Source organism: Myxine glutinosa, chromosome 12 (genome assembly GCF_964187855.1).
Source record: "Myxine glutinosa chromosome 12, kmMyxGlut1.1, whole genome shotgun sequence".
Lineage (NCBI taxonomy): Eukaryota > Metazoa > Chordata > Myxini > Myxiniformes > Myxinidae > Myxine > Myxine glutinosa.
In genome coordinates this window covers 62,749,326-62,821,414 of record NC_136272.1, presented here as the reverse complement: position 1 = coordinate 62,821,414, position 72,089 = coordinate 62,749,326, and the positions used below count along the sequence as shown (strand labels likewise).

General features: G+C 45.1%; 1 protein-coding gene and 1 long non-coding RNA gene across 2 annotated transcripts; one reads left to right on the top strand and one right to left on the bottom strand.

Moving 5' to 3' along the window:
• Window positions 1-27,367: 27,367 nt before the first annotated feature.
• Window positions 27,368-57,852, top strand: LOC137437301 (uncharacterized). The gene is made up of 3 exons (XR_010986447.2): window positions 27,368-27,762; window positions 41,060-41,155; window positions 57,070-57,852. It is a non-coding gene; the product is annotated as an uncharacterized LOC137437301 (long non-coding RNA).
• Window positions 51,273-54,888, bottom strand: LOC137437300 (uncharacterized). Its single transcript, XM_078766345.1, has 3 exons — window positions 54,824-54,888; window positions 54,613-54,744; window positions 51,273-52,553 (listed from the first exon to the last, which is right to left on the bottom strand). Exons 1-3 carry the CDS (start codon window positions 54,866-54,868, stop codon window positions 52,386-52,388), a joined length of 345 nt encoding a protein of 114 aa, XP_078622471.1. The 5' UTR covers window positions 54,869-54,888; the 3' UTR covers window positions 51,273-52,385.
• Window positions 57,853-72,089: the final 14,237 nt, after the last annotated feature.

Here is a 72,089-nt window from a genome sequence, read left to right as displayed (position 1 = left end):
TGATGACGCAGGAATCGTGGATTGTCGGGCGTTTTGTGTAACATTTCGAAATACTATTCAAATGGAAACCCGACTACGCATGCCTGGGAACCGCACCACGTGCACCTGTGGGAATCGGGCAGAAGGTCCAGCCGATGATGACCCAGGTGCGCTTTTCTTTCCATCCCACAGCTGTTGATTCCGGACAAAATTGTGTCGATAAGAATGTCGTCCTTGGGTGGAAAAGAGTGAACAGATAGAAGAAATAAATAAACGAAAGCACAGATAAGAATGAGCGAGACAATCTCTCCATGAGGAGGGAGGTTACACCTGCAGGTGAATGCATACCGACCGAGCGATCATATTAATGCTCGTAATATGAACATACCTTGCCCAAAACGATGAGAGTTTGTTTTGTATAACGGAGAAATTCCGCTATTGATTTTGCTGTTGGAATCGATATTTTTTCTGATTCACTGCTTTGGTAACGGCAAGTACTTGTCTCAACTTTACACAGGTATCTAACCTACGGGAAGTGGGTTAATGTGAGATATTAGACTTCCTACCAGGATGGACCCAGGTATGTAACGCATGGGAAGTGGGTTATGGTGAGATGTTAGACTTCCTACCAGGATGGACCCAGGTATGTAATGCATGGGAAGTGGGTTATTGTGAGATGTTAGACTTCCTACCAGGATGGACCCAGGTATTTAACGCATGGGAAGTGGGTTATGGTGAGATGTTAGACTTCCGACCAGGATGGACCCAGGTATTTAACACATGGGAAGTGGGTTATGGTGAGATGTTAGACTTCCTACCAGGATGGACCCAGGTATTTAACGCATGGGAAGTGGGTTATGGTGAGATGTTAGACTTCCTACCAGGATGGACCCAGGTATTTAACGCATGGGAAGTGGGTTATGGTGAGACGTTAGACTTCCGACCAGGATGGACCCAGGTATTTAACGCATGGGAAGTGGGTTATTGTGAGATGTTAGACTTCCTACCAGGATGGACCCAGGTATTTAACGCATGGGAAGTGGGTTATGGTGAGATGTTAGACTTCCGACCAGGATGGACCCAGGTATTTAACGCATGTGAAGTGGGTTATTGTGAGATGTTAGACTTCCGACCAGGATGGCCTCAGGTATTTAACGCATGTGAAGTGGGTTATTGTGAGATGTTAGACTTCCGAACCAGGAAGGACCCAGGTATTTAACACATGGGAGGTGGGTTATTGTGAGATGTTAGACTTCTGACTAGGATGGACCCAGGTATTTCACTTATGGAATGTGGGTTTACCGGGTTGGACCCAGGTATTTAACGCATGTGAAGTGGGTTATTGTGAGATGTTAGACTTCAGAACCAGGAAGGACCCAGGTATTTAACACATGGGAGGTGGGTTATTGTGAGATGTTAGACTTCTGACCAGGATGGACCCAGGTATTTAACACATGGGAGGTGGGTTATTGTGAGATGTTAGACTTCCTACCAGGATGGACCCAGGTATTTAACGCATGGGAAGTGGGTTATTGTGAGATGTTAGACTTCCGACTAGGATGGACCCAGGTATTTCGCTTATGGAATGTGGGTTTACGGGGTTGGACCCAGGTATTTAACGCATGGAAAGTGGGTTAATGTGAGATGTTAGACTTCAGAATCAGGAAGGACCCAGGTATTTCACCTATGGAATGTGGGTTTACCAGGATGGATCGTAGAGGTATTTAACGCATGAGATATCGTCGAGGTCTCAACTTAAATGAGCAATTTATTTTTAATTTTTGGAGTGTGTATTACTGGAGACGGGAATTCAGTGTAAATATTCAGTTTGAAGATATCGCAATGGGCATAGCTGATAACGTCGACAACCTCATTCCAATCCACCAGCGAAGATTTCCAATTGATGCTTGTTGTACTTATGAAGTATTCCTTGGGAGTGAGGGTGATATTGTGAAATCTCAGCTGTGAAACGGATTTGGGCATGTTTTGAACCTACATATTGTTACAGACGTGGCTTGGATGTTATTTACCGAGCGGTTTTATGGTATGACCACGTCTGCACAAGTTACCCGATTGTGCCCGAACGTTGACTAGTCGCGCTATGCTGGCTCAATAAGAAAAAGAAGACACCCGGCTGGATTACAATAACACAATACGACACCAGGGGTTCAGTTCTCAAGACCTCCGGAGGAGGTTATATTAAGGCGGAAGGTTAGATTACAACTACAAGAGGGACAGCATAGAAAGACAAGCACTTAGACACAATCTTATATTATTCCCAACAGACGACAGATACACGGGACAAAAGGCTGACTCACACGGGGATTGATGGCCAGGAAAGGCAGAATCGATGGCTCAAGGTGCACTCTTGGCTCAAGGACAGGGTACTGTACGGTCCAGTAGATGCAGGAGGTTTCACAGCGCTCGGAGGGGACGTTCTTTCACAGGCGGGCCTTTCTCTCTCAGCGCTCGCAGGTCCTTCTTTCTCCAGCTCGGGGCGCATCTGACGTCACATCCGGCGCGTGGCCGCGTATATCCGGCGGGGAGTGACACGCCCTCGGCTCGTTAGCTCCGCCTCGTGGAATCGGCACGTTGCTTCTCATTGGGTGCGTGCGGGGGGTTTACCAGGCTCCGCCCTTGACGAGGAGCTGACAAGGAGCCCCTTCGTGGTAACCCCGTGGAGCGCATGGTCTGGAGCTAATCGAGCCGGTGTGAGGACGCATCCTCCCCCGCTCCGCCGCCATCTCCTCTGTTGTTGTTGTAATTGTTGGGGAAGAAGATGGAAGGAGGTATGGGAAAGGTCCTAAACTCACTACTGATGCCATATAATCACATTCTGGTGCAACGAAGAGTCATAATTAATGGAGACGAGGCCTTAACTGACATAGAATAAGAATAACTAGGAAGATGTCCGAAAGTTGTCTACGTGTGGTGCGGTGGACCTGGGCACGACATTTAATGGGGGAATAAGGGGAAGGTCGGCTCTACTGATTGTTATTTACATGCAATGGGACTAGGGATTGGGGGATTGGGGAAAGTTGGGGAGTATTGGAGAAAATAGGGGAATATTTACAAGCGGATATGGAGGCCAAATTCCATATTCGCAACATTGCACCCTTCTCTACCCTCGGGGCGTCCCGACCCGATAAATTTTTACCTACTTTAGTGTGGCACGCAATGTAGTTCCCTCTACTATTAACTCTACCCTGAGTGCGACAGTTTTACAGATATTCACAAATGAGTAAATATGTCCCCCTGCGACGTTGCACCCTTCTCCTCACAGAAACACACCCACAGGATAACCGAATCCGGAAAGAATTCTCAAACTAAACATACAGCCGGTAGGGAGCATTATTTACAAGACTACGCTGCTATTTACACTACGATCCAGGACCTGTTTTTGGAGGAACACATGCAGATGTTATGCATAGAGAGAGCGCGCTTGCCAGCATCGATACACCAACCCACGAGTGCTCTGTGGCCGACGGCCTTTAATAACGTGCAGAGCACCCTTTCCGAGCATCAAAAGCACCACCCCACCACCAATCGGTGCAGTCACCATTGTTCAATGATTAAAAATAAATGCGACAACCCCTAACCCTGCAGGTGTCTCTTGCTCTTCTTGTGGTGCACTTGGTGTCAACTAAAAGTGGTTCACCTGTATGGCATAGGTGCCACGTTGACCCATAGGTCCATCCCCGGGTGGTGCTTGGCCGCAAACGAACTGCGGTCCATTGTGGGTGGCCACAAACATTGCGGTCCATATGGTGTATCGATCCCGGCAGCAAACAGCGAAAGTGCAGGCCCACAACTGCGCAGCCAGCACCTCTCTCTCCTCTCTCTCTACCCCAAAGCCAGATCCTCGGAGGTGGGAGACAAAAGAAGCAGACAAGTGAGTAAGGTGGTAAGGGCGCAAAAGTGCACGCAATGTAAGGTGATGCACACTGGGGGCACATGGGAACCAGGTGAGACAGGTACGTTCCTATCGTACGCCCCCCCCCCCACCAGGTAACCTACATGGCCCCTCCCTTACCCCTTACTGTATCCACAAAACACAACACTACCCATAAACATCTACTTTACAAATCAACAAACATCCCTACTGTCTTCCCCGTTCCTCCCATATACCAAATTCGTCTTCTCTCCCTCCTAACCAATCAAATTTGCCATTTTCAACTCTCATCAAAATTTGCCATCTCCAACTCAACATCATAATTTGCCATTACCAATTCATCATCAGTCCCTCCTAGGGAGGGAGAGATGGGATCACCCCAATGTCTCATCCACGTCGTGATGCGTCTCACAAATCCAACAGCAATTCTCATTTCTGCAACACAACAAAGAAAACACAGGTGTGGAGTCATCATCATCACCTCAGGTAAGTGGCTGCGTATGGTGCGACAGGTTCATCAATCCTAACTATTTCCTAAGTGACTTTAACAACTTTACACTACCCGGGGTCTTTCTCCGGCCAAACCATTGGCCCTCTTACACTATGGGTTCTAAAAACCAATTCCCATTGGCCAAACTGTGGTGCTCTTCAATTTGGGGTCTCACTCCCCCGATTCATCTCCCGGTGCCCTCGTACAATTTCTGGGCTGCGACGTGTACCTCTCCCAGTGGGTCTACCCACCTGCACACCTCCACCACTGCAGTTGCCTCCGAGCTTACCTGCTCCTTACCCTAACCTAACTACCAGGGGAAGGCCCTCTGGCTCTCTCCCCACTCCGTGCCCTCTCTGGCACTGGGCTGCCCGATCCACACCCGGGATCCTCAGGCACCCACTCACAACTACCGGCTCCCAGAGCCCACCTGCGGCCTCACCTGGCCGACATCCTCACAGTGGTGGAGTGCCCAACCAACTACACACACTAACAGGCTACACGCCCAGCCATTTCCACAACACTAATGCACCCATTCACAACACCATTCTGCAACCGCACCACAAATGCCAATATCCAACCACAATTTACCTGCACCCTCTACCTAACACTTACACTACCCGCCCCGGGTGCTCGTGAAAGGGGTCCACTCTTCCCCCATCCACACCTTCGCACCATGCACACCACTCCGTACCACTCACTCCAACTCTCTCCACACACCTGTACCTGCACACCTGTGCTCTCACACCTGGTGCCACCTGCACCCTTCTCTCCCCAAGCGCATTCGCGCTGATCCACACACTCACTACTCATACACTGCTCCACACACCTGTCCAGTTGCACACCTGTGCAATCACACCTGTTCAATTCTCACAAACACGGCATCATCTCAGCTAACTACTCCCTTCTGAAACTTGCGCTTCCCAGTCGTCCCTTTAAACTATTGCGCTCCCACGTCATTATCATCCATACTAATCTACCTGCGTCCCCACTACAGGTATCAGTCACTAACTAAACTTAACGTTACCTAATGTCATCTTCGCTAGATCCCTACACACAATATAACCTAACCCACCCGGGCTAGTGTCCACTGCCATACACCCCATAAGCTATTGCTCCTTTGCCCCCCCTATATGGGAAAGGTGGCAGGGATGCCACCCTTACCCACCGGGCCTATCGCTCCTCAATCCCCCAGTCCTCTGGCACTAATAAGCCCCCCTTATTCAGAGGTACTGGGTCCCGCCTCGGCATCTAAAGCCGAGGCAATCCACGGGGGCGCCTGCTCGCCGGTGTAAGGTCTTATCCGGTCGGCGTGGACGATCCGAGGGAGGGCTCGTGGCCCCATTTTGATCTTAAAGACCACGTCACAGATTTGCGACAGGACGACTCCTGGGCCTTGCCAGGGGGAGGTGAGTTTTGGGCACCTTCCCTTCCGCCTCCGGGGATTAAAGAACCAAATCTTCATCCCCGGAGCGTATTGACTCCCCTGGCTCCGGTCGTCGTACCTGCGCTTCATCTTTTCCCCCGCCAGATGGAGTTGGCGGCGGGCGAAGGCATGGACTAGCTCCATGCCTTCCTCTAGGTGACGTGCGTACCCCTCCCTCGGCGGGTTAACCACTGTGTCTGGCACGGGACCGCATAGCAAGTCGGCGGGAGCCCGTAACTCCCGCCCATACATAAGCAACGCTGGACTGCATGCGGTGGCCCCGTGCTGGCTGGTTCGGTAGGCCATAAGCAAATAAGGGAGATGTTCGTCCCAGTCATCCTGACGGGTGGTGGTGAACAGTGCCAGTTGTTGGATTAAAGTTCGGTTGAATCTTTCCACCATCCCGTCAGATTGAGGTCTTAAAGGCGTTGTCCTGGTTTTCCGAATTGACAGGAGACTGCACACATCTTTTAGCAATTTGCTCTCAAAATTTCGTCCCTGGTCGGTGTGCAACTCCTGTGGAATCCCATGCCGGCACACAAATCCTTCCACGAAGGCCTGCGCTACCACCCCTGCTTCTTGGTTGGGGAGGGCGTAGGCCTCCGGCCACTTGGTGAAATAGTCCATTACCACGAGGATATACTTATTACCTTGGCGGGTGCGGGGCAGCGGTCCTAGAATATCCATAGCCACCCGCTCAAGGGGGGCCCCCACCTGATGTAATTGAAGGGGGGCCCTCATCCTCCGTGCTGGTCCCTTTTTGGCAGAACAGGCGTCGCATCTCCGACACCAGTCCTGTATGTCGCGCCCCATATTCACCCAATAGAACCTCCGGCGGACCCGAGATATTGTCTTTGTCCTGCCCAAATGGCCGCCGGAGCGGGTACCATGCACCTGTTGCAATATGACGTTCTTGAATTTGTCAGGGACTATCACCAGCCAGGAAGTTCTATCAGAGGGAACCTCCACCCACTTGCGATACAAGATGTTGCCTTTCAATTCCAGGGTCTGCCACTGAGCCCAATATGCCTTTGTCTGCGCCCCGAGGGGGGTGACCTCTTCCCCCTTTGGTCTTTGCCCCAATTTGACCCAATTGAACACTGGCCCCAGGACCGGATCCTCCTGCTGGGCCGTGCTCCAGGCCAAAGTTCCGAATTCCTCGTCCGCGGTTAGTGGCAAAATTGGCCCTCTCACCCGGGTTGCCCGGACGACGAGAATCGGGGCGGAATCGCCCAATTGCTCCCTCTCCTCGTGTCTCGCACAAAATTTACAGTTTTCCCCCAGACAAGGACGCCGAGAGAGTGCGTCCGCATTACCATGGGCCTTCCCGGCCCTATGGGCCACATCAAAATCGTACTGCTGCAACTTTTCCAACCACCTTGCAATTTGGCCCTCCGGTTCCTTGAACCGAAGGAGCCATTGCAAGGAGGAATGGTCAGTTCTAACCAAAATTTTCCGCCCGTACAAGTACGGGTGGAAATGGTTCATGGCAGCCAGCATAGCCAATAACTCTTTGCGAGTGACGCAATAATTTCTCTCGGGCCTACTTAAGGCCCGACTATAATAACCAATCACTCTCTCCACGCCCTCCTGTGTCTGAGACAAAACTGCGCCCAATCCTTCCTGGCTCGCATCCGTGTCCAGGGTAAATGTCCCGTCACCAGTGGGGTAAGCTAGAAGGGGTGCGGATGTTAGACACCCCTTCAATTTTTGGAAGGCCTCGTGGCACTCCCGTGTCCAATTAAATCGCGTCCCCTTCTCCGTAAGCCGGTGGAGGGGACGGGCCAACTCCGCAAATTTCGCCACAAAGCGCCGGTAGTAGGAGCAGAGTCCCAAAAATCCCCGCACCTCTTTGATGGTACGTGGTGCGGGCCACTCCTCTACCGCTTTAATTTTGTCTGGGTCTGTTTTTACCCCCTCGCGGCCAATCACGTGACCTAGATAGGCCACCTCTCTTGCAAACAAAGTGCACTTACTCGGGTTCAGCTTCAACCCTGCCTGTCTGAGGCACCCGAACACCTGGTCCAAATTAGCTAGTGCCTGGGGGAACGTTTGGGCATGTACCAGGACGTCATCCAGGTACACCAGGCATGATTGCCATGGCATGCCGCCTAGTACATGCTCCATCAATCTCTCAAAGGTGGCGGGGGCGTTACACAAACCAAACGGCATCACAGTAAACTGATACAGTCCCTTACCTGTGGAAAATGCCGTTTTCTCCTTCCCTGCCCTATCCATCTCCACCTGCCAATACCCACTCTTGAGGTCCAAAGTTGTGAACCAATTTGAGCCCGCAACGGCATCGAGGGTGTCATCAATCCTTGGCAGGGGATATGAGTCCTTGAGTGTCACGTTGTTTAGCTGGCGATAGTCCACGCAGAACCGCGTGGTCCCATCCTTCTTTTTGACCAGCACAACAGGTGACATCCAAGGACTTCCCGAGGGCTCGATCACACCTGCGTCGAGCATTTTTGCAACCTGCTCGTCAGCTTCCGCCCTCTTGCTCCAAGGGAGCCGTCGGGCGGCCTGACGAATAGGCCGGGCCTCACCGGTGTGGATCTGATGTTTCACCAGGCCCGTACGTCCAATATCCTCGGTGGACAGGGAGAAGAGGTCCAAATGGGACCCAACCAGTTTGTGTAAGGCCTCCCTCTGGGTACCTCCCAACTCTACGCTACTACGATTTACCATCTCGCAAATGGGATCGGGCCAATTCCTACTTGTTATTGAAGGCTCCCCCCGGGGTCGGCTCGGCTGGACGTTCTCGCCCCTCACTGTCGCGACTTCCTCAACTGGGGTGCAGCCAGCTACCCTCGTGCCCCTTACTATAGTGCGTGATTCTGTACTCACATTTACTACTCGGACGGCCACTACCGGTCCGTCCGTTTCTACAAGGGTGCGGCCCACGATTAAACCCGGTATGGACTGCGCTGCCACCGGTTCGACCAGGCCGCAGGACTCCTGCCATGTTGGGCGAGCTGCCCACCGGGCCGGCACTATCGCCTCGGCCCTTGGGGGGATGGTCACGGCCTCGGAAGCCTCCAGCTCCGCTCTCTCGGCCGTGCTCACTCCCCCTAACGGCAGCTCTTCTACTCCCACCTGCAGGATCCCCCGGCACAAGTCGATTTTACAACCGCTGGCAGTCAACAGGTCCAACCCTATTAAACATGGGTCGCACACCTCCGCCACCCAAACATCTATCTCCCTCCTTACCGACCCTAACTTGAGGGTCACAGAACCACGCCCTATGATCGGGGCCGTTACCCCGGTAGCAAGCTGCAAACTATAATTTTGCAGGCGCTGGATCTTATCCCAGCCACCTGCGCTCGAATCAAGGACCACAGGGCTGATGATCGTGGCGCTAGCTCCTGTGTCCACTACGGCGTCTACCCCCACGCCGGCAATTTTGCATCTAATTGTCAGGCTACCGGTTCCAATTTGGCCACAATAAATGACCTGTCGCGTCAATGAGGGCTCTCCTCCATCCTCTGCTGCCGAACACCGCCCTACGTGCCCGACACCTTCTAGTTTCCCGGGGTCTGGCGGGGGGGTGTCTGGGGTCGGCTAACCCGCTCCCCCCTGGGCGGAGTTGAGGACCTCAACTGCCGGAGATCATCCCGGCGCGCGTTTCGACAGTGCCGCGCCAGGTGACCCAGGCGGTTGCAGGTATAGCACCTCACCTGATAAGGTGCTTGCCTCCGGAATTCCAAATTCCCCCCCCTGTAGGTCCGAATTGGATTACCCGCTCGTGGTCCACCGCGGGCCACCTCCGGGGCCGCCTGCCATGGTCCAGGTCCCGCCAGGCGCTGGTCCACCAGCCTCCGGACCATGCCCGCCAGGTCAGGACCCACGTCGGGGGCGGGTCCCCTAAGGGGTCCACCCTCCATCGGGGGTCCCACCTGGCGGACCGCCATTGCGAGACGCTCGCCCCCTCGGGCTAGGGGCCTCGCTGCTTCCCAACGGGCCGCAGCGTCAGCCGCCTGGCTCAGAGTCTGCGGGCGCCACATGGCGAGCTGTTGCCGGAGCTCAATATCCGGGAGGGCCTGGATAAAATGGTCCAGCGCCAGGCTTTCCCGGGAATCCGCTGCCATGCTAGCATGTGCGATCCCCACTGCGCGGCGAATGTCGTGGGCAAGTTCCCCGATGGCTTCCTGGGGCTTGCGTTTTCGCAGCGCGAGCTGAGCTTTAACAAGCTCGCTCTGCTGTTCTATGCCGAATCGATTAATTAGGGCGTCGCGGAGGGCTGGCAGGGTGAGAGCACCCGCTGGTAATGCCGTCAGCACCTCCGCCGCCGCGCCGCGCAATGCGGCCACCAGGTGTACTCCACCTTCGTCCTCACCCCAACCGTTGCCCTTACACACACAGTCGAACTGCGCCAGGTACGCGCGTAGATCACTCTTGCCGTCATACGGCGCGAGTGGGACCTTGTGGGACCACCTCGTATGTGAGTCGTTGCCCGCCTGCCGGATCCCGTGCGTCGCCCCTTGCGGGGTCAGCGTGGGGCCGAACCGGCCGGGCCCCCACAGTACACTACCCCCAAGGGGCTCTCGTGCCTCCCCGGTCCCTCCAACAACTACCCCTGTTGGTGTCGATGCATGGGTCACACCTCCGCAACCCGCTACCCATTCCATACCACCACCACCACAACCTTGCTCACCTACACCTCGCACCATACCCTCCGGACCAGCCATACACCTCACTCTTGGCCTCTCACGAACATCCGGGTCTATCTCGACCCCCAAGCTTATTAAATCACCTGGCGCATCATACGCACGACCATATTGGTCACCACTTACACCGGGTCCTCTTTCTCTTCGCTTCTCCTCCATCACCTGCGAATCCCTCATCCGGTTAATGAGCACATCATCACGATCCGAACACAGACTCTGGACCAATTCTTTTACCTCCTCTTTTATCTCTTTCTTATCCTCTCTCCGTCGCTTTTTAATTTCGCTCACCCCCTCTTCCATTTCTTCTAATTTCTGCTTCACCTCCTTCATCTCCTCGTGCGCCCCTTTAAGTTCTTCCTCTAACTCCACTTTATTTTTTTCTATGTGCTCCCGCACCTCCCGCTCTTTAACCTCCATCACCTCTACCACTTTGTTCATTTTTTTCGTCAAGTCCTCATGTACCGTCTGACACTCTTTTTTAATTACCCCTACGTCCTTTTTCATCTCCTTCTGCGTCGATTTTAACCCCTCTATTACCGCTGTGTTCTTCTTTACCTGTTCCCCCAACTCCTTTTGTCCCACTGTCAGTTGTTCTACTCCCAGCGTCAACTCCTCTATACCACCTTGCAATTTTACAGTCCCCTTTCTCACCTCCTTCTCCATGCGCTCCTTACAGTGCCTCACCTCCTCGCGCACTCCTCCGACCTCCTCACTCACTCCTCTTCTGATCTCCTCTCCCATCACTTGCATCTCCTGCCCAGATGCCACCCTCATCTGCTCCATTTCCTCCCTGTGAGCATCCAGTTTGGTTTCTACCCCCATTCTGACCCCCTCTATCTGCTGCCCCATTTGGTTAACTTCCCTTTCCGCTTGGTCCCTCATGTCCCTCAATTTGCCTTCCATGGTGTTTTCTAACCCCTCTAACCCTTTTTGCATCCCTTCCATTTGATTCTCTTGAGCGGCCATTCTGTTTTCTACCCCCGTTAACCCAGTTTTCACTCCCTCTATCTGATTCTCCTGGGCAGCCATTCTATTTTCTACCCCCTCTAACCCATTTCTCACCTCTTTTATCCCATTGTCTAACCCCTCAAAATTTTTGTCTAACTTCCCAATTTTCTTGTCTAACTCCTCAAAATTATTGTCTAACTTCCCAATTTTCTTGTCTAACTCCTCAAAATTATTGTCTAACTTCCCAATTTTCTTGTCTAACTCCTCAAAATTATTGTCTAACTTCTCACCGGTACCCCTTGCTTCGTCCCTCATTACCCCCAATTGCTCACTCCGAGCCCTCGCTTCGTCCCTCATTACCCCCAATTGCTCACTCCGAGCCCTCGCTTCGTCCCTCATTACCCCCATTTGGTTTTCCAATCGCTCACTATTCTTTTCCATAAGGGCCGTCATTTGTATAAAAAAAAGTTCCAATCTTCCCAGCGGCGCTACTTCGGTCGCGGGCACGGTGACCAGCGAGGCGCCATTTTGCGCGCCCGCTTCTTCGTGCGTGACGGCGCTATTTTGCGAACCTGCCGCCCTCACTGCTTCGCTCTCCTCCTGTCCCTCATTTTGGTCCTGGATCGACCCTACCTCACTCTCCTTTACCGGACCCCAGCTGTCTTGATCCGCCATAGCGCGACTTTCAAAATTCGGTTTTTATTTTTTATTTTCGTAAAACAAATTGAAATTTCGCCGTTATAATTTCGCGCGGGAAACGCGCTCCGAATCGATTCGGTCGAGCGCCGTACGCGCTCCGGCTCGATTTTCCCTCCCAAAATTTGGGCCTAACTAATTTAGTCCCGGGTTCGAATTCCACTCCTCGACACCAATTGTTACAGACGTGGCTTGGATGTTATTTACCGAGCGGTTTTATGGTATGACCACGTCTGCACAAGTTACCCGATTGTGCCCGAACGTTGACTAGTCGCGCTATGCTGGCTCAATAAGAAAAAGAAGACACCCGGCTGGATTACAATAACACAATACGACACCAGGGGTTCAGTTCTCAAGACCTCCGGAGGAGGTTATATTAAGGCGGAAGGTTAGATTACAACTACAAGAGGGACAGCATAGAAAGACAAGCACTTAGACACAATCTTATATTATTCCCAACAGACGACAGATACACGGGACAAAAGGCTGACTCACACGGGGATTGATGGCCAGGAAAGGCAGAATCGATGGCTCAAGGTGCACTCTTGGCTCAAGGACAGGGTACTGTACGGTCCAGTAGATGCAGGAGGTTTCACAGCGCTCGGAGGGGACGTTCTTTCACAGGCGGGCCTTTCTCTCTCAGCGCTCGCAGGTCCTTCTTTCTCCAGCTCGGGGCGCATCTGACGTCACATCCGGCGCGTGGCCGCGTATATCCGGCGGGGAGTGACACGCCCTCGGCTCGTTAGCTCCGCCTCGTGGAATCGGCACGTTGCTTCTCATTGGGTGCGTGCGGGGGGTTTACCAGGCTCCGCCCTTGACGAGGAGCTGACAAGGAGCCCCTTCGTGGTAACCCCGTGGAGCGCATGGTCTGGAGCTAATCGAGCCGGTGTGAGGACGCATCCTCCCCCGCTCCGCCGCCATCTCCTCTGTTGTTGTTGTAATTGTTGGGGAAGAAGATGGAAGGAGGTATGGGAAAGGTCCTAAACTCACTACTGATGCCATATAATCACATTCTGGTGCAACGAAGAGTCATAATTAATGGAGACGAGGCCTTAACTGACATAGAATAAGAATAACTAGGAAGATGTCCGAAAGTTGTCTACGTGTGGTGCGGTGGACCTGGGCACGACATTTAATGGGGGAATAAGGGGAAGGTCGGCTCTACTGATTGTTATTTACATGCAATGGGACTAGGGATTGGGGGATTGGGGAAAGTTGGGGAGTATTGGAGAAAATAGGGGAATATTTACAAGCGGATATGGAGGCCAAATTCCATATTCGCAACAATATGTTCATATGGATCTACTCTAGTATATGATGATGTCGCACACGTGCTGTAAATACTCCATATCTCGTTTTTTCGCCCTTTTGACTTGTGTAATTGAATGTGTGAGTGTTGTGGATTTAATTTAATATAATTGTTTAATCCGTACGACTTGCAATTTGCAAACTAAAGCCGATGGGAACCTATAACGGCCTTCGTTAAAAATGCACCAATTGTACCGATCACCCGAGATTATCACGACTTAATTAAACGAGATATTTGAAATCTGCTTTGTTGTCAGACAATCGGAACATACTCTCCAAACGAGATGGTATTCATAGAATACTTACCCTGCGCAGTCAACTTGGTGTGAGCGAACTCTTCTATTTTTGAACGTTTCTTTTTTTTATCCAATATGGCGGCCAGACCACGTGAGCGATGACATCATAAATTTATATTCTCTAAATAATTGTTGCATAGATCATGCTCAATAAATTTCAAACTGATAGGACTAAGCGTTGTCCCTGTCGAATTATGACGTCATAATTATGGCACCAATGACGTCATCGTTAACAACACCTATTCCCCATATTGAGTTATTTACAATGAGCCACGTTTCAATTTTTAAAATGCTGACACGGCACACACTTTACTTTACTGAAATGCAGACACAAATGTTATATTTTCGTCAAAAATCGTCGGAATTTCGCCAAATCTGTTTTTGTCGTGTGTTAATATACCCCAGCGATTGACAAATCTGAAATCAGAATTTTATTTGAGGTCAAAATGACCCAGTGAGGTCGCTTGGTACTTTGCCTGCTCATCATTTGCATTGTGATAATTAATTAATTCCATGCCCGTATAGAAGACTCTTCTTATTCACACAATAACAACTTCTAGTTTCCAGACCGTACATCCAATCATCTTGAAATTTTGCACACGTGTTACACTTCATTACCTCGACTATAATGTAAGGTTTCACGTCGATCAATGAAGTGGTTCAATAGTTATAAATTTTTTAATATTTTCGTTTAAGTATTTATATCTGCCAAACCACGTGACCTATCGCAAATTCCAAAAGGTCATTTTAGCAGACTGATATGTTGAACACATCTGTGAAGTGTCCCCTCGATAGGATCAAAAATGAGGGAGGAGCTAGGTTTTAAAAGTTTATGCTTAAAAACGTCATAACTCCGAAACCATGTGACGCATGACATCATGCTTGCTGACTTTTTTTGTTCGTCATGGGTATGCGATACTGCCTGCAAAGTTTGGCCTCGATCTGTTCAGTCGTTTTGGAGGAAATTTGATTTTAGTGGTTTTTCAGACTTTAGCACTCAAAACAATATGGCGTCCGAACCACGTGACCTACATCAATTAATGACCTACATCAATTAATACCGAGAAGATGCTTAAGAAATTTCATCCTGATCGGATAAAGTTTATTACTTGTCGAGTTATGACGTCATAGCGGCAGCACATATGACGTCATCATTCACATATGTTATTCCGCATGGAGAGTTCTTTGCAATGAGACCTGTCTCAATTATTTCTGTGCAGCGGTTTTTGAGATATAGAGGTGCAGTTTTTTGTTTTTTCCAAGATGGCGCCCGTACCACGTGACATGTGACGTCATAATATTCACTAAAATATTCTACAGGGGGAGGCCCTCCTATGGTGAAAATTCCATGTCAATGGGACCAACGGTTGCCGAGAAAATTAATTTTTTAAATGCAGACACACACGTATGTACGTTGCTTACGACGTACGTACATACGACGTATGGACGGACCCGGATGCTTAACCCTGCCTTTCGCTTCGCGAGCGCAGGGTAACAACTATATAGGTATACGTATAGGAGATCAAAATCACTTGTTTTAAACTGTAGGATGTATATTTGGAGGTGATTTTTTGAAGTTGGCGCAGATGGTAGGTAACCTTTTTTTCTACAAACTATTTTTCACCCTTGAGAGTTATGTCTTAAATGAGCAGTAACATTACCTTTAAATACATGTTTAGGTTGTGTTTGTACTATTTTTGGATTTCATTGATTAGGGCATTTGAAAGGTCACGTGACTCCTTCGTCGATCTTACATATGCTTCCGTGCCAAACAGTTCAATCTTGGTTTCATCAGACCACAGAATCTTGTTCCTCACAGTCTGAGAGTCCTTTAGGTGCTTTTTTGCAAACTCCAAGCGGGCTTTCATGTGTCTTTCACTGAGGAGAGGCTTCCGTCTGGCCACTCTGCCATAAAGCCCAGATCGGTGGAGTGTTGCAGTGATGGTTGTCCTTCTGGAGGTTTCTCCCATCCAATGGGAGATTCTCCAAGAAATTTTCTCCAAGACGTCACTACCCGACGATAAAAGAACTCTCGGACGGACATTTTCTCTCTCTCTCCTCGCTTTCGCCTTCCTCTTGTTCCTGACGGTCGCGCTTGCCCTGTTCCGGCCTATCGCGTTCTTCTCCTTCCTGCCTCCCGCTCACCTCTGGCCCTCGACTCTTGCTGACGGTGGTCCTTTGACGAACGACGAGCTCGGTTTCACTGACGCGGCTGAGGCAAGCTGCACACCTGCCGTTCGAGACGGACCGTGAAGCCTGCTTTGCGCTGGCGCGCGCGGCCTGGTGAACCAAGCGGACTGCGGCCTTCCTTCCCGCCAAGCACAGAGCCGCGTCCGGACGGCGCGCTTGGGGCCGACACCATTCCTGGCGAGATGCGCCAGCCAATCTGAGCTAAGTAGATTAAATAATCACACCATTATTTTCCAAGTTATTTTATCCCTCGTTTGTGATTTGTGTCTGGTGTGGGGACGTCCCGTTTAGGACTTTAGTTTCACCATCGCGCTTTTCTTTGTCCCGGCATTCCTTTTAATAAATTCTTTCATTATTTTCTGTACATTTGTAAATCCGTTTTCATGTGAGTTTATTTTTTGCAGGTTGAAGACAGCCCGTCGGGATTGCTCAAGTAAGCGCTTCAGCTTCCTCCCCTCCCCTTTCTTCCTCCCCCGCAAAGATAAAGTCTGCAATTTGATCATCGCCTCCGAGTTAAAGCTTGCTATTGGCCATTCGTGATCCCTGTGGTGTTCACCTGGGGAATCACACGACAGTATTTACACCTCTTGACTTTTTTCACATTGTGTTGTGTTACAGCCTGAATTTAAAAGGGATTGAATTGAGATTTTTTTGGCGCTGATCTACACATAATACCCCATAATGTCAGAGTGGAATTTTTTTTTTAGAATTATTTCAAAATAAATAAATGGAATACATAACGGAATACAGAAATATCTAATTTACATAAGTATTCAGCCTCCTGAGTCAATACTTCGTAGAAGCGCCTTTGGCAACGAATACAGTTTTGAGTCTTCCTGGGTATGTCTGTGTCAGCTTTGCACATCTGGATTTGGGGAGTTTCTCCCATTCTCCCTTACAGATTTGCTCAAGCTCTGTCAAGTTGAACAGGGAGCGTCAGTGAACAGCAATCTTCAGGTCTTTCCACAGATTTATTAATGGGATTCAAGTCCAGGCTTTGTTTGGGCCACTCGAGGACTTTCACATTCCTGTTCTGAAGCCATTCCAGTGTTCCTTTGGCTGTATGATTGGGGTCATTGTCCTGTTGGAACGCAAATCTTCGCCACAGTCTGAGGTCTTTTGCACTCTGAAGCAGGTTCTCCTAGTGGATCAGATTTGCCTGTATTTGTCAATCTCCCAGTCACTGCCATTGAAAAGCATCCCCATAGCATGATGCTGCCACCACCCTGCTTCACATTAGGGATGGTGTTAGATCGGAGATGAGCTGTGCTCGGTTTCTGTGAGATGTAGCACTTTGCATTGAGGCCAAAGAGTTCAATATTCGTCTCATCAGACCACAGAATCTTTTGCCTCGTGCTCTCAGAATCTTTCAGTACCTTTTTGCAAACTCCAGGTGTGCTGTCATGTGCTTTTTTCTCAGGAGTGGTGTCTGTCTGGCCGCGCTCCCATAAAGCCTAGATTTGTGAAGTTCTGCAGAAACTGTTGTCCTTTTGGCAGGTTCTCCCATCTCAGCCAAGGAACTCGAGTCACATGAAGTGACACAGTCACACAAAGAGTGGTCACATGTTCTTGTTCACCTCCCTGACAAAGGTCCTACTTGCCTGGTTGCTCAGTTTGGTCGGACGACCAGCTCTAGGAAGAGTCTGGGTAGTTCCATATTCTTTCCATTTCCTAATGATGGAGTTCACTGTGCTCGTGGGAACTTTCAATATTCTAGAAATTGTTTTATAACCTTTCTCAGGTCTATGCCTCCTCACAATTCTATCTCGGAGTTCTACGAACAGTTCCTTGGACTTCATGGTGGAGTTTCTGCTCTGACATGCAGTCAACTGTGGGTCCTTATAAAGAAAGGTGTTTCTAACGAAATCATGTCCAATCAATTGAATTGGCCACAGGTGGACTCCAATCCAAGTTATAGAGACATTTCAAGGATGATCAAAGGAAATTGGATGCACCTGAGCTCAATTCGGAGTGTCATAGCAAAGGGGTTGAATACTTATTGACTTGAGACATTTCAGTTTTTCATTTTTAATTAATTTATAAAAGTAAAAATAAATAAATCCACCTTTACATTATGGGGTATCATGTGTAGATCAGTGACAAGAATCTCAATTTAACCCTCATCAGGTCGGGTTATTTTGGACCTTTTCAAAGCTGGGGGGAGGGGTGGATTCCATGGCAACCGCAGATCCGATTTTTACAAAATAGTATCAAAACTTGCAACTTGTGGAAGGGATAAATAGAAAAAGTCATAAAAGAAAAAAAAGTCAAAAAGTCATGAAAGCTGAATAGAAAAAGGTGTAATCCGCCCCCCCCCCCCCCTTCCCACTTGGCCTGATTAGGGTTAATCCATTTTAAATTCAGGTTGTAACACAACAAAATGTGAAAAAAGTCAAGGGGTGTGAATACTTTCTGAAGGAACTCCAGATGCTGTGGAATATTATCATATTAATTAATATTTTAAAAATTGATTGTAGACATATCTAAATCGTATTACAGTGCAGTACTGAATTTTGGGTGGGTAGTCCTGGGACCCCCTGGAGTAAAATGGCTGTATTGTTTTTCCAATTTTCCCAATTTTCCCAGTTTTTCAATTTTCCAGTTTTTCCAAACACGATGGAATAATATTTACCGATATGAACAGTGATGTGGCTTTTATTGAAATTCTACAAATACTGTTTAGATTTTGATGATTTGTGATATGATTTAACAGATGTTTATATAAATAGTTTAAAATTAAAATTAAAACCTTCAATTTCTGATATTTTGCCTTTTCATTTGGGCCTCACAATTGAAGCCCCGCCCATAGGGCAGGTACCTTTGCTAGTACAGTATAATCCGAGAAGGGTTTGTTATTTAGCCCGTCCCTGCACAGCAGGAGATGGGTAACTTTTTTTTACCATTTGAGTTTTGTCATCAGATTTTCACCAAAGCATTATTATGAGAATAGTGTTGGGGATATGGGAATCGTGTGTGTAATTTGGTGTAAATTTTCCCCTTTTGTATGCTGTAAATCTTGTAAATATCACCCTCCAATTGTAGTGTCAAAGATAAAAGGTCGTCTGTAGTTAGGCCATCGCACACACGTAGCAAATCTATGATTTCCCTCATTAGTTATGTCCTTAGTAAATGTAGTTGAAGGTTCTGTGATCCATTAGTTCATTACGTTGCATCAATTAAATAAGACAGGTCCCTCCTATGCCCCATGGCATCTTCCAAGTGCCAGGTTTGCCAGGTTTGCTGCAATTGACTCCTTTAGCCACTTTGCTGCAGTTTCATCTCCCGTCCACTTTGCTGCATTTGACTCCATTACGCACGAGGTAACCTCGGAGAAGAAAGGCGTGTCTCCACCTCGTCATAGAGGGGAGGAGTGAGTCAGCCCCGCTCAACCAACCAAGAACAAGGGGTTGGGCTTGGAGAGGGTGTGGAGAGAAACATCGAGGAGCTTCGCGAAGGTTCAAGGGAGGGGCATATATAACCCGCGGTGGCACGGCCCCCAAGAGAGAGATACGTGCGACGATCGCGCAAGCAGGAGATTGAGGGAGAAAGATGCGTCAGACGACTTGGAGAGGAGAGGACCAAAAGAGCCCGAGGCGTGCAGCGACAACCAGCCCCTGCCGCGTGCAACGAGATACGTGTGCCGACGTCGCCCTGCTCGCTCCCAGCCTGAAAAGGACCAGCTTGCTGTGCGCCCTGCCAAGCCTTCCAGCTTGTGGTTCGACCTTCTTCTCCCTCCAGCCAAACCAACCTGCAATTCCCCATTCGTGTGAGTCTGTTTGTGTTGTCCTGTCGGGGTATAAGTTAAGCCTGTTTAATATAAGCTAATATTGCACTGTGTCTCCTTGCTTCTTTCTGTTCAGTTATTTTCTTATCCTTTCCATTCTCCTTGGTTATTTTTGGTCTTGTAAATAATAGTAATACATTATATTTGTTCTTCCTACCTTCGTCTTCTTCTTCACATTCGGTCGCTTTAGTGATTTCCTTCATTGAATACCTGTGGCACGATTTGGCCAACGTTAGGATCGGGTTTAGTACTGTTAATGGCTCGAACTTCGGGTTGCTAAAACCGCTCGGCAACTAGTCCATCTAAAACCGGGGTTCGAGCGGTACTTGTCTCCCTGTTCTGCGGAGGGACGGATAAAGGTATTCGGGATAAACCCTGGACCCATAACCCTGATCCGTTCCATCCCGCGGGAGGGCGTTACAAGTACCAGGACCGGGGAGACGGCCAGCTTAACAGGACAAGGGGCTAATCACCCCTTGCTAACGGGAGAGCCGTCCCCCGTATCCGTAACAATATGGAGAAGGCAAATGAATAATTTTGTCAAAAGGTAAAAGGTCGGTATCATATAAAATCGTCAATTTTCATCCGATTGACCTGAAATTTTAAGAATTTGCATATTGGGTTACTGCATTGGTTCACTAATCAAAAGGTAGCAGTTGATTGTTTTTGTTTTTCTTCGATCAAAAGGTCAAAGGTCAAGGTTGCATTAAATCACCATTTTTCATCCGATTGACCTGAAATTTATAGAATTTGCAGGTCGGGTCACAGAATTGGTTTACCAATTAAAAGCTGGAAGCTGATTTTTTTTTTTAGATCCAAAACTCAAAGGTCAAGGCTGCATGAAATCATCAATTTTCATTTTGTATTTTTTAAAAATTGTTTTCGTTATTTTTAGCATATATAAGAAGAAGAAGAAAAAGAAGAAGAAGAAGAAGCGGAAGAAGAGGAAACGAAGTTAAGGGGAGCTTATGCGATGGCGCGTTGTCCGTCCATCTGTCCATCAGTCCGTCCGTCAACACTTGAAACTTCTTCTCCGAAACCGCTAATGGGATTGTGACCAAATTTGGCACCAATGATATTTGTTGTGTTGTGACTAAAGTTTGTTCATGGCATTAAAAAAAAAATCGGGGTCAAAGGGGGGTTCGCGGGGTAAAAGTGGATCCAGGTTTGACCCCCCAAAATAGGAATTTGCTTTTTCCTCTGAAACTACAAACATCATTTCGATGAAACTTGACCACAACCTTCATCACCCGTGAGGTACCAAAGATTGTTCACGGCATTAAAACAATCTTCCCCTTTGGGGGTCTACGGTGGGGGGTTGCACCCCAAAGTCGGTATCAGCTTTCTTCTCAGAAAGTACACACACCATTTTGATGAAACTTCACCACAACCTTCATCACCCATCATGTACCAATGTTTGTTCAAGGCATTAGAAAAATTGGGGTCTTAGGAGATATATGGGGTTGGGGGAGGGGGTTTCCCGCCCCCCCCCCAAAATAGGTATTTTTTGTTTCTTTATTTAAAGTTTTATGATTATGTTAGTATGATTCGACATGCTGCCCTGTAGTGTAGCAGCATAGCAAACCTGTTGTGCATTTTGTGATACAAGCACCAAATTTGGCACAAATGTACATTAATATGTTGCGAACATTTTCAGATATTGGGCCACTTGAAATTCTCTCTTTATGTCCGCCATATTGGATTTCAAAATGGCCGCCACTTGAAATCTACATTTGCTATTATCTCTGGACGTAATGCAGCTATTGACTTGATTCTGGTATCTAAATGTATGTTTTTGGGGGCAAGGAATCCAATGGTACCAATTTCAACTTAATATTATCTATCACAGTCTGTTATATAATTTTATTTGGAAATTGGTGACAGACACTGGTGGATGATGTGGTGCCACGTGTTCGCTTGTGTTTGATGCTGTTGAACTTCAGTATCTGAGCTGTGGCAATTGCTGCAGGGTTAGTGTCTGCCATCTGTTCCTTGATGCTGGGTCCCTCTAGGATCATACTGACTAGGGCAAGCAGCAACGGTGGCACAGATTCTTCTTGACATACTTCAGGGAATCCTGTGAAGGGCTTGGCTTCTCCAAACATGTGACGGCGAACAATCTGTGCAGCATGGGCAAGATGGACTGCATCACTATCACTGTCCAGCTCGCAGGCTTTGGCAAGAGCAGCACCGACATCTTCTTCAAATGCCATCAGGATGTCTCTCCCCTTGGTGTGTGCCCGCATGTCAGGAAACTGAGCCAACAGTCTCTGTTTCAGTCGTGTGGAGTGGACTCTCGTGTCGAGCTGGACTCCTAGCTGTTCCATTCTGGACTGATAGAGCTGGACAAGGTCAGCCAATCTGAATACTGGTGCCGTCTCCTCATCTTGTCTGGTTTCTTCAATGTAGAGGACGAGTTCAGCGAAGACAACTGCTGACATTGCTCGCTCTTGTTTTGTGTCCTGTGATCCTGTTGACTGGGCCTTTCTTGTGCGATTGTAAAGTCCTATCAAGCACCGTGGGTGATACTGGGCGTCCAACGCTATCATGTCCCCACCACTGAGACGGCCCAGCAGTTCTGTATCACCAAGAAGGGTTGCACAGGCACGCACCCGTTTGTCCATTTGGAATGTTGCAGCTTTCCGAAGACTGTCAGCCCCAGCAGGTTGTTCACAGAAGAAACAATTTTCTGGGACCTTCTTCTCTGTACTCGATGAGCGTGAATGTAACCTGGTGCGTTTGCATGCAGCTTGTTCCTCATCGCTCTCACATTCTTTCTTGAGTGCTCTCTTTTGTGCTCTCTGCAGTTTGGTGTTGTTGTACTGGAGCCTGCATGTCTGATGATATTTTGCACCGTGTGCAACCATCGCAGCTTCAATGCCATGACCATCATCGAGTCTTTCCAGGTGAAATGATCCTGGAAGCTCTCCAAGTTCACTGAATTTGACCAAGTTCTCTGCGAGTGAACTGTACCCACTCCCAATGTCTTTTCTCTTTGATTGGTCAGGTTTGGTCAGTGTCTCCGTCTTGTCCTCTTGACATATAAGGCATAACTTCCAGTCAGTTGTGGTGAGGTGCTGTGATGTTGATGGTGAAGTTCGCTCAACATCAGCTAGTCTGAAGCTCTTGGACATGGTGGAACTGTCTTCTGAATCTGCAACGATACAATGATATAATGTTAACATTTTGTTATATATATAATAGAGGGGTTTCCTCCGCCATACTAATGGAGAGGAGGATAATTCCTCTATATCGTAGAGCATTTAGCTTGGCACACTTAGGGAATTAGTTCTGTGAGATTATGCCGGAATTAAATTTTCACCCATACCGGAGGCAAGAAGAGAAATAAAATCACATGAGATTCTTTAGTTAAAAAATATTCCCAAATTTATTGAATATTTACAAAACATTTGAATTCATAAATTCTTACAATATTTACACAGCCAAGATTTAAATATAAATCAGTCTAAACTCTTATTAGGTTGGACAGTACATTTTCCAGACATACCCCGTTCTGTTAATTACAGCCTTCGTGTTAAATTCAGAACATGTCAAAACTGTCAGTGTGGAATACACACTTCACTCAAAATACTACTTTATATAAAACATTTCTAATTTAAAGCCTTATAGTAAGAATTTCAGATAAACCCCAAAAAAGTAAGACCAGGTTGGCTATTAGACAACCTGCCTCTGTCGTGCCCACCAGACAAGTGGTTTTAGCCAGCACACATGTGTATCAGGTAAGCTTGTGCTGAGTACATCATACCTGAACAACTCAGTGAGGCAGAACACAGCAGTGCACACCAGGGTGACCCCTTCAGTGCATAAACCAATTAACCTGTCCACTGCAGGGCATATAGAAATGAAGTTATTTTCTGCATATAATAATAATATAAGTTCAGTTCTATATAACAATTTCTGTTATCACCACTACCACTACAACTACCACTACTACAAGCTTTGTCTGGAATTTTGTGGACTAACAGACAAACAGACATACAGACAAGCTGGGATCAAAACATTACCTCCTTCCACCATTGAGTGTAGAGGTAAACATCATGGAAATTATATCATGCCCTAGATTTAATTCATGCTTACCCGTGTATTTGCTTCACTGGTTCACAAGGTCTTTTGCATACATGTAATTCAGACTCTCGTCTTCATTGCTGACCACACAATGTTGTCTAGCTGAGCCCAGATTGTATGTAATTAACTCATTTATGTGGAGTCACAAGGTGATTTAAACACAGCCACACACAAAGAACACAGTTGATGTGGGTCAACACACATGCAGCCTCTCTACTCTTTTATTTGGGTCAGGGCTGTGATTAAAGACATGTAGTGGAGTCATGTTTGTAAACATTGTTAAAGACATGCTACAGTGCATTGTTAAGGAAACAAGACAGATGGAAGCCTATACAAGAAATTTCTGTACTCTAGAAACACAAAAGATGGCTTAAAGGGTATAGGAAAAGGGGATTATGCATGTTTGGTATTTATTGACAATATGAATGTAATGTTACATAAAATATGCATATGAAAAACACAAATGAATGGGTCACTTTGTTTCCTAATGGGATATGAATTTATATTTTAGACTGCCAGTATATATGAGCTTGTCTGAGTTGTTACTAGTGATTTAGTATAGTTTTTTTATTTATTTATATTTACAGAACTAAGACATTCTTTTCAAAGTATTGTGTTGAATCCAATATTTGCCTAGATAATTTCCAAATAAAATTATATAACAGACTGTGATAGATAATATTAAGTTGAAATTGGTACCATTGGATTCCTTGCCCCCAAAAACATACATTTAGATACCAGAATCAAGTCAATAGCTGCATTACGTCCAGAGATAATAGCAAATGTAGATTTCAAGTGGCGGCCATTTTGAAATCCAATATGGCGGACATAAAGAGAGAATTTCAAGTGGCCCAATATCTGAAAATGTTCGCAACATATTAATGTACATTTGTGCCAAATTTGGTGCTTGTATCACAAAATGCACAATTCTTTGGAATATTTGGGCTAAGCCGCCCCACTACTGTCTTCTCGAAACCATTGAAATTGGTTTAAAATACCTTTAGTTGGTGCAGGGTACTTTTTATTCTACCAGGTGAGCGCCTGGGGTATTGCCCCCATGTTTTTTGTTTGACTTCTAAGCACTCCTGGACGGATAGACCGAATGAGTTGAAAATAGCTGGTTGTACTCGGGTTGTGCCTGTGTGGGTCTTGGGGAGCAATAAATAATGAATCGTCTTCACGTTCAGGGTGGGATGTGGACCCAAACTGTAAATGTGTATCGTATAACACCGCTCCCAGTGGTGGGGGGTTGGGGGGGGGGAGGGTAGGGGATAGACAAATCCCGTCCGTAATCCTGGGAGTATACTAACCTGTCCGTAATGGTGGGGGGTTGGGGGGGGGAGGGTAGGGGATAGACAAATCCCGTCCGTAATCCTGGGAGTATACTAACCTGTCCGTAATGATGGGGGTACTAACCGGTCTGTGAGGTTGGGAGTTCGGGTTCTTCGTTACTCAGGTGTTCCGCATTCAAAATGAGGGTTATTTCAGTCCTGAATGAAATACCTGCTGTACACGTCACTTCATTCATCAAATCGATGATTGTACCTTTCCAGTCGAAAAACTGATACTAATATTACAGAAAACGTTTTCCCATCACAAGGACTTACTTACCTGCGATACCTGTACTTGTTAATGTTTAAGGACGAAATCTCGGGCTGAATTTCATTTCTTATTTCTAATCTTAAACCTCCCTCCTCCCCCACTACCTCCACCTGTGATTACACCTGTGTGTACCTGTAGCTTGCAGTTACGAATGAATTATTTAAAACTAGTCGATCTTATTACCTCACCAAACGGATATACATCGTTTAATGATTTAACGTCGTAAAGGCCAGGAGACGGTTTGCTGACGTGTTGCGTCCGAAACCATTGGGCAGACGATGCTGCAAGAGAAATCGATCGGGATTTCCGGCTCGCTGGGCGTTGCCTGGCAGTGCGGGGTCCACGTCGTCCATCGGCATCAGGGGGGCAGTGCGGGGTCCACGTCGTCCATCGGCATCAGAAGGGCAGTGCGGGGTCCACGTCGTCCATCGGCATCAGGGGGGCAGTGCGGGGTCCACGTCGTCCATCGGCATCAGAAGGGCAGTGCGGGGTCCACGTTGCCCGTCGGTATCAGGGGGGGCAGTGCGGGGTCCACGTCGTCCGTCAGTATCAGGGGGGCAGTGTGGGGTCCACGTCGTCCGCCGGTATCGGGGGGGGGGGCAGTGCGGGGTCCACGTCGTCCGTCGGTATCGGGGGGTAGTGCGGGGTTCACGTCGTCCATCGGTATCAGGGGGGCAGTGCGGGGTCCACGCCGTCCGTCAGTATCAATGGGGCAGTGCGGGGTCCACGTCGTCAGTCGGTATCGGGGGGCAGTGCGGGGTCCACGTCGTCCGCCGGTATCGGGGGGGGGGGCAGTGCGGGGTCCACGTCGTCCGTCAGTATCAGGGGGGCAGTGTGGGGTCCACGTCGTCCGCCGGTATTGGGGGGTAGTTCGGGGTCCACTGTCGTCAGCCGGTATCGGGGGGTAGTGCGGGGTCCACGTCGTCCGTCGGTATCGGGGGGCAGTGCGGGGTCCACGTCGTCCGTCGGTATCAGGGGGGCAGTGTGGGGTCCACGTCGTCCGCCGGTATTGGGGGGTAGTGCGGGGTCCACGTCGTCCGTCGGTATCGGGGGGCAGTGCGGGGTCCACGTCGTCCGTCGGTAACCGGGGGGTAGTACGGGGTCCACGTCGTCCGCCGGTATCCGGGGGTAGTGCGGGGTCCACGTCGTCCGCCCGTAACGGGGGGTAGTGCGGGGTCCACCGGTATCGGGGGGTAGTGTGGGGTCCACGTCGTCTGCCGGTATCGGGGGGGGGGGGGGGCAGTGCGGCGTCCACGTTGTCAGTCAGTATCGGGGGGCAGTGCGGGGTCCACGTCGTCCATCGGTATTGGGGGGTAGTGCAGGGTCCACGTCGTCCGTCGGTATCAGGGGGGCAGTGCGGGGTCCACGTCGTCCGTCAGTATCAGGGGGGCAGTGTGGGGTCCACGTCGTCCGTCGGCATCAGGGGGCGGGGCGGGGTCCACGTCGTCCGTCGGTATCGGGGGGGAGGCATTGCGGGGTCCACCTCGAATCTCTCTGTCTACGTCCGATGGCGGGGGTTGCGGTGGGTGGGGGGCGGAACGGGGTCAAAAGGGGGGTGTGGGGGGTGCGGGCGGAGCTTCAGTAGTGAGAGACGTCGGCTGGGGTTTGTTAACAAGACGACGACGTGGAGGCAGACGGAGGATCACCAACGCGCTCCTGTTCACATCCATATTGTTGCACTTGAATATGACATTGTGACGTCACGGAGGGAGCGCGCAGCGCGTGACCCCTTTGTCTCGGTGCATTATTCGATGTGTATAAATAATAAAATTAACGCGATGAGCAGAACGGCCGACATCGCGGGACGACGTTAAAAACCGGGCACTGGCAGATACAGGTACACCGGGCGACGAAGCGGGTGACGTTCGCACAGGTAGGCCTATTTGTGAATGGTACACTGTGATGTCTAACGGGGTCTCCAGAGCGAAGCCCCCCTTCCCTCTCTTTTAATGAATCGTTACCGCGATCAGACGCGCAGAGCAGCCCGGCAACGATCCGGTCCCAGTAGCGACAACCAAAGGTGCACAATGACCGCTCGCAGCGTTGGTCGCCAGGACGACGAGTCGATGGTCGTTTCCGGCGATGAAGACGCATCGCGAGGTGGCTCCGCCTCTTCTTCCTCCTATTCTTCTTCTTCTTCTTCCAGTGACCACGATCTGCTCCTGCACCCCCTCCCCTATACCATTGCCTTCCCTGTAGCTCTTCAGTGCCACTCCCTCCCTCCTCCACTACCGCCCCGAAGCTCCTTAATGCGCATCCCGGGGCGACTATAACAGCCCAGGTCTCCAGGAGAGACAGAGGGACATGGAGAGAGACGCGGGTGCTGCAAGGATGGCAGCGAGGGCGGTGTTTGGAGACAAGACCCACCGGGATTGAGGCCGACCCCAATTACCAGGTGAGTTTCCGCTCCGCTGTAAAGTACTGCTCGGTACCTGTTTATACCTGTGTTGGCAGCTTTGAATGACAAACGCTGAGAGGTAATTGATTCCCCAAGGGGAAATGAGCGCCAAAAAAAACCATGTGATCAAAAATACCCCAAATTTTTTTTTCCTCCAAATCCGTTTTTCTATTACGTACTAATTTGTATTTCCTGTAAGATTGCCAATTAACGGTCTTTGCACATTTAATGCGACGTTTCTTCTTGATTGTATATTCCCCCGTCTAGCTTATTGTCTCGTGCGGTTACCTCCGCCCTTTGCCCCCTTTGCCCCCTCCGCCCCCCAACCCAACCCAACCCAACCCTCTATTTTCCTACGTGAACCCCGCAGGACACGCGCGCGACACACCCGCCTCTCGAGCTCCAGGCCGAGCTCCCCCACCTCGGGATTAGGGGCGGGAATCCATAATTGGATAATCATCGGTGACGGCAACTAATGAGCGCCGGTCGCTGGGAGCGGGTTATCGATTCCCCTCCGTGTTCCCGACCCTTTTACGGCGCTTCCCGACCGATCCGTCTGCCTTATCGTTGCGCCCGCTTTGTTGCCCGAGCCGCAGATCATCACGTCGGTGTGATACCACCTATTTGATCGCCTCCGGTGGAAAACGCGCCAAATCGGCGGCCACGCGCGCCTCGGGCCGTGGGAACCGAGGAATCTGGCGGCTATTTGGCGGGAAAAGCTCCAAGCGCCTGCTCTCGTTGCGAGTGCGAAACGCGAGGCGCTGCCCGGGAGTGGCCGTTAAAGTTTAATGAGCGGCGCATGGACCCGCCCGGGCCCGTGCGGGAGGTGGGGCGCGGGGTAGTGTGCGCGGGTGAGTGTGCGTATCGGACACGCCCGGGATCGCGAACGGAGGGTGCAGGATCGTGCATGGAATCGCCCGGGAATGCTGGGGAGCGCGTGCACCCTCTTGTGATCGCGAGGGGAGGCTTGAGGATCCACGAGGAGCGGGAAGTACGAATGCGCGTGGCGGCGGGGGCGGGGGCGGCGGAGGTGCGTATGGATCGGCCAGGCCATTCATGAGGAGTGCGGTGTGGACCATACGGAAATGCACGTGGACCCCCCTACCCGCCCCTCCCGCAGGATCACAGGAGTGCAAGGTGTAAGCCCACATGGGCTCGGGGGTGGAGGGAGGGTGAATGGGAGGTGGGGGGGGGGGGGTGGATTGGGTTCGGGAGGGTGAATGGGGGGGGGGGGGGTGGGTTGGATTGGGTTCGGGAGGGCGGGTGGGGGGGGGGGTGGATTGGGTTCGGGAGGGCGGGTGGGGGGGGGGGTGGATTGGGTTCGGGAGGGTGAATGGGAGAGGAGGGTGAATGGGAGGTGGAGGGGGGGATGAATTGGGTTCTGGAGGGTGAATGGGAGGTGGGGAGGGGGGGTGGATTGGGTTCGGGAGGGTGAATGGGAGGTGGGGGGGTGGATTGGGTTCGGGAGGGTGAATGGGAGGTGGGGGGGTGGATTGGGTTCGGGAGGGTGAATGGGAGGTGGGGAGGGGGGGATGAATTGGGTTCGGGAGGGTGAATGGGAGGTGGGGAGGGGGGGTGGATTGGGTTCGGGAGGGTGAATGGGAGGTGGGGAGGTGGGGAGGGGGGGTGGATTGGGTTCGGGAGGGTGTGGATTGAGTTTGGGAGGGTGAATTGGGGGGGGGGGGGGAGGAGGCGGTGGTTTGGGTATGGGGGGCGGTGGATTGGGTTTGGGAGGGTGAATGGGGGATTGGATGGATTGGGTTCGGGAGGGCGAATAGGGAGGGGTGAATTGGGTTCGGGAGGGCGAATGGGGGGAGGGGGGTGGATTCGGTTCGGGAGCATGCATAGGCCCGCCCGAGAGCTGTGAAAGCGCGGGAGAATGCATTTGGACCCACCCAGCCTGGCCTCACAGGATGTGCGGGAGCTCGCATTTGGATCCACCTGGGCTCGCAGGATATATGGGAGCATGCATTTGGATCCACCTGGGCTCGCAGGATGTGCGGGAGGCGGGAGCGCACATTTGGATCCACCTGGCCTCACATGATGTGGGGGAGCGTGCATTTGGATCCACCTGGACTCGCAGGATATGTGGGAGCACGCATTTGGATCCACCTGGGCTCGCAGGATGTGCACGAGTGCGCATTTGGATCCACCTGAGTGCGCATTTGGATCCACCTGAGTGCGCATTTGGATCCACCTGGGCTCGCAGGATGTGCACGAGTGCGCATTTGGATCCACCTGGGCTCGCAGGATGTGCACGAGTGCGCATTTGGATCCACCTGGGCTCGCAGGATGTGTACGAGTGCGCATTTGGATCCACCTGGGCTCGCAGGATGTGCACGAGTGCGCATTTGGATCCACCTGGGCTCGCAGGATGTGCACGAGTGCGCATTTGGATCCACCTGGGCTCGCAGGATGTGCACGAGTGCGCATTTGGATCCACCTGGGCTCGCAGGATGTGCACGAGTGCGCATTTGGATCCACCTGGGCTCGCAGGATGTGCACGAGTGCGCATTTGGATCCACCTGGGCTCGCAGGATGTGCACGAGTGCGCACTTGGATCCACCTGGGCTCGCAGGATGTGCACGAGTGCGCATTTGGATCCACCTGGGCTCGCAGGATGTGCACGATTGCGCATTTGGATCCACCTGGGCTCGCATGATGTGCGGTAGCCTTGTTTGATGCTAGCTGATCGACTCCACCCCTTGATTTCCTCGATGTTATCCATAGTCTTGATGATCTATGTGTACCCCAAGCTCAATTACTACGCTACACTTAATCATGACCTTTGGCCACCATAATATGGGAACACAACTCCACAGACCGCCTATCTATGGGCCATGATCTACAGATTTTAAATACATTTGATTCGACCAATTCTACGAGACATAACGTCACTACAAAAGTCCAAGCTCCAAGTTGGTGTAATAGCTGCGGTAATACTGCACAACCTCAGAAACTGGCATCCGTGTCCGAAGGAAGCGGTACAGGTTGGCAGTAGGGCCTTTAGAACCCTTTATAAATACCCCTTACAATCCTTTAAAAGCCCCCTTTTAAACCCACTATAATTAGCCTTTAGAACCCATTAGAATTACCATTTAAACCCATTAGAATCACCCTTTTAAACCCATTATAATTAGCCTTTAGAACCCATTCGAATTAGCCTTTTAAACCCATTAGAATTAGCCTTTTAAACCCATTAGAATTACCCTTTAAACACATCAGAATGACCCTTTTAAACACACAATTAGCCTTTAGAACCCATTCGAATTACCTTTTAAATCCATTAGAATCACCCTTTTAAACCCATTAGAATTACCCTTTAAACACATCAGAATGACCCTTTTAAACACACAATTAGCCTTTAGAACCCATTCGAATTACCTTTTACACCCATTAGAATTACCCTTTTAAACCCATTAGAATCACCCTTTTAAACCCATTAGAATCACCCTTTTAAACGCATTCGAATTACCCTTTTAAACCCATTAGAATCACCCTTTTAAACCCATTAGAATCACCCATTTAAACCCATTAGAATCACCCTTTTCAACACATTAGAATGACCCTTTTAAACACACAATTAGCCTTTAGAATCACCCTTTTAAACCCATCAGAATTACTATTTAAACCCACTAGAATCACCCTCTTAAACCCATTAGAATCACCCTTTAGAACGCCTTACAATGAGCCTTTTAAACCCATTAAAATTACCCTTTTAAAAACATTAGAATTACCCTTTTAAACACATTAGAATGACCCTTTTAAACACACAATTAGCCTTTAGAATCACCCTTTTAAACCCATCAGAATTACTATTTAAACCCACTAGAATCACCCTCTTAAACCCATTAGAATCACCCTTTAGAACGCCTTACAATGAGCCTTTTAAACCCATTAAAGTTACCCTTTTAAAAACATTAGAATTACCCTTTTAAACACATTAGAATGACCCTTTTAAACACACAATTAGCCTTTAGAATCACCCTTTTAAACCCATCAGAATTACTATTTAAACCCACTAGAATCACCCTCTTAAACCCATTAGAATCACCCTTTAGAACGCCTTACAATGAGCCTTTTAAACCCATTAAAATTACCCTTTTAAACACATTAGAATTACCCTTTTAAACACATTAGAATTACCCTTTTAAACACATTAAAACTACCCTTTTAAACACATTAGAATTACCCTTTTAAACACATTAGAATTACCCTTTTAAACACATTAGAATTACCCTTTTAAACACATTAGAATTACCCTTTTAAACACATTAAAACTACCCTTTTAAACACGTTAGAATTACCCTTTTAAACACATTAAAACTACCCTTTTAAACACATTAGAATTACCCTTTTAAACACATTAGAATTACCTGTTTAAACACATTTGAATGACCCTTTAAACACATTAGAATTACCTGTTTAAACACATTTGAATGACCCTTTTAAACACATTAGAATTACCTGTTTAAACACATTTGAATGACCCTTTTAAACACATTAGAATTAGCCTTTAGAACCCATTAGAATTACCATATAAGCCCATTAAAATCACCCTTTTAAACCCATTAGAATTTAGAACCCTTTAGAATTAACCTTTTAAACCTAATGGAATTAGCCTTTTAAACACATGAGAATTACCCTTTTAAACACATTAGAATTAACTTTTAGAACCCTTTACAATTAGCCTTTTAAACCCATTAGAATTACCCATTATAACCCATTAGAATCACCCTTTTAGACCCATTAGAATTAGGCTTTTGAACCCATTGGAATCACCCTTTCAAACCCATTAGAATTGGCCTTTAGAACCGATTAGAATCACTTTTAAACCCATTAGAATCACCCTTTTAAACAACAAACAACAACAACAGGCATTTTAAGGCCATTTTCCCTGCTAGAGCGGGGGTTAGCCAGAATCACCCTTTTAACCCCATTATAATTAGCCTTTAGAACCCATTAGAATTACCATTTAAACCCATTAGAATCACCCTTTTAAACCCATTATAATTAGCCTTTAGAACCCATTCGAATCACCCTTTTAAACCCATTATAATTAGCCTTTAGAACCCATTCGAATTAGCCTTTTAACCCCATTATAATTACCTTTTAAACCCATTAGAATTACCCTTTAGAACCTATTAGAATCGCCCTTTTAAACCCATTAGAATTACCTTTTAACCCTTTGAGTACGGATGATGTCAAGTGCCGCAACCCACGAAAAAGTTTTGTGTACGGATGATGTTACTACACGTCATCGACGAAACCTATAAATAGATCGTCAGTTCGTGGTTGCATTCCCGTACCAAAATGCCAAATTGATCCCGTACCGGGGGTATTTTTATCCCAAAAAAAATCCCGCACTCCAAGGGTTAAACCCATTAGAATGACCTTTTAAACCCATTAGAATCAGCCTTTTAAACCCATTAGAATTACGTTTTATATCCATTGGAATCAGCCTTCAAAACCCATTGGAATCGGCCTTTTAAACCAATTATAATTACCCTTTAGAACCCTTATGGGTTACCCTTTTAAACCCATTAGAATTACCTTTTTTAATCCATTAGAATTAGTCTTTAGAACCCTTTAGAATTACCCATCATCCTTTTAAATCCATTAGAATTAGCCTTTAGAACTCATTGGAATCACCCTTTTAAACGCATTAGAATCGCCCTTTTAAACCCATTAGAATTACCCTTTAGAACCCTTTAGAATTACCTTTTAAAACCATTAGAATCACACTTTAGAACCCATTGGAATCACCCTTTTAAACCCATCAGAATTAGCCTTTAGAACCCTTTAAATTCACCCTTTTAATCTCATTATAATTAGCCTTTAGAACCCTTATGGATTACCCTTTTAAACCCATTAGAATTACCCTTTTTGAACCCATTAGAATCAGCCTTTAGGACCCATTGGAATCGGCCTTTGAAACCAATTATAATTAGCCTTTTAAACATATTAGAATTACCCTTTAGAACACGTTAAACGTGGCCGTCAAATAAAACCCACAAGAATTACCCTTTAGAATGCATTGAAGTGGCCTTTAAATAAAACCCATTATAATTACCCTTTTAAACCCATTAGATTCAGCCTTTTAAACCCTATAGAATCAGTCTTTTAACCCCATTAGAATTAGCCTTCAGAACCCTCATGGGTTGCCCTTTTAAACCATTAAAATTTCCCTTTTTAATCCATTAGAATTAGTCTTTAGAACCCTTTAGAATTACCCATCATCCTTTTAAATCCATCAGAATTAGCCTTGAGAACCCTTTAAATTCACCCTTTTAATCCCATTAGAATTAGCCTTTAGAACCCTTTTGGATTACCCTTTTTGAACCCATTAGAATTAGCCTTTTAAACCAATTATAATTAGCCTTTTAAACCCATTTGAATTAGCCTTTTAAACCCATTAGAATGAGCCTTTCGAACCCATTATGATCAACCTTTAGAACCCATGAGAATCACCCTTTTAAATGCATGAGAATCACCCTTTTAACCTCAGAATTACCTTTTAAACCCATTAGTATCAGCCTTTTGAACACAGAATTACGTTTTCAACCCATTTGAATCAGCGTTTAGAACTCATTAGAATCAGCCATCTAAACCAATAATAATTAGCCTTTACAACCCATTAGAATTACCTTTAACCCCATTAGAATTACCCTTTTAAACCCATTAGAATTACCCTTTAGAACACGTTAAAATTGGCCTTTAAATAAAACCCATTAGAATTACCCTTTCAAATCCATTAGAATTACCCTTTCAAACCCATTAGAATTACCCTTTAGAACTCAATTAAAATCAGCCTTTAGAACCCATTAGAATCCGCCTTTTAAACCCATTAGAATTACCTTTTAAACCCATTAGAATCACCCTTTTAACCTCATAGAATTACCTTTTAAACCCATTAGTATCAGCCTTTTGAACACAGAATTACGTTTTAAACCCATTTGAATCAGTGTTTAGAACTCATTAGAATCAGCCATTTAAACCAATAATAATTAGCCTTTACAACCCATTAGAATTACCTTTTAACTCCATTAGAATCACCCTTTTAACCTCATAGAATTACCTTTTAAACCCATTAGTGTCAGCCTTTTGAACACAGAATTACGTTTTAAACCCATTTGAATCAGTGTTTAGAACTCATTAGAATCAGCCATTTAAACCAATAATAATTAGCCTTTACAACCCATTAGAATTACCTTTTAACCCCATTAGAATTACCCTTTTAAACCCATTAGAATTACCCTTTAGAACACGTTAAAATTGGCCTTTAAATAAAACCCATTAGAATTACCCTTTCAAACCCATTAGAATTACCCTTTAGAACACGTTAAAATTGGCCTTTAAATAAAACCCATTAGAATTACCCTTTCAAACCCATTAGAATTACCCTTTCAAACCCATTAGAATTACCCTTTAGAACTCAATTAGAATCAGCCTTTAGAACCCATTAGAATCAGCCTTTTTTAAACCCATTAGAATTACCTTTTAAACCCATTAAAATCAGCCTTTTAAACCAATTATAATTTGCCTTTATAACCCATTAGAATTACCCTTCAGAACATGTTGAAAGTGGCCTTTAAATAGAACCCATTAGAATTACCCTTTCAAACCCATTATAATTACCCTTTAGAACGTGTTAAAGTGGCCTATAAATAAACCCATTAGAATTACCCTTTAGAACCTTTTATAATCCCCCTTTAGAGTTACCCATTATAATCCTTTAGAATTACTTTTTAGAACAATCATTTAAAATTGTTATTCAGAATTAACCTTTAGAATTGTCCTTCAGCATTATCCTTGAGGATTATCTTTTTAAATTATCCTGAAAAAAATAAAATAAAATAATAATAATAATAAATTTTAATAAAAATGAAAAAAAAAAAAAAAAATTACATTAAAAAAAAAAATCCTAGGATCCTGGGTTCGAACCCCGGTCAAACGCTGAATTAACGCCAGTAGTCTAGTAGGAAGACTAGGTCCCCCTGCACCCCCCGGAGATATACTTCTAATCAGTGTTTCTAGATTGGAAAAAATGTGTAGAAAATGACTAGCTATGGCCCCAAGCTGAAAAAATGTCCCACATACCATTTTTATGCAAATTACTGCTGCCATTATCAAAAAAACGATTTTTGACATATCTCAGCCAATATTGCAGATAATTGAAAAATGAAGGTGTCTAGACCCATGTTTTGAAGGGCATAGATCATGATAGAACTATTCATAACATGATTACATGTGTCTATGGTATACTAGTATGCATATTAATGCTGTAATTACAAAATAATCAGTTTTACAAATGATAAGGATACGTTAATACTGCAGATAACTTAACATGGTACATAAGGGGTCTAAACCCAGGTATTTTCAAGGTTAAATGTCAACAAGATGCTCCTGAGTCTTGCATAGGGGCGGGACATTGGCAGTAACATTGGTACCACTCAACTTTTCTTCCCACCATTGACTTTGTATTGCGAGAGATTTTCACTTGCTTATTTAAAGGTTTCTCACCCAGCCCACGTAAAATCTACCAACTCCTGCTGTTAACTCCCAAACATATTTTTTTATGTTATCCAATCACAGTGCAGAAATGACAGACTAGAGATCCAAATTAGTGCTGCTATAGCTGCCATTTTACATTTCCATCCATGTAACATGCGCGCTCGCGCGCTCGTATCAATTGGTAATGTCGCGCGCTCGTATCAATTGGTAACGTTGATGTTATTGAATACCTCAGTTGAAAGTTCAGTCTTCCATTCCATCTGTGTGTTGTTCTTGGTATTCATCCTCCAATCTAGCCAGGTAAGATGCTAACTATAATGTTACTCACACTCTTGACTTCAGTTTCTGCATGAAATCATAAACAGGCAGAATAACAGCTGAGCCAGCTAGCACCATGTTAGCTAACGTTAAAGCTAGCCTCATCTATGTACAGTATGTTCCTAATGTCGGTGTAACTTAAACTTTTGTTAATGCCAAACATGAGACATATCTGTTGACTTCTGTATATGAATTGAACCAGAAAGAGGCACGACAGCTGAGCTAGCTACAGTAACTTAGCACAATGTTTCATTGGCCTAGATAGCTAACGTTAGTGTGGAAGAATTTAGATGTTTTAGCTATTAGCACTTTTGATGCCACTAAACATGGTTTAGTCAGCTAAAAAGTACCCTAGTGTAGAACATGACTCAGAACCTCTGTTACCTCACTGAAAACTCAGAGCCTCCTTTCACAGGCACTTTTAACATCATTCGTGATTTCTTATTTGTCATTTAACAGTGATGGTAGACATCGACAGCAAGCATGCCCAAAAGAAAACGGAGTGTAGAACCTGCAGCCCAAAGCTCTCCTCCTACATGCATCCTTCATGTACCATCCATGTCTGATCATGGGGATTTCACGCCCCTCCGTAAAATTAAAGGATCTGCTTCAGAAAAACTGCAACTGCTTCAAAAGATCCGGGATAGACGTCTCAACCAACCGCATGACTCCCCATGTCGTATGCAATCAGTATGTGATCAGATCCCGGCAACTCTTCCTGATGACCTAGAAAGAGTAGGATATCACAGCAAGTGTTATAAGCACTTTGTCCGCCACTTTCATCGTCTGGGAGATGATACAGAACCAGGGCCATCAACCTCATCATGGCATCACTCTCCTCGTAAACCAGGAGGTTCTGCTGAACCCATCTTCCCGCCAGAGTGTATATTTTGTGAGAAAGTTGAGACCAAAGATGCTCATCGCAATACTGAGAGGCCTACAACCTTCCCATCCTTTAAAAACAAAGAAAATGCATGGGAGCAAATCGAAACACGGGCTGAGAAAATGGGTCTCTATCGACTCCATCGAAAGGTGAAAAACAAAGACCTCTTTGCATGTGAGGCCAAACACCATCCGTCATGTTTTAAAGCTTTCCGCACAGCATTCTACAACTATGAGCGTGCGATTCACAGAGCCGAAGCACCAAAGGAGCAGGCTTGCATGTCAGCCGCCCATGAAAAGGCATTCAACTCAGTACTGGAACACATTCAAACCCAGGTCATCCAGCAGAATAAAGTTCTACAGCTTTCTTCCTTGCGCTTGCTCTATGTCGAGGAACTGAAACTGAATGGATATGAGAACTCAAATTATCGGTCAGAGAAACTACTGAAACGCCTACAGAATGACCCAATCAAGGAGCATATCCACTTCACGAAGGTTGATCATGACAAATGTGATGTCATTTCTTTCTGGCTTGTGCACAGCTCAAACATAACAGTTTCCAATGCTCTCGCACGAGCATTCACACTCGGAAGCACAAACAAGAACCAAAATGTTGCCCTCCAACTTCGCCAGGGTATTCTACAGGCTTTCAGAGAGTGTAAAGACCAACCATGGCCACCAACAGCTGAAGACATGGAGCTCAATCCTGAAGACATCCTACCTCCAGACCTTGTCCGCTTTCTCAGCGTGCTAATGACTGGCAAGGAGGGCATCGAGACAGAAAAGGTGAAGCGTCTGGTCTTCTCCATTGGACAAGATCTGTGCCGTGCAGTGTCAGATGGAAAATGGAAGTTACCAAAGCACATTCTCCTCTGTGTGACTGTAAGGCACCTGTTCCGAAGCAAACAGCTCACCACAATACTACACAGGCTTGGACACTCTGAGAGCTACGATTTCGCCTTGGAGTTGGAAACTGCTCTCGCCAAGGTCCTGGATGAAGTCTCAACTTATCGTACACCACAAATTGTGACAGGAGAGGGCAACCTTGTATTCCACTGTGAGTGGGACAACTTGAATAAAACCACTACCAGTGTGCACGGCAGCAACATTGTAAACAGTGCTGGAGGAATCATGGTGCAGGAGGTCAAGCCCGGGTTCGAGAGCAGCAAGGACCGAATGCTACCTACCATCAATAGGTCACAACAGCGTAGCCTGAAGGTCGACACACCAAAAACTCTCCCACCCTTGCACTTTACTCGCGTTGGCCCGAAGTTCCCTGAAGGCTCATCATTCACACCGCCAGCAGAGAATGACACAGTCTATGCCACTACGATGCAAGAGTACTACATCTGGCTCTTCATCAGATACATCGGAAGCTGTGGCCTGCAGCCTGTGCCTGGGCTAGGGGGTTTCACCTCTGCAACTGGTTCTCCCCCACCCAGCAAATCAACAGTCGACTACTGCACGCCTATCCACCAACCGATCACAGACAACGCAGTTGTTCGTGAGCTACTGAAGCGTTCCGAGGCAGCAACTGCTGAGGTGGGTCAGAGATGGGTCCTGAATACATTTGATCTGGGTGTCTGCATGAAAGCCCTTCCCATCATCTGGCGCTGGCCAAATGAATTTGCTAGTCATGTAGTAACGATTGGACCCTTCCACACATCCATGAACTACATCGGGATGCTCACTGGACACAAGATGCGTGGTTCTGGATATGCAGAGATTCTCTTTGAGGCACAACTAGTAACAAGTGGATCTCTCAAAGGTGTTCTCAGTGGAAAGGCCTACGCAAAGTCCCTCTTTTGCCTCAAAACAGTGTGTGAGGCAATGGAGAGGCTGTTGATGGAGAGATTCACTGAGGAGGAGAACATCATGATCTCTGACCCTGCTGTGCTTCTCAGAATGACCCAGTCTTGCAACCGAGAGCACCTCGATGAAGCCCTCAAAGACCCCTCAACTCTACTCCTCATCAAAAAGTACCATGCCTTTGAGGAAAAGGTGCGCAAGGGCCACCTGGGGAAGACAGCTGCCTTCTGGATGTCGTTCATTACCCACTGCCATCTTGTCTTCATGCTCCTCCACTCTGTGAAGACCAACAACCTCCAGCTGTTTCACAAGTGTAACGGAGAGATGGCAGATATCTTCTTCGCCTTTGACGGACACAACTACTCCAGGTTTGTGTAGCATACGTCTGTGTAAACGTCTGTGTAGACGGACCTTAATATGAGTCTATTATTTCGTAAAACTGTGATTATTTTGTAAATAAAGCACTAATTAGCATACTAGTATACCATAGACACATGTAATCATGTTATGAATAGTTCTATCATGATCTATGCCCTTCAAAACATGGGTCTAGACACCTTCATTTTTCAATTATCTGCAATATTGGCTGAGATATGTCAAAAATCGTTTTTTTGATAATGGCAGCAGTAATTTGCATAAAAATGGTATGTGGGACATTTTTTCAGCTTGGGGCCATAGCTAGTCATTTTCTACACATTTTTTCCAATCTAGAAACACTGATTAGAAGTATATCTCCGGGGGGTGCAGGGGGACCTAGTCTTCCTACTAGACTACAGGGGGTTGACTCAGCTTGTCATCCTTCCGAGGTCGGCTAATTGAGTACCAGCTTGCTGGGATGAATGATCCCGGTGTGTACCCCGATTTAGAATAGGTACACCGTATCCCTGCGCATCGTAAGAGCGTGACCAAGGGTTGGCGTCAGGAAGGGCATCCGGCCATAAAAACATTGCCTCAAACAGGGAACCATGATTGTCATGGGGCCCGCAGGGCTAACCCTCGCTATAGCGGGGAAAATGGCCTTAAAACGATCATTCATTCATTCATATTATCTTTTAAAATTATCCTTTAGAATTGCCATTTATAACTCATTAGAATTACTCTTTTAAACCCATTAGAATTACCATTTAGAACGCATTAAAATTGGCTTTTAAATAAAACCCATGAGAATTACCCTATATAACCCTTTAGAATCACCCTTTAGAATAACTTTTTAGAATTACTTTTTGGAGTCACTCTTTAGAATTACCCTTTAGAATAATCCTTTACAATAATCCTTTGGAATCACCCTTTAGAATAATCCTTTAGAATCACCCTTTACAATAATCCTTTGGAATCACCCTTTAGAATAATCCTTTTGAATTACCCTTTAGAATTACCCTTTAGAACCCTCTAGAATTACCTTTTAGAATTACCCTTTGGAATTACCCTTTGAAACCCTCTAATATTACCCTTTATAACCGTCTAATATTGCCCTTTAGAACCCTCTAGAATTACCCTTTAGAACCCCCCCGAGAATTACCCATTAGAACCCTCTAGAATTGCCCTTTAGAACCCTTTGGAATTACACTTTAGAATTAAGCATGGTGGTTTAGAAAGGTACTTACTTATTCTAGCCAAATATTGAAGCGGCTTCACCTGTTAAAATGATCAAAAGTGATGATGTACCTTCAAAAGTGATAACGATTGAAATAAAATAAATCCAGCTGAGCTATAGGATCACGAATGTGCCCCTCTATCTTTCTGCTATGCCCTCATCCGTTCTATGTTCTAGGTCCTCCATGAGCCTCCACCCACTGTCTTTGCTGCCACCACATTTCCAGGGAAAGCACGCTGCCAGTTTCTCACAATTCCATAACGGGATGTTGAGGTGGGTTAAGCTGCCTGGATGACTGGAATTTGCAAGGTAAATCGATCGTTGTACAAGTTACATTATTTGATACATTCATTCACGTAGTTACATTCATTTGGTGTTCGCTCTCGTGTGATGCGGATGTTAACCAATTCCTTACTGATCAGTGTTTTGTCATTTAATTTGATTTCCTGGTGCAGTTATCTTCATGTGCAGAATAAGTTACGATTGAGAAAGGTCATTACACTGGCATTTAAAGTGCGTCGGCCTTCAACCAGTCTAGAGTCTCTTTACTTGCGGGCACTGAAAAGGAAGGCGGTGCAGGTGTGTACCGATGAAAGTCATTTCTTCAACGGACTTTTAAAAAAACTACCAACTTACGCTTTCATGTAAGGATGAAGAAGAACATTTTCAAAAATTCATTTGCACCATGTACAATTCAATGCTAAATTCAAATTCCGAGCCATTTTGTTGTTTAGTCCATCTTCCATATTTTATTTTATATTTATTTTATATTTTATATTTATTTTATATTTTATAACTTTTTATTTCGTTTTCTTATTCCTTTTGTGTTTTATGTTTAAATGATGGTTAACTTACGGTGTCACCAAAGAATAATTTCCCTGAATATGGGACAATATAGATTTATTATTATTACTATTAATAGTAATTTATTATTATTATTAAGTATTACTGTTATCTTATTTCGACTGTTGTTTCACACATTGAGTGTTCTAATCCAACAGTCTGAAACTGTTGGCCACCTTTTAGCTGTTTCATTCCTGTTTAACCCATCAATGGAACCCAGAGCCACAAATAATCTTAAGTGGAAGTGATACCAATGAAGATGACATTATGTGAAGTCTTCGAGTCTGTACAATTATTTTTATTATTATTATTGTTATGTCGGGAGGGTAGAGGAATATCTAGAGTCAGGTAGATCTGTATAGGTAACATGCTTCGTCTGTCGCGATAGGGAATATACCTGTAATAAGTTATGTGTGGTTAGTCCGGTTTGTCGGTTAAGGAGTATACCTGTGAACATACCAGGATGTTCGTGTGCTAGGTAGTGATAGGGATTAAAGATAACAGCCCTTGTGTGTCACACCTGGTAATCAAACCTTTGTCCCTTATGGCAACGCACACCTGTAAACACTTAGACAGGCCCTTTATTGCACACAGTAATTCAATTCCTTTCCCTGACAATGACTTTGGAAGAAAACGGACAGGAAACCAGGCCAGGACACCACCGATGATGGCTGCCGCCGGTCGCATCACGAACTTGCACCGCAACATGCCCAGGAGGCCTATGATTGGTCAGCGCGGTAGGCGCGAACCTCCAGCCAACCAGTGCGGGAGGCACGAAGACACAACTAAGAAGCAGGTTGTTGATTGGAGTGAAGTCACTGGAAGGTTCGGTGGCTGGTGGGAAGCTACGCAACGCTGAATGGGGACCGCGCCATGATTGACGTCACCGGGAAGGTTATAAAAAGGACGCGCATGGCTCGGAGCAGCAGCTCACTTGGACTTGTACTTGGACTTGGCTCTTAGCGGTGCAGTCACATTCCTCCCTGTGGCTTTCCTCGTCAAGACGCTGTTCTCTCTCCTGTCTCTCCTCGCGGTGGACCTCGTGTGGAGATTGCTGGCAGCGCTTTGGGCCGCGTGGTGCTTTTAGGGCGTTGGACGCGTGGTGCTCGGTGCTTTGGAGCTTGGAGACGCAAGACGACAAGACAGATAAGGACGCACCATTTCACAAATACACGACGAACGTCTTTCTTTGGTAACTCATTCCCTCGTCTCGTATCTGCAGTCTGGTGTGTGGGATCACAATTTAGAATTAGAATTAGTATCGTGTTTACCTGTCCCTACCTTTTATTTTAATAAACCCTTGTATTATTTTCCATTCCCTTCAAATCTTGTGCCCGTTTGAGTTCATTCCCCTTCCACAGTTACGCGCTCCCGCTTCTTCCTCTTCCCTTCTTCTCTTCCCGCGTTTGATAGCACAATCCGTATTGGTTGTCGCTTCCAGTAAATCCATTCTGGTCCATCCGCGGTCCCTGGTCTTAACCGGAAGGGTCTGCGCGACATTATTATTATTATTATTATCTATATAATAATAGCGTAAGGACTCGACTTTGTTATCCCTTTTACGCCGCACCCAGTGACCCGATGCCCACGGCACTAATGGATTTACGATCTACGAACCGCGCTCTTTGTTTATCATGTACAGCCATACTCGAAAATTCTGAATTAGCCGACGTTGGGGCCCAAAAGCATCCGATTACCTGCCGATACGACACCATCTTATTGGCGTCTGCTGAGTGAAGGCGAAGCAAGCCGTCCGCTGATTGGACAGTTGAAGGCGACAGCAAGCCGTCCACTGAGTGGACAATCCTGAGCATGCATTTGTGCCGGTGTCGTCGATCGCGGTGTACGCTAACCTCATCAGGTGGGTTTACCATAATTTCTTCCAACTGCGCTCTTTGTTTATCACGTACAGCCATACTCGAAAAATCTGAATTAGTCGACTTTGGGGCCCAAAAGCATCCGATTAACTGCCGATACGACGCCATCGTATTGGCGTCTGCTGGGTGAAGGCGAAGCAAGCCGTCCGCTGATTGGACAGGCGAAGGCGAAAGCAACCCGTCCACTGAGTGGACAATCCAGAGCATGCATTTGTGCCGGTGTCGGCGATCGTTGTTCATATACGCACTCTTCATTCTCATCTTTCTTCCTAACTCTTACTCGGACAAGCAAATCCCCTATGCCATCCATAATGGTACACTCTATCTATACACCACATCCTCCCTTCCGTGGATGTTCCACGGGTTTCGGCTAGTTATTATTATTATTAGGTTTACTCTCCATGAAATGGAGAGTAACCTATTATTACTGCTAGAGTTTTTCTTATTATTATTCTTCCACGCTATTTTGCACCTCCGAAAACTTCATAATTAAGTTTCTCAGCAACCGCTGGACGGATTGACAGAAAATTTTCATCAAATTATCGGCTAGGCTCGTAGAATTTTTAAATGCTAATGATGACGTCATAGGTCACGTGGTATGGGCGCCATCTTGTAAAACACCTTCAACTTTGCCCCTCTGTATCTCCGAAACGGCTCAATGGAAAAATTTGAGGAATGGCTCATTCTAAAGAACTCTGCAATGGGAACAAAAAACATGTGTATTGAGTATATCAAAAATGCTAACGTTAAGAGGTTAGAATTCGTCAAACACAGTTTTTCTCCCCCGAAAAAGAGATTTTTCCCCCAGATGCTTAGTTAAAAAAAACTCAGAATGCGAAAATTTTCGAAGTCATACGTCACATGGTTCGGCCGCCATCTTGTTTTCCGTGAAAAAACACAAAAAACCATTTTTCTCCGCAACGGCTGAACGGATCGAGCCCAAACTTGGCATGCGTATTCGGATACCCATGACAAACAAAAAAGTCAGCGAGCACGACGTCATCCGACACGTGGTTTCAGAGTTATGACGTTTTCAAATCTCAAACTAGAAATGGAATCACCTCCATAATTTGTGGAGGTATCGAGTGGAAACTTTACACAAATGTTCCTCATGGGGGCATGTTTAATCGTTACTTGAGACGTTTTTTTAAGTCACATGGTTTGGCCGCAATAAATAATGGAAGTTAAATTTTAAAAAGCTTGTAACTCTTGAACCACTGCATGGATCGACTTACTTGAATTTTTAATACAATGTAGCTCTCATCGGGTGGAACAAGTGTGCAAAATTTCAAGATGATTGGATGTACGGTCGCGAAGCTAAAGTCTTTATTGTTGAAAGAGGAACAAACACACCATTTTGTCCTGCCAGGCCACATCTCCCAGTGCTTTTGCCATTTTCAGTTTTAATTTCCTTTAAAAAACATTTTCTCTGCAATAATAGGGCCGATTGAGATAAAAATTTTCACCATGGGAGGGACTCGGTCTGTAGAATATTTTAATGGTAATTATGACGTCGCAGGTCATGTGGTTCGGCCGCCATCTTGTTTTTCGTGAAAACACGAAAATCTATTTTTTCTGCAACGGCTGAACAGATCGAGGCCAAACTTTGCAAGCAGAATCGCATACCCATGACGAACAAAAAAGTCAGCGAGCGCGACATCATCCGACACATGGTTTCAGAGTTATGACGTTTTTAAGCATGAACCTTTAAAACCTAGCTCCTCCCTCATTTTTGATCCAATCGAGGAGAAACTTCACAGGTCTGTTCAGCATGTCAGTCTACTAAAATGTCATTTTAGAATTTGCGATAGGTCACGTGGTTTGGCAGATATCGTTAATTAAACGATTTTTAAAAAAAAAATGGATATCTCTTGAATCGTTTTATTGATCGACGTGAAACTTCATACTGTAGTAGAAGTCATGAAGAGTAACAAGTGTGCAAAATTTCAAGATGATTGGATGTACGGTCGCGAAGCTATAAGTCTTTATTGTTGAAAGAAGAAGAAACACACCATTTTGTCTTTCCAGTACGTGCTCACGATAACGCGATCTCCCGCGGTCATTTGAACCGCAAAAAAAATTATAATTGCAGCTTTGTCAATAGCTGAGGCATATTAACAAACGAATGAAACAGATTTGCTCAAATTCTGACTATTTTTAACTCGATCGTATTTCACTGAAAGTAAGCCCATCAAGGCGCGTACGTAATACACGAAAATACAATGGCCCATTTGCGCATATGCAAACATCCATCCACATATTACGTAAGGTGCTGTGCGAGAAGGAAATGGCTGTCATGGTCGTAATTGGTCTTGAAATTTGCGCAAATAAATGCCCTACACGATGCCGTTTATTTCGTCACAATCCATCCAGCCGATCTGAAGTTATATGAAGAAATGCATTTACGTCGTGACGTCATCACGCGATTTTCGAATTCAGACGTCTTTTCGGAAATTAGATAAAGATATAAATCGAAATGAATCATGTCCGCGATCTGCGCATGCGCGGTTTTCTCAGTCGCTTTTCAGTGGCATCGCAGTGCAACCCATCTGCGCATGCGCCAGCTATTGAAAATTGGGTCGCCACGGCAAAATCCAAGATGGCCGCCACCATGTATGTCTGAACCTTGCAACCTGCATATCTTGAAAAATAAGCGAATAAGTACTTTATAGAGTTATTTGCTTTGCTGGTTTCCTTTAAAGTGGCTTCCTTGAAAGAAAGGAGGATGTAACGTATTATTCTGACTTGTATTTGCATTGTTGTTGTGGTTTATCGGACGCGCTTATTCGTCAGACACGAGTGAATCATCACCGCGTCAATAAACGCGCTTTCCGCTTCCGGCACGATGGAGTCTGCTTGAGTTCGTTACAGTAGCAACTTCTAATTTGGTGTGTGGGTGTATCTAGGCACAAGGAAGAACGCTATCGAAAATTGGGTCGCCACGTCAAAATCCAAGATGGCCGCCACCATATATATGTCTGACCTTGCAACCTGCTTATCTTGAAAAATAAGCGTGTGTGTGTGTAGGGGGGATGTGTGTGTGTGTGGGGGGGTGGAGGGATGTGTGTGTGTGTTTGTGTGTAGGTGGGGGGGGGGGGGGGGGGTTGGTTGTGTGTGTGTATGTGTGTGTTTGGGGGTAGGGGTGTGGGTGGGGTTAGGGGGGATGTGTGTGTGTGTGTGTGTGTGTGTGTGTGTGTGTGTGTGTGTGTGTGTGTGTGTGTGTGTGTGTGTGTGTGTGTGTGTGTGTGTGGGTGTGTGTGTTTGGAAGGGTGGCATGTGGTGGGAGGGGTGTGGGTGTGTGTGTGTGTGTGGGATGGGGTAGGGGGGGTGTGTGTGTGTGTGTGTGTGTGTGTGTCGGGGTTGTATCCAAGGGGGTTGTGTCAAAGCATGTCCAATGAAAGTGGGGTTGTATCACAAGTGGGGTTGTATCAAAAGTGGGGTTGTATCAACAGTGGGGTTGCATCAAAAGTGGGTGCGAGTAAACCGGTCATCACTGCCAGCAGTTTTAAAGTGGCAGTTCTAGTTATTATTATTATTATTATTATTATTATTATTATTACCTTCACCACCGAGGGTGAACGCGGGTTATGTTTTCATCCCCGTTTGTCTGTTTGTCTTAGAGCACGATATCTCAAAAAGTTATGTGCGGATTTGGAAGAAACTTGGTGGATGAGTTGGTTTGGTGACGAGAACAAGCAAATTTGAATCCAGATCAGATTCAGGTTTGAATCCAGATCAGGTTCAGGTTTGAATCCAGATCAGGTTCAGGTTTGCATCCAGATCAGGCATATCAGTAGATACAAAACATAAACTGTTCAGCGTGGCGGAGGTATAGGTACTCGACCGATGGCGTTCTAGTTCTATCTGTCTTTGTTGAACTCGTCTAAGCAAGGTGTAGCCTCTGCCTCGACTGGTCTGAATCTGCAGGTTACCAGTTTGCAGAGAGACACTCGGTGGAGATTCGGAACGGCTATAGACATATTATGTACGCAAAATAGCTCAATTTCACCCTCTCCATCCTTCTTTTGCATTCCTTCCCCTCCCTCCCCCCATCGCTCAAATTCTCTGACTCTACCCCCTCCGCTCCCTCTACGATCCTCAATCGGCCTATACCTTTTCACATTTTTTGTTTCCTTCATTCCTTCCCTTTGTGTATATGCAATACAAATCAGATCTCCCGATCAAGATTTAAACTTTAGTAAACCGACAAGAACATTGATTTTTATCAGTGGCGAAAGTTAACATGGGAGTGTACCACGGCAATGTTGGCCCAAATGCCCTCTTCCTTGTTTGTGGTCGTCCAGGATCGTGGGACGACTACTTCCACTCGGTGTAATCCCGTTAACTGTGGGCCTGTTGTGGATTCATTTCCATTCTGCATACGGATCAATATAAATACTTAAATGCCATTGGTTCGATCCTGGCTGGCAGGATGGCGTACAGGTGGTCAGGTACGCTCACCTCTGAGCTGTCTAACCTGTGTTTGAATCCTGACCTGGCTGTAAACCGTCAACCTGGTGTTTCACCGGCAGGATGATTCATTGTTGTGTGTGCCGATCCTCGGATGGACGTTAAGCCGGGTGTCCCATCTGTCGGCATGACTTGGTGGACGTTAACGATCCCACGGTGTCCTTCGCCAAGAGTAGGCGAGCTATCACCTGTACACTGAACAGATTACATATCCTGCCCCAAACCTTAGTCGAATGTTATACCTGTCCAACCGGTTCATGCAAGACTTGGGCCAAGCCTTCGACTCTCCCACCAGCCAAGTCCACAATAACGTGGGAATCATTGTGGCCTTTAATGGAGAGGAAGAAGAAGAGGTTCAATTGCCGATAAAATGAGTAAAGAGAAATGTGAAAAAATAGAAACAAAGCATATAAAACCAAGTTCGTCCGGCTGCTAAAAGGAGCTAAAGCTTTTAACAAGGGGAAGTTCTGACTGAGAAACGGTCTGTGTCCATCAGGTAGACTTTTGTCCGGAGGAAAGATGCACATCAATGATTGTAAAGGGGTACCTACAGCTACATTCAATGTGTTTTTAACCCATAATTTCCTATTTTTGTCTCATTGACCCTAAAATGCTTGTTCCATTCAGTGCGAATTCTCTAGCGCAGACTAAATATGGAGGATGCACCAGTAGGAGAGAAATGCACGTCGTAAAACATGGACATCACAGGAAGGGGCGTGGTCAAACAGGTGCATTGTGGGGAAGAGGCATGGTCAAACAGGTGCATCGTGGGGAAGGCGTGGGGTCGAACATGGGCATCACGGGAAGGGGCGTGGTCAAACGTGCATTGTGGGGAAGGGGCGGAGTCAAACAGGTGCATCGTGGGGAAGGCATGGAGTCAAACATGGGCATCACGGGAAGGGGCGTGGTCAAACAGGTGCATCGTGGGGAAGGCACGTGGTCAAACAGGTGCATCATGTGAAGGGGCGGAGTCAAACAGGTGCATCGTGGGGAAGGCATGGAGTCAAACATGGGCATCACGGGAAGGGGCGTGGTCAAACAGGTGCATCGTGGGGAAGGCGCGTGGTCAAACAGGTGCATCATGGGAAGGGGCGTGGTCAAACAGGTGCATCGTGGGGAAGGCGCGGGGTCAAACAGGTCCGTTGTGGGGAAGGCGTGGGGTCAAACGTCCATTGTGGGGAAGGCTCGGGGTCAAACAGGTCCATTGTGGGGAAGGCGTGGGGTCAAACCGGTGCATCGTGGGGAAGGCGCGGGGTCAAACAGGTACGTTGTGGGGAAGGCATGGGGTCAAACAGGTCCATTGTGGGGAAGGCGTGGGGTCAAACAGGTGCATCGTGGGGAAGGCATGGGGTCAAACAGGTCCATTGTGGGGAAGGCATGGGGTCAAACAGGTGCATCGTGGGGAAGGCATGGGGTCAAACAGGTGTATCGTGGGGAAGGCATGGGGTCAAACAGGTGCATCGTGGGGAAGGCATGGGATTAAACAGGTACATTGTGAGGAAGGCATGGGGTCAAACGTGCATTGTGGGGAAAGCGCGGGGTCAAACGGTGCATCGTGGGGAAGGCATGGGGTCAAACAGGTGCATCGTGGGGAAGGCATGGGGTCAAACAGGTGCATCGTGGGGAAGGCATGGGGTCAAACAGGTGCATCGTGGGGAAGGCATGGGATTAAACAGGTACATTGTGAGGAAGGCATGGGGTCAAACAGGTGCATCGTGGGGAAGGCATGGGGTGAAACAGGTGCATCGTGGGGAAGGCATGGGGTCAAACAGGTGCATCGTGGGGAAGGCATGGGGTCAAACAGGTGCATCGTGGGGAAGGAATGGGGTCAAACGGGTACATCACACGAATGTGGTGTGGTCAAACAGGTGCATAGTGGGAACAGGGCATAGTGAAACAGGTGCATCATGGGAAAGGCGTGTGGTGAAACAGGTGCATGGTGACGCCTGCATTCTAGAAGAGTGTCAGACGTTATAGCGTCTGCAACAGAAGATAAACCGCCCTTTGATATGCGTGGTGTATTGTGGGAAAGAGAGGAGGAGGAAGGGGGTAAGTGAGGAATTCAGGTTGAGATTAGTGAGGAGTGGAGGTAAGGGAATGACCTAAGCCGTAGGCCCTATGGATTTGCATTGTTGTCGCTAGGGAGCTGCGGTTGCAATTTCATGTACTGTGGTTGACTATATTTAACACTAACTTTACTGAAATATAGTTTCACAGATTTCGTTATTTTAAAAATTTAAAGTAGTTGCTGTGTTAGTGAAGTTTGCATGAACAGTTTATGTTTTGTATCCCATTGATAGGTTACACCTGAACCAAAATCAAATCGGCTTGTTCGTGTCACCGAGCCCACCTCATCCACCAGGTTTTGTTAAAAGTAATCCACAACTTTTTGAAACTTTGTGACACAATCACGAATTTTTTTGAAGAGATGTGTTTTGGAGGATGATATTCCTGAACCATTATCAGAAAAATTAAATGTTTTGGGGCGAATAATAAGCTGGACAATCGTGTTTTAAAATCGGACTGTTTTCACTTCCGTTATGCAAAGGAGCTACTTCCGTCGATTCGCGTGACGTCACGGGAGCACAGCTCAATGACGGACGTGTACGTCTACATTTCAAAGCGCATTCGTTGACGATCTTTTAGTGGGTCAGGGATGCAAACAAACTTCTGTGGGAAAATTCCTCGACGACTGGAACAATTCAAATCTTGGAACATCGGCATCTTGAACGCTAGAACAACCTGTGACGAAAAGCAGACAAACATTTCCGTCAATTGACCTTATGCATTGACGTCACGAAGCACCTAACAACCAATCGCGACGCCATCTTAGAGGGCAAACAAATGCCCCGACGACGCGTTCATGTGTGAGTCAACTGCGATCGCAACTAATTGCGTCAACTAATTGCGTCAACTAACTGCGTCAACTAACTGCGTCAACTAATTCCACATGGTGAATGAATCATAAAAATTATTTTTTGGTGAAGTAACAATGGATATAGTGATGTTTGAAATGTTTCTGTAGAAATTTATTCACTACATATTTTCTGTGAACAATAAATGAAGCTGCACATGATACGTGTACATATGTTTTGAAGCTGACACAACTGTGACAATAAAACTGCTGCAACTTTATATTACTTGTCATTTTGTTTTGTTCCATGTGCGTATTTAACAATGTGAATCACTCATAAGGCGATGCTGTTGATCCATAAAATAACACTTCCATGATAATCAGTCCATAGGAACTACTCCTGGACAAACATTTACGAGAGCACACGCAACTTGTCCGATTTTGTTCACAGTCGCTTCTGGCGATGTCCCATCATCCATCGGTGTGATGGGAATGCGATTTTGGAGTACAGTATATTTTTGTTTCACCATTCCAATTACCCGTTCAACATGGATCCGAACACAAGAAAGTTCTCTGCTCCAGTCAACTTCTACTTTTTCAAGTTGCTTCTTTCCCTTGGTGAATGGGGGCACCTTCACCTCGGCCATCGCCATTCCACATCAACAAGAAAACCGCGATCGGCAAGCACAAGATCCCCTGGCATCAGTTTATTCACGAGGTCACTGTTTTCCGTTATCTCGGTGTATGTTGCCCTTCCTCCCCAACACTTGCCTAGGAAGCATATTGAGCCCTGTGGTGTTATACCAATTAGAAACTTTACAGTTGATTGGTGCTTGTAGTTGCTCCACACTTGTGCCCTTGCCAGTAAATCGGTCGGCTGCTCTGTAAACACTTCAGTGCAGTCAATAATAACTGCACATTTCCTGAAAAATTTCCTGAACGATGACGGCATACTGAGACGGAGAGCGTCACGACTGGGCCAGTGTATCAGCGACTGAGTCTTTACAAACATTACATCGAGAACGCGGTGGAAGTTTCGTGAAACGGTTGACTGGCTGACTCCGAATCTGTAAGCTCGGTCCTCGTCAGAAATGTTCAATCGCGACTTCATGAGGAACATTAGCACTTGACCAAACTTTGTGAGTTTTTTTCACGTTGGGAGAGCACGTGATGTAAACGTGAAGAGTGGCAGAAAAATTGCCCAACAAGGAAGTCCCGTGTAAAATCGGAGTTTTGCATCGTTGTTCTGAAGGTGTTCTTCCTGCAGACCTGTTGCTCTTACCTTTTCTTCCAGGTCACACACTTGAGTTCTGAGGACAATATTGTCCTTCTGTAGTTCCTCCACGTTTTTTTCCAGTGCACGAATGTCTGAAAGACAGTTCCGTTTGGGTTTCAGTCCCTCCAACAGGTGGAATCTGCTCATGAATGGGGCACTGCTCAGGACTTGCATTGTGTAGTTCTAGCAGTATTGCTGCAGGAGCCATGTTGTCTGCCTTCCTGTTACGCTGCTGTGATCGCTCATATCGGTGAAACGCTGACACTGAAGAGGAGTGACAGCTGGTGTAGCCCATCTTCTGTGTAGGTGTCCAGTCAGGGTTGGCGATATCATGTAGGTGGGCTGGCTTTCCTGTAAAATGTGAGACAAAAAAGTGGAACAAAATTGTGTCAAATTGTGAGGGAATGTATGTTATGCAAAGGCATAACATACAGTAAATACTGGACTTCGCTTACCTTGTTTTGATTAGTTTCTTCACCATGAAGTATATCTCAAGATAATTTGATGAGTCACTAATTTTAGCATGATTGTGAAGTTAAGTCGCATGTCAACTCCTGTACGCTTAATTTTCAGCACTTCTTTACGTCATGCACATGCTCTGGATATGTAAAGAGGAGAATATGACAACGTTATTCCATTATGATGGCAATCATTTAAAAACAAGTACAAAAAGTTTTAATTAAAACAAAAGCCGCGTCGATGTTACACAATGCCTAGATGCAGCTGTGCCTATAACGTCGATGTTATAGGCACAGGACATTCCTATTGATTCGATTACTTGATGTTATTTTTGTGCAAAGTGAAAATATATCTCGGCAATTTCCCGTGTGTGGCGACGAATTTTTAATATATCTCGGCATTTTCCCGTCTGTTATTTCAGGCGGTGTATGACTGACCATGCCGCGATGTAAAAAATATATATCTCGGCAATTTCCCGTGTGTGGCGACGAATTTTTAATATATCTCGGCATTTTCCCGTCTGTTATTTCAGGCGGTGTATGACTGACCATGCCGCGATGTAAAAAATATATATCTCGGCAATTTCCCGTGTGTGGTGACGAATTTTTAATATATCTCGGCATTTTCCCCGTCTGTTATTTCAGGCGGTGTATGACTGACCATGCCGCGATTTAAAAAATATATATCTCGGCAATTTCCCGTATGTGGCGACACGTAACGAAGCTATGCTCCTCTCTCCACATTATTGTGACGATGTATAAATTAAATATTTCATCGTGACGATTGTCATCAAATGGACGAATTTTTTATATATCTCGGCATTTTCCCGTCTGTTATTTCGGGCGGTGTATGACTGACCATGCCGCGATTTAAAAAAAAAAAAATCTCGGCAATTTCCCGTATGTGGCGACACGTGAACGAAGCTATGCTCCTCTCTCCACATTATTGTGACGACGTATAAATTAAATATTTCATCGTGACGATTGTCATCAAATGGACGAATTTTTAATATATCTCGGCATTTTCCCGTCTGTTATTTCGGGCGGTGTATGACTGACCATGCCGCGATTAAAAAAAAAAAAAAATCTCAATGGACTTGAAGTTACAGGCCTTTGAGAATTCATTTCATTCTATAAAGGGCAACTTTCATCGGATTTTCTTCCCGTTTTTTTTCAACCGAGTCTAAAACTATGTTAGCGACTGTGAAAAATGAAATGATATATCGAATTTGATTTGAAATAAAACTGTGTGAGAGAGGAAGACACCACGGGCCTACAAAACAGGCCTCAAAGCTATGCGAGTTAATAAAATGGTGGATATTTGTTTATATGAAGCCTCTCCCAGAATGGGTGGAGCTATGGTTCCCAGAATGGGTGGAGCTTTGAGGTTTTGTCTTCTCTGCAAGAACAAGAAGAAGAACAAGAAGAACAACAACAACAGCAGAGGGCACTCTATGAGCAGCGTCTGCGACGCGGCTAAAAATGTCTATCAAGCTGGTGCAAGGAATGTTGATGTGACAGACAGGTCATAACATAACTTAGACTGTCGACTGTAGTAAAGTTACTTGTTAGTTAACTACTAACATTGTTGGAATCCTCAAAATTAAAAAGTTTGCAATTCCAAAGCTTGAGATTACCACTAATATCACTGGTTACTAGTGGAAATAACAATCACGAGATGCCTCTCCAACGTTCAGTTAATTCAGAGCATGAATGAATGCAGCCGTCTGTTTTAGAGTTTGTGTTCCAACGCAGCTAATTTTAGACTTGCTATGTTTTACCATGCCTGGCTTGCCACTTTGGCATACACTTAGACAGTTCGTCTAATTTTTCCTTAAATTTCATAATTTTCATACTTAAACAATTCAGACAAATTGGTACACAATTAAGGCATCGAAAACACTTTTTATGCCATTCAAACAACGAAATTCGAGTCGGCATTACACACATACCTCAAACCAAATGCTCGGAACAAACTCGTGATGACTTCGCCGGTTCATACCCCTTGCGTTTGATGTTGGACAGCCATCTTTCTCTCCGTTCTTTTGACAGTTTTGCTGCATGGTCGCCTTGACGTTCCAACACTGTGGGAATACAGTAAAAGGACACGTCCTTGTCGCGATTGCTACGGTTAGAACACCCAACGACGCAGCAGAAATTTACCATGTTTATGTTTTCGTGAACGTCGAAGTTTCTAGTCGTGACCATCGTGCATCGCGTTGCGTGCGCTTGCCCTCTGAGCGAGGGCGCACTTCCGTTTCTAAGGGTGTGTGACGTCATATGCATAAGGTCTATGAGCGGTGCTCCCGTGACGTCACGCGAATCGACGAAAGTAGCTCATTTGCATAACGGAAGTGAAAATAGTCCGATTTAAAACACGCAATTGTCCAGCTTATTCCCCGCAATTACTTTTTGGTAATAATGTGTCAGGGATATCATCTGTTCAAACAAATTAATGGTCGTGTCCCTTTATGAATCACTTGGTAAATAAAAAACAATTCTTGTATCCAGATCCGGATTCGGATCTTCATCAAAATCAAATCACTTCCTCCTTGTCTGACACCCAACCTGTTCACCAAGTTTCAGCCGAATCTGTTCATAACTTTTTGAGATATCCTGCTCACAGACAGACAGACAGACAGATGGACAGGAGTGAAAACACATCCTCCATCCACCTTCGGCCTACCTTCGGTGGTGGAGGTAATGACATGTAAAGCTGAAAGCGTATTACCTCTTCACCCCAAATTATCTGCAGGTAATGTAGCAAATCAGGAATGAGCACTGGCGGATCCAGGGGGCGGGGCGGGGTCGGGGGTGCGCCCTTCGGATTTTCGATAATAAATTATAACCCATGAATATCCTGGGACGCCCCTCGTGTCCAGCTTATTTTGAATAAGGAACGTTCCAGGTAGCATACCAACGCTCAGGGGTTTTAAATCACGTTTGCTTTATTATAAAACACTCCAAGTGCGACGGTAAAAAAAACCCGTACACACATACGTGTGTGTGTGTGTGTGTGTGTGTGTGTGTGTGTGTGTGTGTGTGTGTGTGTGTGTGTGTGTGTGTATATATATATATGTGTGTATATATATATATGTGTGTATATGCGTATGCTTTGTGTATATATATGTGTGTGTGTGTGTGTGTGTGTGTGTGTGTGTGTGTGTGTGTGTGTGTGTGTGTATATATATGTGTGTATATAATATGTGTGTATATACGTATGCTTTGTGTGTGTGTGTGTGTGTGTGTGTGTGTGTGTGTGTGTGTGTGTGTGTGTGTGTGTGTGTGTGTGTGCGCTTGTTGTTCATTGTTCTGTCTCGATCAGGTTCTTGTTGATTTGATACTTTAAGAACCTGCTGATGAACCCACATCATTGATGAGTGCTCATTCGTTTGCTTGAGGTTCTACCTGGGACATTAGTTACTATTGAGCTTGTAAAAACGACAAGACCCAATTGAGGACGTTAAAGATTAATATTTGCCAAAGGTGTCCCATGTATCGACGAGCTGCTGTTCTGCCAATTAATCTATTAAGTGTAAAGAGCAGCATCTCCAAACTGCCCCAACTATAACAACAACTCTCAAATCTTCCTACCAGTTCAGCTTCTGTTCAGGCTGGAACTTCCCACGATCCTATAGAAGCCTCTTTCCTCGAAGGTGAAGAAGCTTCATGAGTACCCTGTAAAAATGCCATGGAAACGGTTGGCAAGATACCTTGGAGGTGCACTCGCCATTGAGTTGTCCAGCCTGGGTTCGAATCTGGAGCAAGCTCTAAACTGTCCTGGAGTTTCACATGCAGGTAGAGGCCTCGTCTCGTCCATCAATGGGAAGGATATTAAGCCGGAGGACCTGTCCATTGCCACTGCCACTAATTGTTAGTAGACTATGAAGATCCTACGGTGTCTTTTGTGAAGAGTAGGCGAGTTATGACCGACATCCTGAGCAAATTACAAATGCCTGCCGATATGTCTGTCCTTCAGTTGTATGTCAGGCCTGGCCAGCCGGTTCGTGAAAGACTTGATCCAAAGACCTTCCCAGGCCAACCTAACAATTAGGTGGGAATAATTGTGTCCGAACAAACGTTTGGTTCAAAAGTGTCTTTTCTTTACCGTTTCAAAATATAATCTGAGATCATAGAACCGACTATTCAGCATAAAAAAGCGTTCGGCCATTCTTCACCTGCCACCTGATTGCCACGAGCCAATTAATTCACCTTTCCCAATAACATGAGCAGTTATGCCATTCATTCGTTTTGTCGTCCGTCTTATTCCTCACATATTTAAAGTTTGACGTGTAACTCAACATGAAATCATTCATGATGATAATGATATCTTGTAAATGTTAACACGCATGTCCCGATTTTGCAAACATGTCATTTACTTCCTCTATTTGCATGATACATGTTCTCAGGTTCATCTGAGATCAATCTGAAATCCCCCTAAAGATTCCGTTTGAGAGGGATGTTTGCCAGCTCATCCGATGACGTCATAATGCGGCATCCACCATTGCTTGAAGGTAAACTACGTTTGTTGCTTTGGGTCTTTCCAAAACACCAATGTGCGGCATGGATGTAAAAGCGCAACCTCACGACCCCCCAGATCGACGACCATCCTGTAATCTACAAAGGGGGCTGAAGATTTTAATTTTAATATTCCAGATTCCGCATTGCAGTTTCTTTTCTCCATTTTCTAATAATGGGGGAGATTTTAAATGTAAATATTACAAAGGGATTTGGAATTTGATAAACTCATGTTTTTTTCAATTAAACTGCTCATTTTGTTGGAACACCTGGGGTCACAGCATCGTGATGCAAGTGCTCATTCAGGTCGTGACACCTGGGGTCACAGCATTGTGACACGTGCTCAGGTCGTGACACCTGGGGTCACAGCATCGTGATGTAAGTGCTCACTCAGTCGTGCACCTGGGATCACAGCATCGTGATGCAATCACTCAGACTGTGACAACCTTAAACAATCCGCAGTTTTGTTATTAAAAAGGTAATTTCAGAGAAATATAAATCTCCAGTTTCTGTACTGCACATCAAAAATAAAAAATAAAAAATAAAAATAAAAATAGTTTCTTCTTTCTAAATGATCTCAAGTTCATGCAATATTCAACTTCCTGTGCTAAAGTTCTTTTTTTTCTGACGCACCTTTTATCCCATGATAATCCCATAAGACCTCTCCCTTAGAGTGACAATCTCGGCAGGTCCCCTTGCTTTATCCTCCTATAAAGGTTGACATGCAGTTGGACACGTTCCATGTGGATAAAGGGTGTGTACAAAGTGGTATAACCGCATGGTGGAGTCAGAGAGCCACATCCGCATGGACCTGAACGATGCAGCAAGGAGCCTCCGTCAAGGACATAATGTTCAGTTTTTGGAGCAGAATCTGCGATGGCTTCACTTGACAACTTTGCTCGAATGATCAATGATAGCGTGAGCTAATTGAGGCTTATCAGCCTTTCGGAAAACGTTTCTGGCCTCAAAAAGGGCAGGAGGGAATGGGCTCAGCTCATAACTCATAACATTTTGCAATGAAAGGTCTCCTGATTTGGACACTACCAGAAACCGTTGGAACAACAGGGCGGGGTCAATGGTCTGTTCAGGAGCAACCTTGACGGTAGACTTATCTCCGAGGGTTTTGGCTTTGTCTTTCCGTTTGAAAGAGAATGTGAAAGCAGGCTGCCCAATCATTTTTTCAATGATTTTCCTTCCAACGGACTCAAATTCATGTGCATTCACATCCTCTGTAGCCACTACACCATTAACAACATTTCTCAAGGAAGAGTCTGGAGAAAAAGGTGTGCAGGCATTTAGTTTTGAACTAATCTTTGACAGGTCAGACGAATCTCTCTTGATCCTTGCTTCAGTCGATTCTTTATGCTGCTCACTTGTTGTGTAGGAGAGGTTGTTGAATTATTGCATGGCATTGTTGTACTCGGATGTTATGGGTGTCGACATTGCCTACATCGATTCCATCAGCACCCTTTTGACGAATGAGTAACATCACCTCCATCGTCCAATTTCTCCGTACAGATGGGACAAACTTCTGGGTCGACACTACTTGCACTCATTGTAAAACCTGAAAGAAATGTACAAAAAGTGGGTAAGAACACACGCTCTGATTGGCTACTGAGTGTCACATGGGTGGCTAATGAGAACTAAAATAAAATGTCTGCCATCTTAGATGCCATCTTCTTGAATTTATTGATTACCTGATTAGTCAATGATACTTTAAATGGTCTTAATGGGATTTTTGACCCCTAAAACCTAGGGGTAGACACCAAAATTACAACTCTAGGGTGAATTATAAATGACATAGCCATTTTCGGGTATTGATGGCCATCTTGAACGCCATCTTGAAAATAACAGCTTTCCAGTGGTCCAATTTTATTAGATTTTAATATGTTATTCCGGATGTCCAATAGTACCAAAAACCGTTGAAAAACCTTTTGTAGCAAGTTTTTTGGGGTTAGGGTATTTAAAAAAAAAAAAAATTGACCCGTCTATACTTCACTTCCAGATTGAAATATTTGTTTATGTCCCGAATGTTGGTAAAAGTTTATTTTTTATATTAATGCTATTTAATTTTTGATTGAAGTTATGCTGTTTGGAATGAAAAAAGAGATATCGAGTTCAAGTGCATGACGAAATGCCGTGACGGTTTCTACTTTCTAACCGTAATATTCGCGGATCGCCATATGCAGATTCGCCATTAACTGGGTATGGAACCATTCAAACAGGTACGTTTTTCGTGGAAATCCTTCACGAACCTGCTGTCCATGCTTGATGTTCGACTACAGGTAGCACAGGAATGTGGAACTTATTGGTTCCATGGTTTCCCATTCGCCATTTTTTAACCTAAGTCTTTCAGGAACCTGCTGTCCATGTCTGACGTGCAACCAAAGGTGGCACAGGAATGTGGAATTTATTGGTTTCATGTTTTAGCATTCACCATTTCTGCATTGTCTGTTTGCTCTCGGATTCCCACCCGGTTGTAGCACGGGTGCCTCGCTAGTATATATATATATATATATATATATATATATATATATATATATATATATATATATATATATATATATATACACTATATGTATATACACCATATGTATATACACTATATGTATATACAGTATATGTATATATATATATATATATACTATAATTTTTTTTTTTTTTCGTTTATGGGGAGTGGGGGTTGTTAGGGTCGATACCACACCCCACCTGCTTCACTCCTCTATCTATCACTCTCCTATCTCTGGAATGACTGAGTCGCCTGTGTGTGTGGAACATGTGACAAGGTTGATGACTAAGTGGGCTTATTTGTCCCACTTTTGTGACATTCTTTGCCTTGTATATACAGCCATGACCAAAAATATTGGTACCCTTGCACTTTTTTCAAACAATGCACCATTTATTCCAGAAAATTGTTGAAATTTAAAAATCTCTTGGTATCCAGATTTGTATTTCTTTGGTTTGCAGCGGAACAAAACAAAAAAAGCTGAAAAAATCACGAAATCTTAGCTTATTGCACACAGAAATCCTAAAATGGCCCAGACAATAATATTGGCACCCATTAGAAATAATTAGATTTCAAGCAAGTGATTCTCCATTACTTTGAAATTGAACTCACTTATAGGGATTTGCAGGTGCATGCAATATAAAAATCACTCATTCAACCAGTTTGAATAGAGAAAATGAGTCATTCTGCTGTTTTGTGTCACTGTGTGTACCACAATGAGCATGGAGAAAAGAAAGAAAACCAGAGAATTGTCTGAGGATGTCAGACACAAGATTGTAGACCAAGCATGGACAATCTCAAGGTTACAAGTTCATCTCCAGAAACCTTGATGTTCCTGTGTCCACCGTATGCAATGTTATCAGGAAATTTAAGGCCCATGGCACTGTAGCCAACCTCCCTGGACGTGGCCGCAAGAGAAAACTTGATCGAAGATTGCAGCGAAGGATTGTTCGAATGGTGGAAAAAGCACCTCCATCAACTGCCAAACAGATTCAAGCTGAACTTCAGACACAATGTGTGACAGGTTCCACTCGCACCACCCGTCGCCAACTCAATGAAAGGGGGTTCTATGGTAGGAGACCCAGGAGGACCCCACTGCTGAGAGAGAGAGACATAAGAAAGCCTGATTGGAGTTTTTTTGAAAACACACCTGAACAAGCCAAAATCCTTCTGGGAGATTGTCCCGTGGACAGTTGATACCAAATTAGAGCTTTTTGGTAAAGCACATCATCTCTATGTTTACAGAAAACAAAATGAAGACTTCAAATAAAAGAACACCTTCCCTACAGTCAAATATGGAGTAGGTTCAGTGATGTTTTGGGGTTGCTGTGCTGCCTCTGGCACTGGGTACCTTGAATGTGTTCATGGCATCATGAAATCAGGAGATTGCCAAGACATTTTGGAGCGCAATGTTCAACCCAGTGTCAGAAAGCTGGGTCTCCATTGAAGATCATGGGTCTTGCAGCAGGACAATGACCCCAAACACACTTCTAAAAGCACCCAGGAAATGTTCAAGACAAAACCCTGGACCGTTCTGAATTGGCCAGCAATGAGTCCAGATCTAAATCCCATTGAACACCTGTGGGGAGATCTGAAAACAGCAGTTGGGAGAAGGCACCCTTCAAATCTGGGAGAACTGTAGCAGTTTGCACAGGAAGAGTGGGACAAACTGCACGTAGAGAGGTGTAGGAAGCTCATTCATGGCTATAGGAAGCGCTTGACTGCAGTTATTTTGTCCAAAGTCTGTGCTACCAAATATTAAGTCTAGGGTCAATAATTTTATCGATGCCATTTCCTTTTATTTTCTGATTTAAAAGGATATATTAAATTCTGAATCAAAACAAAGGTTCTGTAATATTAACAGTGAAATAAAGAATTGTGGAGACAAAATAATTTTGTCAATTTCAACTTATTTTTAGGGAAAATTGTGAGTTATTTGAAAAAAGTGTGAGGGTGCCAATATTTTTGGCCACGACTGTATGTGATGTACCAGTGGGGCATGATCGTGCACACTGCAAGTAACTACTTGGATACATCCTACATGCAGACATATTAGATATAAGCTTTATATATTTGATTTTATGGATTGTGAAAGATTTTTTTAGATTCAACAGTGTTGGTTATAATGATATGCAAGCCAAAAGACAAACTAAAAATGTTTCATATTCATCGTTAGCTTGATCAAACAATGACCAAAAAAGTGGCAAGTCATGTGATCCAGAATGCAATACGATTAGTTATGCTATATTCAAAGTGTGCTATCATTACAGTACTACGATTACTTAGTAATTATCAAATTGCTAATTACTACCATTACTTAGTAATTAGCAATATTTAAAACAGATCAATATTTGAGCACATCATAGATCAAAGACATAGACATAATAATCACTTGTAATTGCTTCCTTTGTAATGTAAAATGTCCGGTCTGCTTGGACCGTTTTAAAGGCCCATTGTGCTTTCATTCTGCAAACTGCTAAATTACTCAAGTAAGTAAATAATTAGTGACTAGAATGAGCTCTTTATTGAAAAGTTTACAGCTATAGTTATTTTATTCATGAAAATATGACAAAAGTTCTAAAACAAGAGGCGTAATAGGGGCTTGTTGCCGAGCAACCAGTTCCAGTGTCAGCTCCATTGTCTACCAGCAGTGGGCAGACAGAGCCTGCACCGGCCGACCTTTGCCATTTCAAATCTTATCCAGGTTCCTCTATAGCTGCAGACATTCACACTTAGTATACACATGAAAATCCCCAATGCTACTCGCTCCCCTCAGCCACCAGACCAGTTTCATCACTTGTTGGTGAATCATCAGCGACACTCGACAAAAACGTGCACCGCTGAGGCTCCCAAGCATAGCAACATCAATAGCAGTGAACATACAAATAGGCTATATAGGTATATAGTTGAGCTGCTTGGTTATTCTCTCATATTATGGGTGAGAGACGTAATTATGTCTGATATATATATTACATATACAGAGCCTTCAGAAAGTATTCACTCCCCTTGACTTTTTTCACATGTTGCTGTGTTCCAGCTTGAATTTGAAATGGATTAAGTTGAGATTTTTTGTCACTGATCTACACAACACCCCCATAATGTCAGAGGAATTTTGTTTTTAGAAAATTTTACAAAATAACTAGAACGCCACTCAGTAGAGCGCATACTCCCGCCGTGGGTCAAGTTGGAATAGTACGATTTCACAAAAGTTTGAGGGAGTAGTTCAGTGACAACACAAGACAAGACAACACAAGACAGACACTGCACAGATATATATTTAGAATATATAGAAGATAATGTAAAAAAAAAACAAGGCAATTTCACTTACATTTTCGGATTCGGCATTCAATTCCATATAAGTGAGGGTATTTTGAGGCATGTGCGACTTCAAATAAAATTGTAAGCCAGGAAAACGGTCGTTTCATTCCTTCGGGATAGAACATGTAAAACAAAAATTTTGCCTCATGCTGTCTGAGCCTTTCACGTGCCTTTTTGCAAACTCTATGCGTGTTGTATGTGCCTTTTTGCAAACTCTATGCGTGTTGTATGTGCCTTTTTTCAAACTCTATGCGTGTTGTATGTGCCTTTTTGCAAACTCTATGCGTGTTGTATGTGCCTTTTTTCAAACTCTATGCGTGTTGTATGTGCCTTTTTGCAAACTCTATGCGTGTTGTATGTGCCTTTTTGCAAACTCTATGCGTGTTGTATGTGCCTTTTTTCAAACTCTATGCGTGTTGTATGTGCCTTTTTGCAAACTCTATGCGTGTTGTATGTGCCTTTTTGCAAACTCTATGCGTGTTGTATGTGCCTTTTTTCAAACTCTATGCGTGTTGTATGTGCCTTTTTGCAAACTCTATGCGTGTTGTATGTGCCTTTTTGCAAACTCTATGCGTGTTGTATGTGCCTTTTTGCAAACTCTATGCGTGTTGTATGTGCCTTTTTTCAAACTCTATGCGTGTTGTATGTGCCTTTTTTCAAACTCTATGCGTGTTGTATGTGCCTTTTTGCAAACTCTATGCGTGTTGTATGTGCCTTTTTGCAAACTCCAGGCGTGCTGTATGTGCCTTTTTGCAAACTCTATGCGTGTTGTATGTGCCTTTTTTCAAACTCTATGCGTGTTGTATGTGCCTTTTTGCAAACTCTATGCGTGTTGTATGTGCCTTTTTGCAAACTCTATGCGTGTTGTATGTGCCTTTTTGCAAACTCTATGCGTGTTGTATGTGCCTTTTTGCAAACTCCAGGCGTGCTGTATGTGCCTTTTTGCAAACTCTATGCGTGTTGTATGTGCCTTTTTTCAAACTCTATGCGTGTTGTATGTGCCTTTTTGCAAACTCTATGCGTGTTGTATGTGCCTTTTTGCAAACTCTATGCGTGTTGTATGTGCCTTTTTGCAAACTCTATGCGTGTTGTATGTGCCTTTTTGCAAACTCTATGCGTGTTGTATGTGCCTTTTTGCAAACTCCAGGCGTGCTGTCATGTGCTCTTTTCTCAGAAGTGGCTTCTGTCTGACCACTCTCCCATGAAGCCTGAATTTGTGAGTTCTGCAGAGACTGTTGTCCATCTGGCAGGTTCTCGCATCTCAGCCAAGGAACTCGAGTTCTGTAAAGAGTGGTCACATGTTCTTGGTCACCTCCCTGACAAAGGTCCTACTTGCCCGGTTGCTCAGTTTGGTCGGACGGCCAGCTCTAGGAAGAGTCTGAGTAGTTCCATATTTTTTCCATTTCCTAATGATGGAGCTCACTGTGCTCTTGGGAACTTTCAACACTCGAGAAATTGTTTTATACCATTCCCCAGATCTATTTCTCCTCACAATTCTATCTCGGAGTTCTTCTGACAGTTCCTTGGACTTCACGGTAGAGTTTCTGCTCTTGCATGCTCTGTCAACTGCGGGACCTTATAGAGAAGTTTCTTTCTGAATCGTGTCCCATCAATTTAATCTGCCAGCAGGACTCCAATCAAGTTGTCGAGACATCTGGACGATGATCAAAGGAAATTGGATGCACCTGAGCTCAATTTGGTGTGTCATAGCAAAGGGGTTGAATACTTATTGACTCGAGACATCTCATCTTTTCATTTTTAATTATTTTGTAAAAACTTCTTTTTAAAAAAAAATCCATTTTTGACATTATGGCGTATTATGTGTGTAGATCAGTGACAAAAAATCTCAATTTAATCCATTTTAAGTTCAGGCTGTAAAACAACAAAATGTGAAAAAGTCAAGGGGTGAATACTTTCTGAAGGCACTGTACATATGTACAGTATATGTATATATATCCTTTAGATGTGGTGACCAACATGGTACACAATATTCTCGATGAGGTCTCACTAAATTCCTGTATCGTGTTAAAACGACTTCCTTTAATTTATAATTTTCCCCCTATAAATACAACCTGTTCGCTTTACTTATAGCTACCTGGCCTTATGCTGTGTGCTTACCCACCCCTTTCTCCTCCTGTATGTATTACCACCCCCAGATCATTCTCCTGTGTGAAACACTTGAAGATTGCCCCTTGCATCATGTAATCTTTATGGGAGCTGCCAAGGCAGTTTTGTTCGGCTAAGGAGTGCAATCCTGGACGTGTCGCCACTCCAACGCAGGATACTCGAATGGCTTATTACCCCCAGTGAGCTGGTGCTCCTTTTGCCGACCTCGGAAGGATGACAGGCTGAATCAACCCACCTGGTGTTATTTCAATGGCACTATAGGAGCTTGAACTCAAGACTCTAGGATCTTAAGGCAGCCACATCGATCGTTAAGCCAACACCAGACATATTTTCCTTTCTTACCCATCCCCAATCACCTTAAATTTCCTTATGTTAAACTACATCTGCCAATCTTTTGCCCAATCTATGAACCAAGTATCTAGACTTTACTCAATTGGTCACCCCGCCTCCCCTCTCTCTCTCTCTCTCTCTCTCTCTCTCTCTCTCTCTCTCTCCCTCTCTGCTATACTTTACCTCCATTCTTCGTGGCATCTGCAAGTTTAGAAAGCCGTATGTTTACCCCACAATCCAAGTCAATGATGTAAATTGTGAATAACAAGAAAGAGCAATCAGAGTCCTTTCATTTAGTCTTAAAATGTATAAAATGGTTTAAAGGTCAAAAGGGATAAAAAGTGCCTAAAAGGTGTGAAGATGTGAACAAGGTCTAAACTCTAAAGGGTCAAAAAATAGGGTAGAAAAGGGTGTAAGGGTTTAAGGGGTCTAAACTCTAAAGGGAGTAAAGGTCTGAAGGGTACGTTCCCATAGTACTGATGAATAGATTTAATCAATATACGTAGTCACATGTCTAATAATACGTAATTAATAGACATACCCATTGTCTAACTCAGGTTCAGACAGTATCCCCCAGGCGATGAATTAATATACGTAGTCACATGTCTAATAATACGTAATTAATAGACATACCCATTGTCCAACTCAGGTTCAGACAGTATCCCCCAGGCGATGAATTAATATACGTAGTCACATGTCTAATAATACGTAATTAATAGACATACCCATTGTCCAACTCAGGTTCAGACAGTATCCCCCAAGCGATGAATTAATAGACGTACTCACATTTCAATAGTGCGTAATTAATAGAGGTATTCATGTTCCAATGAAACGTCATTAATAGACGTAGGACACACATTTCATTAGTACTAGAATATAAGACCCGTCACATCGCTGATGGGAATACCAAACTTTGTGTAATTGCTGAAAGAAAACAGATTTTGCTAATGGGAAAAAGTAAAATTAGGCGGTGTATAGATACCGGCCTAGCTATAGATTTCGATTCCGGGGGGGGGGGGGGGGGGAGTGTTAATGTGATATTAATCACAGCCTCTTTAGATGCTGAATTGCTAATAATATACGACAAAACACGACGAGGAAGATCAAAATAAAAACAATTCTCGACCTCCCCCTCTCTTCCTTCTTTTGATCAAACTGTGTGGCGTACGTATTACTATTAGGCACAGACCTTGCCAGGCAAAAAAACTCTGAGGTCTCCTCATCTCTGCCTTTGTGTCATTGCTAAAAAAAAATGTGGCTTTCCATTTCCTCGACATAGCTGTGATGGCTAATCTGGAGCAAGAACAAAGAAGTATTCCTGGGAGATCCTGCCCTCCGTGAAGGGATAACCGGCGTTGCAAGTTGGCATTTGCAGTTCCGCCCTGCATACCCATGTACCCATTAAAGAAAAAAACATTTTGGCAGCTCTAACCTTCCCTGGAGTTCCCTGAATCCACCGTAGTTTAATTTATTGAAATCCGTCAATCCATTCTCAAGTTGCAACACGACAAAAAAAAAAAACATAAACGGCTCATTTTATAATACTAGCGTGGTTCGGCTCGTTACGCGCGCCTCACCACTCATCGCTACTGGGGCACAGGCTTGTTTCAACTTAGGACCAGATCGTGCATGACACCATTCGATCAGGTCATTGAAAGGATCAGACCATGCCTAACCATTCTAAATTCCCTATAATAACATTTACTTCCGTAGGGGTTTTGGGAGTGTGGGAGGGGCCAATATCACAAGTCACGAAACCCCTTGGAGAAGGGGGATATTGTTTTGTAATAACATTAATATTCTATTATCATTAGTGTTGTTATTGCTTTTATTAGAAGCAGCCTTAGAAAAATGCCACTGACGTGGCAGGAAGGGTCATGTTATTGACACGTGTAGTGTATATAGACTACAGTAGATCTATGATTGAGTCCATTCGTCAACGTGATAGGCATAGATTACCTCACAGATGTTGTGATTCCTCCAAATTTCTTTCAGTTTAGTGTTAAACAGCAGCAGCGACTGTTAAAAAAGGTAATCATATGTGCTTGTGGTTTATAATATTTTTACTTCTGGTAAAGGTTTTCCACGCCCCAGCACGATAAGCTATTTATACATGTTAACATGGCGTTTGTCCAAGTAGGAAACCCCGTGGGGAGGGGTGGATATTATTAGTATCAATATTTGCTTTGTAATAACATTAATATAATGCTATTCTCATGAGTGTTGTTATTACTTTTGTTATTAAAAGTCGCCTTGGAAAAACGCCACGATAAGCTATTTTAATATGGCTAAACACCTCAACGCACAATCCTCTTGGCAGGGAAAAAACTCCTTGGGTAAAGGGGGGTAGGGGGGGGGGGGGGGGGGAGGGAATTAAATCCCAAAGACATCTGTCATTTGACCCTTCGTCTCCCTGTCAAGTTTGGTTGTGATTGGATAAGTAACGACCAAATGTATCTCAGTCAGACAGACGCCAAATTGATTTTAGTATTATAGATGTAATTAACAGACGTACTCACATTGCATTCGTACGTGATTAATGGACACGCTCAGTTCCAATAGTACATAATTAATAGATGTACTCAGCACTCACATTGCATAAGCACATAATTAATGGAATGCTAACATACTATTATTACAATATACCATTATCATTATCATTAATGTTATCAAGATTATCATTGTTATTATCATTATTATAATTTTCAATATTGCCATTTATTATTATCATTATGGCCCATTATCATTACCATTATTATTATGTGCTATTATTATTATTATTATTATTATTATTATAATGTTCCATTATCATTGTCATTATCATTATCATTATGCATCATTATTATTATCATTATCATCACGTACCATAAGCATTTTCATAATCATTATAATTATGTAACATTATCATCATTATTATTATTATTATATTATCATTATCGTTACGTATCATGATGTTTATGTATCATTATTATTTCAATAGTATGTAATTAATAGACACACTCACATTCCGTGCGGACAAACAAACAGTTGGGCCCAAATGCAATAACCTCTCCTCTTGTGAGTGTAAATAATGGTCCGAGTTCTGACCCCAGTGGTACCCGACTACTCGCATCCTCCCAGCGGAACATCCTCGCACTTCCAACCACTCTGCATCCTATCACCAAACCAGTTTCCAATCCAGGTAGCTACCCAACCATAGCTACTAAGCATGTCCTCACCTTAGCTAACAACCACCTATGTGGTACTGGGTACCTTATCAAATACCTTCTCAAAGTCTAGATATACTACATGTACTACACTTCCCTCATCCACCCAATCAGAAACTGCTTCATAGAACTCCAAAAGATTTGTTTGACATGACATGACCTCCCTTTAGCAAATAAATCCGTGTTGATCACCTTTAATCCGTGATGAATACTGGTACTTGTGAAATGTTGTTGAATGTAACCTAACTGGCTTTCTTCTTCTTCTTTTTGTCCATCGATATCTTCATCTCTGTTTGTCCTTGATCCACCTGCTTGTCAATAGTCTGCTCCTCACTAATTGATTGACGACATGATGCCACATATCGGAGGAGTTGAGAATGGAATCCAGACGTTTGTTTCTGTCAAATCTGTTTCTGATGTTTGTTCCCCCTCCATTCCCTCCCTTACCTCAAGGGGCTGCACAGCTGACACCACACGTGAAAAAGCTGAATGCCTCAACTCTGTGTTTGCCTCAAAATCTTGTGTCCCAAACCAGTCTCTCTCTGTACCCACCGTACGCAGTCAAACCCAGCTGCTCCTGTACTCTGTGTCCTTCCTCCCGACAATGTGGAGAAGTTTCTGTCAAACCTCAACTCTGATTCTGCAACTGGACCAGACAGCATCAGCCCACAAGTACTAAAATCCTGTTCCACCGTTCTATCTCACCCTCTCTCTGTTCATGTCACCCTCTCTTTTGCTCAAGGTCATCTGCCATCTGCTTGGAAATCAGCAAATATTACTGCTTTACACAAAAAAATGGGCAAAAACAGATCCTTGCAACTACAGACCAATCAGTCTACTCCCAATAATCAGCAAGGTCATGGAATCAATCATTGCTTCAGATATCAAATTCTTCCTCTTCTCCAATGGCTTGATCTCTGATCATCAATTTGGTTTCAGACCAGGTCACTCTACTCTGGACATGCTGCTTCTGCTGTCTCAACAATGGATGGAGGTCCTCAATGCCAAACAGGAAATCAGAGCCATCTTCCTTGATATATCTTGTGCCTTCGATACGTTCTGGCACCCCGCTCTGCTCACCAAACTCTCCTCCTATGGTATCCATGGAAACATCCACGCATGTCTCTATTCGCAGTCAACATGTGGCCCTGAATGGAATTCTCTCCTCTCCTCTTCCTATTCAGGCTGGAGTTCCCCAAGGCTGTGTTCTGGGCCATGTGCTTTTTCTGGTCTTCATCAATGATCTCTCTGACTCTCTGGAAAATCCTCTCTATCTCTTTGCTGATGACTCCACTCTCTGCCGCTCCAGATCTCATCCCTCATTTCGGCAATCTGCAGCCTCCTCACTCTCTGAAGACCTGGACAAAATCACAAACTGGTCAAACAAGTGGAACATGTCTTTCAATCCTGACCAATCTCACACTCTTACGATGTCTCTCCTTAAAGACCGTCTGGAAAACCCTCCCATCCACTTTCTGTCACTCAAGCTTTTGGGTCTCACTATCTGCCATGATCTTTCATGTGAAAACCACATTTCCAAGCTGGCCTCCAAAGCCATACACCGACTGTGCATCCTCCATCATGCAAAGTCCTTCCTGGGCACACCTGAGCTCCTCACCACAAACAAAACTTTCATCCACAGCTCGATGGTGTACTGCTCTCCCCTCTGGGCTGGTGCACCTGCCTCACACCTAGCTTGGCTTCACCCTGTAGAAACCAAAGCTTTCAGAATCATTTGAATCTTCTGCGATGAAGCTAACTCTGAGGGCCTTTCACTCACTCACCGCAGGCAAGCTGGTGGTCTTTCTGTCTTCTACCGATTCCTCTCCGGCCTAGCTCCCCCAGCTCTGTCTGTGCTCTGTCCCCCAAATATTCCTACAGGTCGCACAAGATCTGCCAGCAACCCTCTTCTGTTGAAACTGCCAAAATCAAGACTCTCTGCTCACCTTCACTCTTTCATTCCTCTTTTTTCCTGTGTCTGAAACAAACTCCCACACTCTCTTAAATCCCACTCCTCCCTCCAGATCTTCAAAACAGCTGTTCACCACCATCGCTTATCTTCCTCCATCCAAAACCTTGATCTTTTATACCCCCGTTAATCCACCTCTTTCAACCTCTGACTTCATTCCTGAAATTCCTCGTCGTGTCAATTTGTTTTATGCCGTGTATTGCAACCTGGCCCCTGCGTGAAGGGCTCAGGGTACTGCCTATTACTCCGGAGATCCTAATCGATGTGCTCGGGAGGCCAATACGTTCCCCGAGGGCGGGTCGCGCCATATGAGCAGTCAGAAGTGACTGAGCGAAGTTACCATCCAAATGCTGATGCAATAAAGCTCACACAGGCCGAGATTCTCGTCAAAACTTGGACCGCGCATTCTGCGTTTGTTTTCGCCTTTTTCCACTGTGTTGACGCACTCTTCTTCCTCCTCTCTTCCTCTTCTTTCTTTTCCTCCCAGAGGTTCTTCCTCTATTCAATCATGTAGAGCTCCTGTGGGAGAGAAGATCGATAAGGAAGATCTTTGTTTTTCTTTTAACAAAATAATAAAAACGAAGTCGAAAGGGAAGGAAGAAAGAAAAGAGCAAATCTGGTTTCACAGCCGGCCCGAAATTTCACATAATATACACCCCAACGATCACAGCTTGTCGTCATTGCAAGCCCAGCCCCACGAGTGTCCCATCATTAAACAATCCACCCCACGAGTGTAACACTGCTCCCATCCTTCCACACCTCCCAGCCCTCTCCCTCTCACAGATCTCCCGATGTACCTGTTCTCTACTGTTGTTGTGCTTGTGTGCTTCCCTCTCTCTCCCCATCTTGTCTCCCGCTCCCTTTATTATATGTTTTATGTGTACGTTTAGGTTTTTTGTGTTTATTGTGTTAGCTCTTACACGTGCCGCGATGTTGTATCCAAAAAAGAAGAAGACGAGACAGCTCGAAGGTAAGTGCCCTCTGATATCTCTGCACCATATCTGTCGGATTTTATAATGAAATATGATTCATAATGAACGAGGAAACCTTGGCTTGGGAAAACACTGGTGACGGACTCATCATTAAATTGCAATTCCCTTGCTTTTAGATTTCAGCTTTGCATTTTGAGTGAAAACATTTTGCAAATTACAGTTTATAAAAAGTTTTCATTCTGCAAACCAGAACTTTTCAACTAATGATTCGATTTCTAAAAATAAAATGTTAATGAAAACAGTTTTTATAAATGTTAAAGCATAAGCATTCCTTGTATGTGTTGAAATATTTCTTAACCGCATATACATGATTTTCATCAGTTTTGTGAATCATTGCGAGTGGTAAATATTAATCCACTGGGGGGAGTGGGGAGATTTGGAGAAGATGGAGGTTCGGAATGAGGGGAAGTGGTGAGTTTTGGGAAAGAGGGAGTTGGGGAGGCTTTGGGAAGGGGAATGAATT

What these genes read in the sequence shown, in the direction of transcription:
- LOC137437300 (XM_078766345.1), bottom strand. Translation starts at nt 54,868, where the DNA reads ATGGTCACGACTAGAAACTTCGACGTTCACGAAAACATAAACATG. An exon ending in TTCACGAAAACATAAACATG is followed by an intron (nt 54,745 to 54,823) that starts GTAAATTTCTGC and finishes GTATTCCCACAG; the next exon opens with TGTTGGAACGTCAAGGCGAC. An exon ending in TTCCGAGCATTTGGTTTGAG is followed by an intron (nt 52,554 to 54,612) that starts GTATGTGTGTAA and finishes CACATTTTACAG; the next exon opens with GAAAGCCAGCCCACCTACAT.